Source organism: Mustela nivalis (genome assembly GCF_964662115.1).
Source record: "Mustela nivalis genome assembly, chromosome: X".
NCBI lineage: Eukaryota > Metazoa > Chordata > Mammalia > Carnivora > Mustelidae > Mustela > Mustela nivalis.
Genome location: NC_139040.1, coordinates 5,772,186 through 5,844,274, shown reverse-complemented (window position 1 = coordinate 5,844,274; position 72,089 = coordinate 5,772,186). Strand labels below are relative to the sequence as shown.

General features: G+C 37.8%; 1 protein-coding gene across 17 annotated transcripts; it reads left to right on the top strand.

Annotated features, from left to right (window-relative positions):
- Positions 1–31,211: 31,211 nt before the first annotated feature.
- FMR1 (fragile X messenger ribonucleoprotein 1) lies at positions 31,212–69,760 on the top strand. Of its 17 annotated transcripts, none has more exons than XM_082717296.1 (17): positions 31,380–31,550; positions 41,838–41,890; positions 45,173–45,266; positions 47,843–47,914; positions 48,195–48,343; positions 49,353–49,446; positions 49,533–49,649; positions 51,856–52,026; positions 52,121–52,199; positions 56,081–56,190; positions 57,084–57,218; positions 57,729–57,791; positions 60,054–60,140; positions 62,656–62,851; positions 64,470–64,577; positions 65,056–65,138; positions 67,288–69,760. In XM_082717296.1, exons 1-17 carry the CDS (start codon positions 31,500–31,502, stop codon positions 67,447–67,449), a joined length of 1,824 nt encoding a protein of 607 aa, XP_082573422.1. In that variant the 5' UTR covers positions 31,380–31,499; the 3' UTR covers positions 67,450–69,760. The 17 variants fall into 17 exon arrangements, with proteins under 17 accessions (XP_082573413.1, XP_082573422.1, XP_082573420.1 ...); XM_082717294.1 differs by having other exon boundaries at positions 64,395–64,577; positions 67,339–69,760; XM_082717284.1 differs by having other exon boundaries at positions 31,381–31,550; positions 67,339–69,760.
- The last annotated feature ends 2,329 nt before the right edge of the window (positions 69,761–72,089 follow it).

Sequence of the window (72,089 nt, the reverse complement as noted above, 5' to 3'; positions counted from 1 at the left end):
TATAAGAGGTCTGCTTGAGAATGAAGCCAACACTAAGGGAAGCACAGCCAAGAGATGGAAAGAGAAAAACAGAATTGACATGATATTGTTTGAAGGCCTAGAACTCGCTCTACTCTTGGCCATCCAAGGTTATGTAAGCCAACAAATCCCCTTTGTGGCTTAAGCTCATTTGAGATAAGTTTCTGTCACTTAAAACCAAGAGTCCTGACCAATTCAATAACTCATTGCATCGGTATTTCAGAGAATAACCATATGAGAGAGTAATCATCAGAATATGCTAAATTTGTCTCTTTCCCAGGGGTAGATTCTAATAGTAGCAAGCATTCCTAGCTCACTCAAGAAATTCAAGTAATGACTATAAAAGCTTTTGCCCCCAGGATTTACTCATATTTCAGTGAGAACTTTTAAGTGAATAGAGAGAGGTCCTATTAGTCTATCAAGTAAGTTTTTATTTATAAGTCAACATGACTAATATGTATACACAAGTTAATTTTTAAAAGGAAGTATTACTTTCAGAAATGGCATATATCCCAAGTGTGAACTCAAAGAAATATGGTAGAGATGAAGACACATTAAAAAGGAGGTTATAATTCTGATCTGCTAAGTATCACAAATTCTTTGGAATCTCTTAAATTTTATACAACATTACTGTATAACTGTTATAGTTTACTACTGTTCAGGAACACCTGGGTAGTTCAGCCAGTTAAGTGTCTACCTTCAGCTCAGGTCATGATCCCAGGGTCCTGGGATCAAGTCCTACATTGGGAGCCTGCTTCTCCCTCTGTCTCTGCAGTCCTCTCTGCTTGTGCACTCTCTCTCTCTGACAAATAAATAAGTAAAATCTTTAATTAAAAAAAACAATTTCCTACTTTTCATAGTCTGCATATATATGTGTATATATACACATATATATTCTCTTCGGGGTATATTTTTGAAATTAAAAGGGAAAAAATGGGGGTTTTTTTGAAAAAATGTTTTCAAACACTGTTGGCAAACAATGAGCTTATGTGGAACTCAGATTAGTGTGAGGTTCTACTTTGGTATAGAAAAGGGCAAAGAAGGAAGGATAGAGAGAAGAAGGAAGGAAGAGAAGGAGGGAAAGGAAAAGGAAAGAATAGAAGGAACTTGAATTGTTAATTATAAATATAATTTCAAATTTTGGGGTGTAAAACTATAAGGCAGAAGATTTTTACGTAATTATAATTCTCTCAAGTCAGGTTTCCAAATAGATGTGTTCTAAGCTTGGTATAAACAAATAGTAACTCAGGGTATACATTTCCCTACTATAGTAACTCAGAGGAAAGAAAGTTTTCCAAAGTCTGTTGGCGTTATCTTTGCAGTTAAAGGTAATACCATTTCCAGAATGAAGAATCAAATAAACCATGTATTACTAGACATATGTGAGGTCAGTTTAAGTGGAGTTAGAGTCATCCAAACACTTGATCCAGATTTTTGGTTTTGTCTACCTGCTATTCACCCTGGAGGATATAGAGTCAGCTAGGATTCTCAGGAAAGTTAAAAACCAAACAATATCTAATCACCAACTATAATTCTTTGGAATTGACTTTCAAATAGAGGGAAAATACATGAAATTATTGGTTCCGTCATCATTTCTTGGATAAAAAGGAAGATATTGGAAAGCAGATTTTCCCTATGACCTATAGAAACTAGACAGTTGTTTTGTCTCAGACACAGCTTAAGTATTCTACATATTTTATCACATTTAATTGTCACAAAATCCCACATGATGTGTACTATTACTATTCACATTTTTTTTAAAGATTTTTTATTTATTTATCAGAGAGAGAGAGGGAGAGAGAGCCAGCACAGGCAGACAGAATGGCAGGCAGAGGCAGAGGGAGAAGCAGGCTCCCTGCTGAGCAAGGAGCCCGATGCGGGACTTGATCCCAGGACGGGACTTGATCCCAGGACACTGGGATCATGACCTGAGCCAAAGGCAGCTGCCTAACCAACTGAGCCACCCAGGCGTCCCTACTATTCACATTTTTAAATGGAGGCAACAGAGGACTAGACTTATTAACTTGCCAGAGGCCTAACAACTAATAAACAGAATGACCAGGATCTGAAACCTCCCACACTATGGTCTCACAATCTTAACTACTTCTCTCTAATGCCTACAACTGAAAACTGGTTTGAAAATATACCCTGGAAATAGCCGATGAGTCAGAAAAAAAATCTAACTTCATCCTGTCTGACAGAAAGACACATTTAGTATAGAAGTTGAAATACCAGGCACCTAATAAAATAAAATCTCCTTCTATTCGGTAAACATCTACACAGACCTAACCATTTTTAAGAATGTAAAACATAAGGAAACTTCATTGTTATAAATATCCAATTCATGAGAATAAGAAAACATCTGGGTCTAATTAATCATTATAAACTTTGTACTTTCATATTCAAAGAGCAATCAAATATACTCTGTCCACAATCAGCTAAGAATGAATTATGGTAATTCATGCATATTCGCTTATCACAACACATAACAAAAAGCAGCATTCCTTGTCTTTGTTTTATTTTATCAAAGTAATGAATGTAAATAGTAACAAACCAAGGTACAGAAAATCCTAGGACAAAAGCCTGCAGATCCGCTCCTACCACACCCTTCCCCAATCCTAAACCCACTTTTCAAAAGCAATCCATTTTTCCTATTTCTGCTTTTAGCTCTCTGGAAGTATGGGTGATATGCTTCGATATCTATTTCTTGATTTGTATCTGTTGAATCCCTGATAGCCCTGAAATGAAAGAAGCTCTTAACCCGTAAGATCCCTCTGGCCCTTTCTCATCTTCCCGATTGTTGATCTTTGTTATTTTTAGTCTTTCTCTGGTTACCTTGGTAACTTTAAATACTGGAATTAAGGCTCTATTTCTAGTTCCATCAACGTTTGATTGTATCTCTTGGACAGAATGTAAATACAAGCAATATTGATGGTACAGAAGGTGGAATGTGGACAGGGCTGGCTTCCTAGGTATGCGACCTGTGCAACCACAGAGAGTCCAGAAGCTCTAAGTGCTTGGTTTAATGGTCTGCTGTCACGGTCTTGAAGTCCTTAAGTTGTTAATCAAATCTTAAAAACAGAAAAGGTATGTCCTGTTCATGGTCAAGTGATCTATAATTTGGTATTGCAACTAAAATCTCAACAGATTTTTTTTACAGTGCTCAATAGGTGCATTCTAAAATTTACATGCTTTAGAATATCCAAGGTTTGCCTTAGCTATATCATATGTCAACAATTATTATAAAGCAACATTAATGTGATATTGCTATAGGGATAAAAAACTGACAAATAAAACAGAATAGAGTGGAGAAAGAGATCCATGAATACATAGAAAAGATAAATGTCAGGAGTAGTATTACAGAGACAGGATAGATTATTCAACAAATGATGCTGAGACAACTGGATATGCTACCATATGCTGCACTCACAAATCAGTCGCTGATGGATTAAAACTCTAATATGAGAAAACAAAAGTCAAAATAATTTGAAACAGTTTAGGAGGTATCTTTATAAACTCAAAGAATGGAAGTATTTCTTTTTTTTCCACAAGCTCAAAGAACTTTATTCTTTTTTCTTTTCTTTTTTTTAATTTATTTTCAGCATAACAGTATAAGACACATAAAGCAATGACCAAGAAAATATTGATAAATTTGACTTCTTTAAAATTATTAACTTTTGTTCATCAACAAAGAAAGAAGGTAAGTGATAATCTAGGAGAAGATACTTGCCACAGATACACCTAACAAAATATCGACATCTAGAATACATAAAAACCTTTACAAATCAATAAGAAAAACAGCTAAGCAGAAAATTGGGCGGAAGACATGAACCAACACTTCACAGAAGAAAAATTAATAGCACATAACCATGTAAAAAGATACCTCAATTCATTAGTAATCAGAGAAATACAAATTATAATACAATTGGATATCATTTCATACCCACTTGTTTGTCCAAAATTAAGAAATCTAATAACATCAAATGTCAAGATAAAGATCACTAGGAACTGCTGGTAGAAGAACCTAGATGTCCATCAACAGATGAATGGATCAAGAAGATGTGGTATATATACACAATGGAATACTATGCAGCCATCAAAAGAAATGAAATCTTGCCATTTGCGACAACATGGATGGAACTAGAGCGTATCATGCTTAGCGAAATAAGTCAAGCAGAGAAAGACAACTATCATATGATCTCCCTGATATGAGGAAGTGGTGATGCAACATGGGGGCTTAAGTGGGTACGAGAAGAATAAATGAAAGAAGATGGGATTGGGAGGGAGACAAACCATAAGTGACTCTTAATCTCACAAAACAAACTGAGGGTTGCTGGGGGGAGGGGGTTTGGGAGAAGGGGGTGGGATTATGGACATTGGGGAGGGTATGTGTTTTGGTGAGTGCTGTGAAGTGTGTAAACCTGGTGATTCACAGACCTGTACCCCTGGGGATAAAAATATATGTTTACAAAAATAAAAAATTATATTAAAAAAAAAAAAAAGAAGTACAAACAGGTAAAAACTCTTCGGTAAAAAAAAAAAAAAAATACAAAATACAAAACACTTTGGAAAACAATTTGGCACTATGTTATGAAGTTGAAATTCAAAAACTGAAAACAACAATTCTACTCCTAGGAATGTGACCTAGATATTCTTGTATATGAGTGCCAACCTTGAACCTACACAGTTTACAATAGCAAACAAGGGGAGGGGCACCTGGGTGGCTCCTGTGGTTAAGTGGCTGACTTTAGCTCAGGTCCTGATCCCAGGATCCTGGAATGAAGTCCCTAACCAGGTTTCCCTGCTCAGCAGAGTACTTGCCTCTCCCTCTCTTTTAGCCTGCCGCTCTGCCTACTGGTGCTCTCTCTGTATCAAATACATAGATAAAATCTTTTAAAAAATAATAAAAAATAATTCCAAAAAATTAGAAGGGGAAAAATCAAACATCCAACAACAGGTGACTACAGACAAATGGTAGTAAGCTCAGTCAGTGAAATATTATATAGCAAGGAATGAATTCACTATAACTACATACAACAGCATAAATGAATTTTATGAAGACAATATTGATTAAAAAAAGCAAGTGACAATACTACTTCAATATTTCATTTTTATAAAGCTCAAAAATAAGCAGATGTTTATATAAACATAAACACAAAATTTAGGTTAATAGTTACCTCTAGGAGAAGGCACAAAGATAGAAGAGGGAAGGAGTAAGAGGGAAGGAGTATACAGGTGGATGTACCACCCAGAGCCCTGGCTGAGACAAGTTCTCTTGTTCTTCCCATTTCCTAGAAGATGAAATTTTCCTAATTCACTTTTCATTTAGACTGCCTCACTCAGCTTTATGTTGGGGTCTCAGTTCAGCTCTCCATGTTTATCCCATGGGCTTATCTCCTGCCCTGCCTCAGTCACTACATTCTAAACCCTTTTTTACTATTATAGGGGTAGATTCAGCCCCATGTCCAGTTACCTCTCTAGTTTTCAGCTCCATTTGATCTATTCCCCAGGAATTGCCCTTACTTTATTTTGAGTTCAGATGTGCTTTTCAAAGGATGTTTGGAATAGTTTGTCCAACTTTTTCTGATGGATTTTGACACAGTAGACCTTAAATCTCTCTTCCAATCTCTTCTACGAAATTAATCTTTCCTGGTTTTCTTCTGCTGCTTTGATCAATTTTGGTCATCACATAATACAAAGAAATCAGTAAAATCTCTCTATGTTCTCAAATCTCCTCTCAAAGACCTGTATGTAAAATTCTATTGTTATGTTACATATGAGTTTATGTCTTCTTTCTGCTTATAAGTTTTACTGGATTTTGGTTTTTTTCTGCTTTTTTCCCTTATTCAGTCTAGCAAAAGGGTTTATCTAATTTGCAGTATTTTCAAAGAACAAGCTTTTGTATTTTTATCCTATGTACTAACATTTTTGTTTCCTAATTTATTGACTCAGCCTTTTGTTTTTCTTACTCATTTTTCATAGCTTTTCCCAGTTTCTTTCATTGTTCTTTTTCCCAAAAAAATTTAGATGAGGGACGCCTGGGTGGCTCAGTGGGTTGAGCCCCTGTCTTCAGCTCAGGTCATGATCTCAGGGTCCTGGGATGGAGCCCTGCATTGGGCTCTCTGCTCAGCAAGGAGCCTGCTCCCCCTGCCCTGCCTGCCTCTCTGTCTGCTTGTGGTCCCTCTCTCTCCATCAAAAAATAAATAAATAAAATCTTTAAAAGAAATTTAGATGAGTACTTAGTTTCTTTATTTTTCACCATTCTTTTTTAAAATGAAAACATTTAAGGTCATGAATTTTCCCCTAAAAATATATATTAATTACTCTATTCCTAAGTACCTTTCAATTTTCTTTTTTTCTTTGATGCAGATATTATTTTAAAATGTGATTTTAAATACCCAAGTTGAGGGGCACCTGGGTGGGTCAGTTGTTTGCATCTGCTTTCAGCTCAGGTCATGATTCCAGGGTCCTGGGATTGAGCCCCAGGGCAGGCTTCCTGCTTACCATGGGGTCTCCTTCTCCCTTTCCTCCCTGCTCATTCTCTCTCATGCTATATATCTCTCTCTAATAAATAAATAAAATCTTTAAATATCTGTTGGTAAGTCTATATTATATACTTGAAATTTTATTCAACCTGGACCAGTGAATATAATCTATAAAGGAACTACTTTTAAATTTGTGTTTTGACTTTCTTTTTGGACCAACTCATGATTTATAGTGTAAATATTCCATCATTTCCTTATCCCCACAAAATAACATGCTTACCAAACCACACACAGCTATTAACTCAAGTCTTTTATGGTATTCAAGGACTGTATGTATCAGAAAGAAATTGTGTTCAGCTGCTAGAAACAGAACCAGTATGACAGTAGCTTATGTAAGACAGAGGTTTATTTCTCTCTCTCTCTCTCTCTCATACACACACACAGACGCTCAAAAGCAAATTTGGCAATAGATAGCCCAGAACTGACATGACAGCTCTCTGTCATTAACACTCTGGGTTCCTTTTATCTCCCTGCTTTGCAAATTTAAGTGCTACCTTCTTTCCTCAAAGTTGCTTCATGGCCAAACAATAGCTGTTGCTGTTTCAGCCATCACACCGAACATTCTAAGCAAGAAGAGGAAAGGGAAGGGTAAAAGAGAACTTAGAGTTGAGGCAGCTCTCTTTAAAGAGTTTTCCTAGAACCCCCATCCAACGATTTCTGTTTATAGATTAGTGACTGCTCCTACTTTATGTATTTGGCAGCTGTGTTATTTACTGCATATAAGTTTATGCTTATGTTTAATATAACCTTGACTTCTATAATTACATAATTTCCTTCTTTGTCCTCTTTAGTGCTTTTAACATTAAATTCCTCCTGCACTGCTTTTTTATTTGTATTTGCCTAATCATTTTTGCATATTCCCTATGTGAAACATTATCACTTTATTTAAATGTATTTATTTATTTATTTATTTTTATTTTAGAGTGAATTCACATGAGCTGGGGGAGGGGCAGAGGGAGAGGAAGAGAGGGACTCTTAAGCAGGCTCTATACCCAGCATGGAGCCTGACACAGTGTTGATCTCACAATCCTGAGATCATGACCCAAGCCAAAATCAAGAGTCAGATGCTTAATTGACAGAACCACCCAGGTGCTCCTAAATGTATTTTTAATCTACTTGAGAGTCCCTGTATTTTACTGGGAGAAATTAGTCTATTCAAATATAATGTAAAGTCTGATGTGTTTGGTTTTGTGTTTTGCATCTTGCTTTACATTTACTACTTATATTACCACTTGCTAATTTTTCCTTTCCTCTAATATACATACTTTGTTACTATTTATTTAAAATAAGATATCAAGGGTGCCTGGGTGTCTCAGTCAGTTAAGAGTCTAACTCTTGATTTTGGTTTCGGTTATGATCTCAGTGTTGTGAGACTTGCCCCATACTGGGCTCTGCACTAGGCATGGAGCTTGCTTAATATTCTCTCTCTCCCCCTCCCTCTGTTCCCCCTCCCTACACATGCTCTCTAAAAATATAAAACAAAATATCAAAATGCTTACTTTCCTCCCCCATTTTTCTCCATGCCAGTAAGATGAATCATTTAGAATACTTTCACTCTACCCTACCCACCTCTCCTTATCTTTTAAAAGGCCTTTATTTCCACTCACTTCCTATCTTCCACCCTAGGCCCTACCCACTGGTGTTAAAACAATTTTATATCCATTTGAAAAGAAAGTGAAACACAACCTAAACCTCCTACCTTATAGAAAAGTTAAACTGAAGTGGATGATAGACCTACCTAAAAGCTGAAACTTCTAGAAGATAACAAAGGAAAAAAGTTTTACCACACAGTCATAAGAAAATATTTTTTAGGTAGACCTCACAAAGCACAGTCTATAAAGAATAAATAAGTCGGACATCATCAAAATTAAAAAACTACTGCTCTTCAAGGACACCTGGGTGGCTCAGTGGGTTAAAGCCTCTGCCTTCAGCTCCAGTCATGGTCCCAGGGTCCTGGGATTGAGCCCTGCATCGGGCTCTCTGCTCAGCAGGGACCCTGCTTCCCCCCTCTCTCTCTGCCTGCCTCTCTGCCTACTTGTGATCTCTCTCTGCCAAATAAATAAATAAAATCTTTAAAAAAACCTACTGCTTTTCAAAAGACACACTAAAATAATGAAAGACAAGCTACAGACTAAGAAAATATTTGCAAAACACACATGTAGCAAAGGACATGGATCCAGAACAATAAAAGAAACACACATTTTTTAAACGGACAAAAGATTTTTAGGTAATTTACCAAGAAAGATATACAAATGGATAATAAGCATATGAACTCAACTTGACTACTCATCAGGGAAGTACAAATTAAAAACCAACTGTGATATCACTACACACCTATTAAAATGGCTCTTCTTAAAAATAACAATACCAAGTGCTGGCAAAAATTCTGAGCAAGAAGTATGCGCTGCTAGTCAAGATGCACTTTTGAAAAGAGGTTGGCAATTTCTTATAAAGTGAAGTACACAATTACCATATGACCCAGCAACTCCACTCCTAAGTGTTTGAGAGAAACAAAAACTTGTATTCACATAAATATCTCCACACAAATGTTTATCCCAGGTTTATTCATAATCTGCCAAAACAGGAAACAACACAAATGGCTTCCAACTAGCAAATGAATGAACAAACTATAGTACATGTACATATATACAAAATGTGATACTACTCAGCAATACAAAGTAATGAATCACTAATACATGCAATGCATGGATGAATTTTAATTGCACTTTGCTAAGTGCAAAATTCCAGACTCAAAAGTCTATATATGAATACATTAATATGACATTGTAGAAAGGATAAAACTGTAGGGAAAGAAAATAGATAAAAAAATTGAAAATAATAGAAATAATAATAATAATAATAATAATAGAAAATAGAGTGGTTGCCAGGAGCTCGGTGTGAGAGGGAAAGGTTGTAGTTATACAACTACAACTGTCAAAACTCAGAGAACCATACATTGAAAAGAGTACATTGTGATTTATGTAAATTACGCTCCAATCATAGAAACAACCCAAAGAAACAAAATAGCCTAGACTTGCACTCTGTGGTTACCTCATGATCAACATAGTGAAAAACTGCAAAGTCCATTCTTTCCAAGCAATCCAGTGAATACAACCCACAAGAGACTCAAGTATGGAATATGGTTTTGCCAGACCCATAACAGGCTAACAAGGGGGTGAAATTCCTACTCAAACTTGGGTGGGGCACCTGGGTGGCTCAGTGGGTTAAGCCGCTGCCTTCGGCTCAGGTCATGATCTCAGGGTCCTGGGATCGAGGCCCGCATCGGGCTCTCTGCTCAGCAGGGAGCCTGCTTCTCTCTCTCTCTCTGCCTGCCTCTCTGTCTACTTGTGATCTCTCTCTGTCAAATAAAATAAAAATAAAAAAAATCTAAAAAAAAAAAAAACTTGGGTGGGACCAAGGCCAGTAATATATTCTTTAGGATTTTAACTGCTTTAAATTAACCCTTTTCTAAAGGTAATACTAGCAGCTCTCATTTTGCATGTCCAGCCAGCACATGTGTTCACCAGTTATCTGGCTTAGCGTCAGGGCTCAGTCAAGCTTCTCTCCCCAGAGTTCAGTTTTCAGAACAGTTTTTCATTTTTCTAATTCTATATCTTCCCTGTGTCTGTGCTCAGACTCTTCTCTGAGCTCTGGAGGTGAGAACTGCAGCTTCTCTTCCACCAGGTCCCATCTAACTTCCTTTGCAAGTCTGACTCGGACATCTTTATTTTTAAGTTTTAATTTTAATTCCAGTTAGAAAGCTTACACTGTTATATTAGTTTGAGGCATACAATATAGTGATTCAACACTTCCACATGTCACCCTGTGCTCATCATAATAAGTGTACCCCATCACTTATTTTACCCACCTCCTCTCTGGTAACCATCAGTTTGTTCTTTTTAGAGTCTGTTTCATGATTTATCCCTATATATGTTTTCCTTTGCTTGTTTTGTTTCCTAAATTCCACATAGTAGTTAAATCATGTGGTATTTGTCTTTCTCTGACTGCCTTGTTTCACTTAGCATTATACTCTCCAGTTCCATCCATCTCATTGCAAATGGTTAAGATTTCATTTTTATGGCTGAATAATATTTCATCGTGTATATGTACCACTTCTTTTTTGTTTTAGAATTTATTTATTTATTTATTTATTTATTTATTTGACAGAGAGAGACAAAGCAAGAAAGGGAACACAAGCAGGGGGAGTGGGAAAGGGAAAAGCAGGCCTCTCACTGAGCAGGGAGCCCAATGTGGAGCTTGATCCCAGGACCCTGGGATTGTGACCTGAGCCAAAGGCAGATGCTTAACAACTGAGCCACCCAGACACCCCAATGAACCACTTCTTTATCCAGTACATCAATCAATGGACACTTGGACTGCTTCCATATCTTGGCTATTGTAAATAATGCTGTTACAAACATAGGGGTACATGCATCCCTTTGAATTAGTGTTCTTGTATTCTTTAAGTAAATACCTGGTAGTGTGATTGCTGGACTGTAAGGTAGCTCTATTTTTAACTTTTTGAGGAACTTCCATACTGTTTTCCACAGTGCCTGCTCCAGTTTGCATTTACACCAACAATGCACAAAGGGTTCCTGTTTTTCCACATCCTTATCAACATTTGTTGTTTCTTGTGTCTTTCTTGATTTTAGCCATTCTGATAGCTGTGAGGTGATATATCTCATTGTAGTTTTTATTTACATATACCTGATGATAACTGATGATGAGCATCTTTTCATGTGTCTCTTAGCCATCTATATGCCTTCTTTGGAGAAAAGTCTGTTCATGTCTTCTGCCCATTTTTGAATTGTAATATTTGTTTTTTGGTGCTGAGTTTTATAAGTTCTTTATATATTTTAGATACTAGTCCTTTACTAGATATGCCATGTGCAAGTATCTTCTCCCATTCCATAGGTTCTTTTAGTTTCTATTGTTTCCCTCACTGTACAGAAGATTTTTATTTTCATGTAGTTTCAATAGTTTATTTTTGCTTTTCCCCCCTTGCTTCAGGAGACACATCTAGAAAGAAGCTGTAATGGCCAATATCAAAGAAGTTACTGCATGTGTTCTCTTTTAAGGTTTTTATGGTTTTGGGTCTCACATTTAGGTCTTTAATCCATTTTGAACTTATTTTTGTGTATGATATAAGAAAGTGGCCCAGTTTCATTCTTTGGCATGTTGCTGTCCAGTTGTCCCAACACCATTTACTAAAAAAATGGTCTTTTTCCTACTGGATATTCTGTCCTTCTTTGTCAAAGATTAATTGACCACATAATCATGGATCCATTTCTGGATTTTCTATTCTGTTCATTTGATCTATGTGTCTGGTTTTATGCCAGTACCATGCTATCTTTATTACTACAGCTTTCCAATATAACTTGAAGTAGTACAGAACTGTGATGCCCTTAGCTTTCCTTTTCTTTTTAAAGATTGCTTTGGCTTTTTGGGATCTTTTGGATAACATACAAATTTTAGGTTTGTTTGCTCTAGTTGTGTTAAAAATTCTGTTCATATTTTGATAGGATTGCATTGAAAGTGTAGACTCCTTGGGGTAATATAGACATTTTAGCAATATTTGTTTTTCCAGTACATGAGCATGGGATGTCTTTCCATTTATTTGTGTCCTCTTCAATTTCTTTCATCAGTGTTTTATAGTTTTCAGAATACAGGTCTTTTGTCTCTTTGGTTAGATTTATTCCTAGGCATCTTATTATTTTTGATGTCATTATAAATGACATTGTTTTCTTAATTTCTCTTTCTGCTGCTTCATCTTTGGAGTATGGAGATGCAGCAGATTTCTAGGCACTGATTTTTTATCCTGTGATTTTACTGAATTTGTTTATGAATTCTAGCAGATTTTTTTTTTTTGTAGAGTCTTCCAGGTTTTCTTCATAGAGTATCATGTCTTCCGCATATAGTGAAAGTTTTATTTCTTCCTTACCTATTTGGATGCCTTTTACTTCTTTCTGTTGTCTGATTGCTATGGCTAGGACTCTCAGTATTATGTTGTTTAAGACTGGTGAGAGTGGAAATCTTTGTCTTCTTCCTGACCTTAGAGGAAAAGCTCTCAGTTTTTCCCCATTGAGGATGATGTGAGCTGTGGGTTTTTCATATTTGGCCTTTTGAGGTATGTTCCCTCTAAACCTACTGTGTTGAGGGTTCTTATCATGAATGGATGTTATACTTTGTCAAATGCTTTTTCTGCATCTACTGAAAGGAGCATATGGTTTTTATCCTTTCTCTTATTGATGTGATGTATCACATTGGTTGATTTGTGAATATTGAACCATCCTGGCAACCCAAGAATAAATCCCATTTGATCAAGGTGAATGATTTTTGTAATATATTATTGAATTCAGTTTGCTAGTGTTTTGTTCAGGAACTTTGCATCTATGTTCATCAGAGGTATTGGCCTGTAGTTCTCTTTTTTAGTGGTGTCTTTATCTGGTTTTGGTATCAGATAAGACTGGTACCAAAGGTACCAGGTAAGACTGGCCTCAGAGAATGAATTTGGAAGTTTCCCTTTGTTTTCTATTTTTTAGAATAGTTTTAGAAGAATAGGTATTAACTTTTCTTTACATATTTAGTGTATTTCCCCTGTGAAGCCATCTGGTCCTGCACTTTTGTTTTTTTGGGAGATTTTTTTATTCCCGATTCCATTTCTTTGCTGGTTATCAATCTGTTCAAATTTTCTATTTCTTCCTGTTTCAGTTTTGGTAGTTTACATGTCTCTAGGGATTTATCCATTCATTCTAGGTTGTCCAATTTGTTGGCATATACTTTTTCATAATATTCTCCTATAAGTGTTTTTTTCTGTGGTATTCATTGTTATTTCTCATCTCTCATTTGTGATTTACTTTATTTGAGTCATTTCCCTTTTTCTTGGTAAGTCTGGCTAGAAGTTTATCAATTTTTTTTATTTTTTTCAAAGAACTAGCTCCTGGTTTCATTGACCTATCTATCATTTTTTAAGTTTCTATGTCATTCATTTCTGCTCTAATCTTTATTATTTCTTTCCTTCTGCTAGCTTTGGGCTTCATTTGTTATTCTTTTTCCAGCTCCTTTAGGTAGAAGGTTATATTATTTGAGATTTTTCTTGCTTCTTGAGGTAGGACTGTATTGCTACAAACTTCCCTTTAGAACCACTTTGCTGCATCCCAAAGGTTTTGGACCATTGTGTTTTCACCTGTTTCCATATACTTTTTTATTTCTTCTTTCATTTCTTGGTTGACCCATGCATTGCTCAGCTGCATGTCCTTTAACCTCCATGCTTTTGTGGTCTTTCCAGATTTTTTCTCGTGATTAACTTCCAGTTTTATAGCCTTGTGGTCAGAAAAGATGCATGGTATGACTTTGATCTTCTTGAATTTGTTGAGGCTTGTTTTATGGACTAATACATGATCTATTCTGGAGAATGTTCTATGTGCAGTTGAAAAGAATGTGTATTTTGCTGTTTCAGGATGGAATGTTCTGAATATATCTGTAAAATCCATCTGTTCCAGTGTGTCATTCAAAGCCGTCATTACCTTGATTATTTTCTGTTTAGATTATTTGTCCATCAATATAAGTGGGGTATTAAACTTCTCTACTAGTGTATTACTATTGATTAGGTCTTTTATGTTTGTTATTAACTATTTTATGTATTTGGGTGCTCCTATGTTGGAGGCAGAAATATTTACAAGTGCTCTATCTTGTTCTTGGATTGTCTCCTTCATTATTATCCTGTGTCTCTCTTGTTATAGTCTTTGTTTTAAAGTTCAGTTTGTCTGATGTAAGTATTGCTACCCCAGCTTTTTTTTTAATTTTTAAATTTTTTTCTCACTTTTTAAAAAAATTTATTTTCAGCATAACAGTATTCATTGTTTTTGCACCACACCCAGTGCTCTATGCAATCCGTGCCCTCTCCAATACCCACCACCTGGTTCTCCCAACCTCCCACCCCCCGCCCCTTCAAAACCCTCAGATTGTTTTTAGAGTCCATAGTCTCTCATGGTTCACCTCCCCACCCCAGATTTGACATCCATTTGGATGATAGATGTTTCTCCATCCCCTTAGTTTCAATCTGCAGGTGTCTTTAGGTCTCAAATGAGACTCCGACATCTTTCATCTTGGCTAACTCTGGCTGTATCTGCAAGAGAAGCCCCTTATGACCTGGCAACGTGGAAAGATGGGAGTTCTCCCAGTGTCTTGTTGGATCTCCTCCTACTCTCTCAAGTGTTCAATGCCAGAAGTACTATTGCACTGTGATCACAACAGATTTCTACCCTGTCTGATGCTGTCCCTTTAATACCCCTGCCATCTTCTACAATCTACATTTCTCCACCTTTATTAAAGAGACTGTCCAAATTCTCTACTTGCCTGCTCCGACACCTCAGTCTCAAGCTGAGATTTTAAAACATTCTAAGAGTAAGAAAACAAAAGAAAAGCAAACTACTCTTTTCCCAAGTCTTATAGCCTTGGTGAAAAGCTATTCAATAACAAAAACCTGGGTTTATTGACAACTGATCCCTTGCCCCCAGTCTCAGCAGCATCCCACTCCAGCAAGATCATCTTCTTCCTTCAATAAAATCATGTCTGAAGTAAAATGAGATATCTAATTTGTTAAAATTATACTTATTTTAATCCTTTAGGTAAAGTACCTCAAGGCCATTTCAGTTCAGTACACTTGAAGAGCATAGATCATTATGGCAATGCCAAATTGTTCAGACCCATTAAATGTCCTAATACTGTCTGATCTACCTGCCCGAAATGCATACATACACTCAGTCATCTTCTAAAGAAAATGTCAGACAGAAATCATTTTTTGGATCATCAACCAGTGGAAGTTTTGTGTAATATTTACATATACATTTTGGGGGAAAGGGTCAAATTCCAGGTAGAAAATCATTTCTGAATCCTTGTCCTCTGACCATCACTTAAAAGTAAAAGAATTCACCTACATAAATCACAGAGCTCAAAGATTTCAGCTGCCTTTAAAAGAGAAAGATCTAGTACGTATTTTACAAGAGTTACTTTTAACAAAAACTTTTAACTTGAAGTGTTTTTCCTCCTTAACCAGTTTTTCAGGAAAGTTAATAAAAGCAAAGTTTTTTTTTTTTTTAAACTTCACTGGTATTAGTATTATCCATTCCTACATTTAAAATTTTAGGTATCTATTTAAGTCCCCTGATTTTTAGTCTCCATATTTCAGACATTTCTACAAGGAGAGTGAACTCTACGAAAGTTCAAAGTTTTTCATCACAGCTGTCACCACTTCCTGATTCTAAAAGCACTGGGTACAATGAAATTCCTGCCTGAAAAGTTAGCAACTGTTCATTTCTTGGGGTCGCAAGGTAGTTCTCAACACATCCCTAATTTCCTATGTTACCATCTGCAGTAACAGGACCTGGGGCATCCATTTGAGATCTTTATTCAGGCCCCGGCTTGAATGTCTGGTTTGCCCTTTATTCAGGGTTCCAACTACCTTTTGTTGTTAAAAAATACAAATGAGAAATTAAAAAGACCTAAGACAAAAAAGGGGGGATTGCATAAACATTAAGATAGTACCAATTTCCCAGAACAGGGGAAAACTATAAATATTTGATAAACAGCACTAATGGCAACCTTGGTAGGGAGTAGATGCAGCATAATTTTCCATGGCTCTTCCCTTGCTTCTAAGTTCCACTTGGGGGTGCAGCTGCCAGTTTCACTTTCCCAGGCAGGATCCCCCCACAACAGAGAAAGTAGCCAAGTTATAGCTACACCACTGCCCTTTTATTCTCAAACTCGAATCACATTCTGGACAATTTGAATAATCTGGATGCTTTCCTTTAAGGCAAAGTTCACAAACATTGAGCCATCCTGATTCTCCGGCAGGACTTGGCATCAGCCAAGGCAGGGAGCTGAGTCCATGCAATGGGAGCTGAGTCCATGCAATGGTGTCCCTGTGGAGTACATCCCACGGCTTTCCGGGGTCCTGGAAAGCCCATCTGCCTTCAGTGACTCTTCCCATCACCCCAGCTGGAAACCTGGTGACCTCCTTCATCCTGGAGACCCTCGTGTTCCTTCTCTCACATAGACTCTCCCCTATCTCCTCCTTTTTCCCTCTTAGGCCTGCTACTAATTTTCACATTAAATATGTGCCTGTCCTCCAAATGTCTTTTCTTTTCTCTCATGATTTCCATGTCTTTCTATTTTTTGTGTGTTTTGGGTTGATATTCCAGTCCGCAAAATTGGATCCCAACAGTGACTCTCCTTCAATTCATCTACTGTACTGTTTAGTTGGGAGAGCCAGTTGTAGAACTTTAGACTTCTTCTTTGTGCTCTTGAATATCCTCAAATGCTCTTGTTATTTTCTATTCAATTTGTCCTGTTTCCTTTAGCAGGCCACTTACCTGGAGGTGTCTTGAAGGATCGTTCTCTCTGGCCGCTGAGACCCTGAGCTGATGGTTATTTTGTTGTTACTCTTCCCTCTTAGGGACTCAGTTCTGGATTTTAGAGAGTCCTCAGTTGAGGCAGTCCTCCAACTGGAGGCTGGTAAAAAAAAAAGATTCAGCCCCGTAGGTTATGCATATGGAAACAAGTAGATTGTCAGTTCCTAGCAAGCAGGCACTGAAGATGACTCCATTTTGCTTTGACCACCAAGCTTTTCCTGCGGTGTAAAGCATTCTTTCCCTAATCCCAGGATTCCTGGATGCTGGTCACCAGGTGTTTCTGTAGCTCATGTAGGAGAAAGCCCCATAGCAACTGTCTCCACTGGAGCTCTCAAGCAGAGCCCAAAGCTTTACCTGCACTCAATATCTGAAAGTGTCAGCATCTGTCTCAAGAGAAGGAGAGAGATTGGAGTTGGGAACTATATGTTCAAGTCCTCCCTCTCCATTTCCAAGACTTTGTAACTCCACTAAAATTAGGGAATTTTTTATTTCAAGCTATATATTGAGTTTGGATTTTTAAACTCTGCCTGATTTTCCTCTAGATTTATTGCAAGCATTTTCAGAAATTCACTATGGTAAAGAAGTTTCTGATTTTAAAAATTACAATATTTGTAACATTTTTTGGTGTTCTTCATCTAGTCTTCTTATCATAAGACTTAACTGTCAGTGATCAGATTGACACCAGCCCTAAACCCTAGTGCTGAGGAATTAATTTCTCCTGAATAATTAAGTGGTTAGTTTCCATGAATAATAATAATAATGCTTAAACTGTAGCTCATTTTCTTTCTTACAAGACAAGATCACCATTTACTTGAAGAAAGTAGCATTTTCAAATACACATCTTCTAAGCCAAACTGATTTTCATTTCCTTTTTTATCATTCTGTATTTTGGTCAGCATCCATGAGTCAGATTTCATGTACTAAAAGAACCCAGCAAGTAGCAATCAGTTCTACAGTGAGGCCTTGCAAAATGCATTTTCATATAAACTGTGATTCTTGGGTCATACCAACCTCAATGTAAAAGGAAAGTTGCGATGGCAGTTGCATGTTAGTATTTCTCTGTCCATGCTCTTCTTCAGTTCTGAAGAAACATTGGCCTCTTCAGTATCTCAAACATACTTCTGGTGAGTCCCCTGGCTCTGCTTCATGTGTTCTCCTAGAACCAGCCTTCTTGGTTCCTGTGGCATTTTCTATGTCCCTCTTCTCCCATACTGACATGTCGTCTCACTAAAATTATGCTACCACTGCCCTCCAACTAGGCCACTGATGCTCAGGCCCATTGCTAACAGTCCTACAACAAGAAAATAAAGGATGCACACTCCCATCACCACTAAAACACCTCATGTCATGTCTACTGCTTGGAGAAATTCATGGACCCAATCCAACTGACCCCTTACATCCTCTGTCAGCAAGCTTTGTGAGCTCTTTATTGTTTTTCTTACTTCTAGAACTCTGACATGATGCCAGGGATTCTAGAACTGGGATATAATCTGAATGACTGATAATACACTATACTTAGAATTGGTCCTCTTGTCCCATGGTGCCTTCAGTCCTTGAACCACATTTGCTTGATCTCTCCACTTCAAAGATAAGTTCTGTCATATTAGGCTTTTTATCCCTCATGAAAAACAGACTCATGGTGGGACTTCCTCCCATCAGTTTCCCTGACATACCTAAATTCTCACTGTGAATATATCTTACACTCATACTATTACACTTGGATTCCATTCACTCTAATTACAGTTGCTGTTAATGCTGTTAATTAAATAGAAACACCTAGTTCATCATGTAATAATTTTTCCTCCAATATTTCCTTAATTCTTTCAAAAACATTTTATGTTGGAATAATTTTCAATTTACAGAAAATTACATAGGATAATCCAGAGCTTGCATAAGCCCTCACCCAGTTTCCCCTAGTATTAACAAACACATTACCTTGTTATATTTGTCACAACTAAGAAACCAACTTCTGTATACTACTGTTAACTAAACTACAGATTTTATTTGGATTTCACTAGTTTTTCTGCTACCTTCTTTCATCTCTTCCGAGACCCAAACTAGAACATCACATTGTATTTTGTCATCATCTCTTTTTAGTGACTTTTGGTTTATTACTATTCCTCAGTCTTTTATTGTCCCTTTAATTTTAAGTGGTTGAAATATTTTTATGTCAGTTCTATAGGAAGAGTCTGAGCCCTGCTCTGGCTAGATTTTAAAGGTTATGCAAAATATTTTCCCCATCAATTCTGAAAAGACATGTTTACCAATAAAGAGAGGAACAAGAAAGCTCTAGAATATAGTTTTATAATATAACAATTACATATTTCTGAGGTTGGACTTTCCTTTACTCCTTCAAAATAGGCAATGTTTCCATCAAGGCCAGGGGCAAACATCTCTATATTTCATGGACTCCCTCTGCTCTGTTGACTAGCTTGCAAGTGTTGGCTCCTCAGCTATTACTGTCCTACAGTTGACACTATGGATTCAGAATGTGGCACTCACAGCCAGCTGTATAACCAATATCATTCCCGTCTCGTTCTAAAAAAACAAACAAACAAACAACCAAAAACAACAAAAAACCAACACCCAGTTTTGTTTAGAGCTGCAATGTGTCTGGTTAAAAGATGGCAATCCTCAGGCTTCCTTGCAGCTATCTGTGGCCATGAAACATCATCTAGTGAGACATCATGCCAGTGAGATGTCAGCAGAAGCCTATTAGAAGGGGCTTTTGAAAAGCTAGGATTTTCTTGATTTTTTGAAGGAGTAGCTAGCCTGTACCTTGTGCATTCTTTTCTTCCCTCTTTTTCTGCATAAACTGTAAACTTAAGGCCTGGAGAAGGAGCAGTCAACTTGCAAGCATGGGGACATCAAGAGCAGTAAGTAGAAAGCAGAAGGATTCCCCCATATTAGCTCCACATTGCCTGTCTCCAGGCTTCTCATTATGTGAGAATAATAAATAATATTTTAGAAACCATTTAATTAAGTCAATATTTATCAGGTTTGAGTGATCTGTAATCAAGTGTAATCATACTGATAAATAGAGCCCCGCTTGCAACATGTACTGACCCAGTATTACAGCACACAGTAACAGTTGGTAACCTTTTTAATCTCTGAGAAATCAAGAGAATGACAAAAATGCCAGAAGACTGAAGACAGACATTATTTCACATTTCAAAGAGGATGGAGAGACCTCCAAGCTTAGTCAATTCTTAGAAGAACTCTAAAGGAGATTGTTACTCAACAAATTCATGCTTCCAAAGGACTTCACATACTTTCCCGCAGGTTAAAGTTCACTTGATTTTGGCAGCTCATTAAGCTCAAATAAATGATCAAATCAAGGTACACTGCAACTTGGAAACATTTCTCTACCCTGCTATTAAGAACCTTTCTTGGGTTCCTTGATGTGTGAAGAACAAGCCAGTCATGTGTTGCTCCCCAGAGGGAGGCAATGTCCCATGTGAGTTTGTGGCTGGTAATGATAATGCAGGGCAGAGGACTATGCCCACAATCCAGTTCTAATACTTTTGATACAACACTTCTGGTGTGCAGGCACTAGTTAAACTTTTCACATAGATTATCTCATTTTAATGCTCATGATCCCTCAGTTAGGTGCATATTATTACTCTCCTCATTTTATGGCTAGGGAAACTGAAGTACAGAGAGATCAAATAAGCCCAAGAAGACTGGTTAAGGAAGAACCTCTTATCCTGATTTCAGACAATTTGAGAAATCCATCTTTTGGTTAATTTCATCTGTGCAGCTCTGAGACACTCCTTAAAAATTGCCCTCTTCTCATGCTACTGGTCCCTGTGACTTTGAACTTTCACAGAATCAACATTCCCACCAATCTTATATAACATATGCAAAGAATAAATGGCAATCAGCAAAACTCTAGTCCCTGGTATTTCAACATTAAGATGAATCTTTGCTATAGTTCTTTGAATGGGCGGGTGTCAGCATTACTCTTTCATTGTAGTCAAACTTACTCTTGCTCTTTCTAGTGTTTATCTGTTAGATTCATTTTTCAGTTTTATAGCTCAGATTCCATATGGCTTAGGTGTTCCATGAGTTAGAAGTGCATATGTCCGTAGGTTAAAGAAAAACCAACTTAAGAAGGCTTAATCAAACAGAGGTTTATTTTTCTGACTCAAGAAATCTGGTGGTGGGTGGTTGCTGACAATGGTTCAGCAAGGCTACCTGGACATTCCCTAGCCTTATGTATCAAATCTATAATCAAGGCAGGCATTGCAGAGGAAGTAGCAACACCAGCCAAATTTGTCTGCTTTTCTCAAACAAGCACTTTCTCAGAAACTTGCCAATAAACGCATGTTTACATCTTATTTAAAAGGAAGGAAGGGTGGGAGGAAAGAAAGAAAGAAGGAGGGAAGGAGGAAGGGAAGAAGGAATCATGTAGCCATTTTCACCTCTGGGTAGCTGGAAAAATGCATATTTAAGTTTTCTGGCCTCTAGGGTAGAGGCAGCCAAGGAAGAATGAGGCTGGGAATAGAAGTGGAGTTAGCCAGTCCAGTGCCTGCCACAGACTGCATGCATATTTGTTCTTAAAAGATAAATAGAAAATAGTCCAATTATCTCAAAATGAAGTAGACACTTAACTGACCTTGAAAGTTAATAATTCCACTTGTGTAGGCTTATTGGTGATGTTTGGGTCATGAACTGGAGTCCTGATACACAATCCCAAGATACAAGAGAAATTCCAACTCAAATGTCTAATATAGAGTTCTGATATATAGAGAGCTTGGAAGTTGTCACTTCCAGACTCACAACAAGAAAGATGCTGGGCAAACAGAAATGACTTTTCTTAGACCCAGAGAACTGAGGTCACAGGACAAACTGCCAGCCCAAAATGTGGAGAGACAGGTGCATTCAGAGAATTGCAGCAGAGATCAGATTACTGAAGGCAGAAGTTGCTGGAGCCAATTATTGGTAGGAATGCTTAAAAGGTCCAATTATTGGTAGGAATGCTTAAAAGGTGGCTTTGATGAATTGGTTCAGGCTGGCTGTAGACTTAGTAGAGAGTTAAAAACTTCTGGGGAACCAATCTTGAGGGGAGGCCTATATTTTCATGGGTTTTGCCTCCAGGAACCCATGAGGCTCTCACAGTGAAGATCAGAGAAAAAGTCCCTCCTGTTTCCCGCAGAAAGTGGGGGAAAGCAACCATTCTAAAATATACCTCCTGCTCTCCACAATAAAAGCCTGCCCTCTAAGGGAAATTTACTTACCAGAGCCAGTCCTTACCTGAAAGAAGGGCTACTTGCTAATGGTAGTCCTCTCTAATCTTCCTGTAGCACCTAAAGGGAGGGAGGAAAAAGCTAAGAAGTGCTTCTGAAGAACACAGACCAGTAACTCAGGCTTCCTAAAACTCTGACAGTTAATCATAAGATGATAGAATGCTTCCCCTCCCTGCCACCTTGCCACCACATCAACAGGGCTCCAGGGTAATAGATTAGAACTAAGGGACCAGAGTGACAGACTATGTAAGAAGGAGTTCTCAGGGAAACCCAAAGATAACAAAAGAGACGGAAAAAAAAAAAAAAACAAGGATACTAAAAGAAACTGAAGTATCTGCCACCTACAGCTGCAACAAATAAACACAGCTCAGGTCCTACCCAAATTAACATAAAACTAAAAGCCTAATTAACTCAGTTCCTATTACGCAATGCACCATGCCTTAACTTCAACAAAAAATTACACCATGCCTTAACTTCAACAAAAAATTTCAAACTTTACTATAAAGCTGTGATCACCAGGACAGCATGGCACTGGCACAAAAACAGACACATAGATCAATGGGACAGAACAGAGAGCCCAGATATGGACCCACAACTCTATGGTCAAATAATATTTGACAAAGCAGGAAAAAAATATCCAGTGAAAAAAAGACAGTCTCTTCAATAAATGCTGTTGGGAAAATTGGACAGCTATGTATAGAAGAATGAAACTTGACCATTCTCTGACACCACACACAAAGATAAAGTTGAAATGGATAAAAGACCTCAATGTGAGCCAGGAATCTATCAAAATCCTAGAGGAGAACATAGGCAGTAACCTCTTCATCATCGGTCACAGCAACTTCTTTCAAGATATGTCTCCAAAGGCAAAGGAAACAAAAGTGAAAATGAACTTTTGGGACTTTTCAAGACAAAAAGCTTCTGCACAGCAAAGGAAACAGTCAAGAAAACAAAGAGACAACCCAAAGAATGGGAGAAGATATTCCCAAAAGATATTACAGATGAAGGGTTAATATCCAAGCTTTATAAAGAACTCCTCAAACTCAACACACAGAACAGATTATCACATCAAAAAATGGACAGAGGACATGAACAGAGATTTCTCCCAAGAAGACAAACAAATGGCTAACAGACACTTGAAAAAAGGTTCATCATTAGCCATCAGGGAAATTCAAATCAAAACCACATTGAGATACCACCTTACACCAGTTAGAATGGCCAAAATTAACAAGACAGTAAACAACAAGTGTTGGAGAGGATGTGGAGAAAGGGGAACCCTCTTACACTGTTGGTGGGAATGCAAGTTGGCGCAGCCACTTTGGAAAACAGTGTGGAGATTCCTTCAGAAATTAAAAATAGAGCTTCCCTATGACCCTGCAATTGCACTACTGGGTATTTACCCCAAAGATACAGATGTAGTGAAAAGAAGGACCATCTGTACCCCATTGTTCATAGCAGCAATGGCCAAAATAGCCAAACTGTGGAAAATACCTAAGATGCCCTTCAACAGGTGAATGGATAAAGAAGATATGGTCCATATGTACAATGGAATATTACACCTCCATCAGAAAGGATGAATAGCCAACTTTTGTATCAACATGGACAGGACTAGAGGAGATCATGCTTAGTGAAATAAGTCAAGCAGAGAAAGTCAATTATATGGTTTCATTTACTTGCATAGCATAAGGAATAACATGAAGGACATTAGGAGAATGAAAGGAAAAGTGAATTGGGGTAAATCAGAGGGGGATAAAAAGCATGAGACACTATGGACTCTGAGAAACAAACTGAGGGTTTTGGAAGGGAGAGGGCGTGGATGGTTGGGTGAGCCTGGTGGTGGGTATCAAGGAGGGCACAGATTGCATGGAGCACTGGGTGTAGTGCATAAACAATGAATCTTGGAACACTGAAAAAATTAAATTATATTTAAAAATCATGAAAAAAATATGGAGACTGTCAAAGAAGATGTGACTACCTATTGTCTACAAGATATCCACTTTAAATATAAATACAAATAGATTAAAAGTAAAGGGATGGAGAGAGATATACCATGCTAACACTAATCAAAAGAAAGGTGAAGTAGGCATATTAATTTCAGATAAAGCAGACTTCAGAGCAAGAAACATTATCAAGGATAAAGATGGGTATTATAGGGGCACTTGGGTGGCTCTGTGGATTAAGCCTCTGCCTTCAGCTCAGGTCATGATCTCAGGGTCCTGGGATCGAGCCCCACATTGGATTCTCTGCTCAGCAGGGAGCCTGCTCCCCACCCCTGCCTGCCTCTCTGCCTACTTGTGATTTCTCTCTCTGTCAAATAAATAAAATCTTTTTAAAAAACATGGGTGTTATACAATAATAAAGGGATCAATTCTCCAAGAAAACATGAAATTTCTAAAGGTCTATGAAGCCAATAACAGAGTATCAAAATATAGGAGGCAAAATCTGATAGAATTACAAGAATAAATAGACCAATCTTCGTTATATTTGAAGACTTCAATACCATTTCTCAGTAATTGATATACTGAGCAGCAGAAAATCTGTAAGGTTATATAGTTGAACTGAACAGCTCTATCAATTGACAACTTGATCTAATAGACATCGATAGACTATTTCAACCAACAGCAGCAGGGTAATTTTTTCTCAAGTTCACATGGGACATTCACCATGACAGTCCAACTTCTGGTCCACAAAACATAGCTTAACAAATTTGAAAGAACAGAAATCCTACAATGTCTGCTCTCAGACCACAAGAGAATTAGACTAGAAATCAATAACCAAAAGGTAACTGGAAAATCCCCAAATATTTGGAGATTAAACAACATACTTCTACATACCACATGGGTAAAAGGAGAAGTTTCAAGAGAAATTTAAAACTGTTTTGAACTAAATGAAAAGCATTACAACTTACCAAGATTTATGGGTTGCACAGGCAGCTGGGTGGGTCAGTTGATCGAACATCTGCCTTCAAACAAATAAATAAAAAATCTTAAAAAAATCCTTCACCAAGCTAGACCATGTACACTGCTATCAGTATCTGTCTCAGTGGTTCAATCTTGGACATGCATCAGAATTACTTGGATGGCTTATTTTAAACACAGACTACCAAGGATGCCTGGGTGGCTCAGTTAGTTAAGTATCCACCTTTCACTCAGAAAAGTCCTGCTTCAGGCTCCCTGCTCAGTGCTTCTCCCTCTGCCCCTGCCCCCTCCTACGACATGAGTGCACTCTCTCTCTCTCTCTCAAATAAATAAAAATCTTTAAAAAAAGATTTATGGGTTGTAGCAAAAGCAGTGGTTAGCAATGAACAATTAGAATTTGAAAACACAATACCATTTACATCAGCACCAAAAAAATAAAATACTTAGACATAAGTCTCACAAAATATGTCCCTATATGAGGAACACTACAAAATCTTGATGAAATAAATCAAATAATATCTAAATGGAGGGATGTTCCATGTTCATGGATAGGAAGCCTCAATATTGTTATCATTTCTTCCCAACCTGATCTATAGATTCATTGCAATTATAATCAAAATCCCAAAAAATTATTCTGTAGATATTGACAGACTGATTATAGAGTTTAAATGGAAAGGCAAGACTCAAAATAGGAAACACAATACCAAAGGAAGGGAACAAAGTCAGAAGACTGACACTGCCCAACTTTAAGATTTACTCAGAACTACAGGAATCAAGTGAATATGATATTAATGAAAGAATACAGAAATCAATGAAGAGAAGAAAGAGACCATAATTAGACCCATACAAATATAGCCAACTGATCTCTTCCAAAGGAGCAAAGGCAATTCAATGGAGAAACAGTAGTATTTATTTAAAAAAAAATGGTACTGGAATGATTGGATATGCATATGCAAAAAAAAATAAAGAATCTAGACACGGACTTTATACCTCTCACAGAAATTAACTCAAAATGTATCATAGACCTAAATGGAGACCACAAGACTATAAACTTCTAGAAGATAACAGGATAAAATCTAGGTGAACGTAGGTTCGCTGATGACTTTTTCGATACAGTGCCAAAAGCATGATCATGAAGAAAAAAACTGCTAATTTAGACTTTTTAAAATTAAAAACCTTTCTTCTGTGAAAGACACTGTTAAGTGAATGAAAAGAGAAGCCACAGACTGGGAGAAAATATTTGAAAAGCACAATTTGATGAAGGCTGGTATCCAAAATATACGAAGAACTATTAAAATTCACCAATAAGAAAATGACCCAATTAAAAAATGGGCAAAAGATCTGAACAAAGACCTTATCAATGAAGATATATGTACAGATGGCAAATAAACATAAAATGGTGTTCAACACCATAAGTCATTATTGCAAATTAAAACAATGAGACTACACTACACATTTATTAGAATGGTCAAAATTCAAAACACTGATAACCCCAATAGCTTGAGAATATGTGTAGCAATAGGAACTCTCATTCACTGTCAGTGGGAATGCAAAATAATACAGCTACTCTGGAAGACAGTTAGCAGTTTCTTACAAAGCCGGACATAGTCACCATACAATCCGGCTACTGCACTCTTAGGTATTTACCCAATGGGTTGAACACTTGTGTCCATACAAACCTGCACATGAATGTTTATAGCAGCTTTTTTCATAATCAACAAAAACTGAAAGCAAACAAATGTCCTTCAGTTGATGGATAAACCATGTGTATCAGATGATAGAGTATTATTCCTCACTAAAAAGAAACATGCTATAAAGTCATCCAAAGACACAGAGGAATCTTAAATGCTATTGCTAAGTGAAAGAAAACAATTTGAAAAGGCTCCCTACTACAGGATTCCAAACATATGACATTCTAGAAAAGGCAAATCTATGGAAACAGTAAAAAGATCTGTGGTTGCCAAAGGTTTGTGGGTTGAGCTGATGATATACAAGTGGAATACAATGGATTTTTAGGGTGATGGAATTATTTTATATGATACTGTAATGTTGGTTACATAGCAACATTACATATGCATTTGTCAAAAGCCATACATTGTACAACACAAAGAATGAAACTTAATGTAAATTAAGGGCTTCAGTTAAAAACTATGTGTCAATATTGGCTCATCGATGACAACAAATGTAAAACAATAATACAAGATGTTCATAACAGAGGACACTGGGAGGGCGTATCAGGGAACTAATACGGGAACTCTTTCCTATTGCCTCAATTTTTCTGTAAATCTAAAACTGTTCTAAAACATAAAGATTATTAATTTTAACAGGTTTTTTAACACCCAGTTCAAAGGACAGGTCAAAGTGAGTTGAAATTGTCAGAGAAAATGTCATGAAAGAAGTGAAGCTTTAGGTGGGTCCTAGAGGATACACAGGATTTCTAGAATTAGAAAGGAGTAAGGGCATTTCAGCTGGGATTGAGGCATGAAAAATACTCAGAGGGTTCAAATTGTGAAGGAGCAGGAAATAACACAAAATAAATCAATGCGAAGACAACAGGCAGCAATTTAATGGAATCTAGGGGCCAAGGCAAGGCTAGTAGTGCTGAAGCATCAATTCCACTATCAGATAAACATAGGCATGGGAGCAGACTTGATCTCAGCTGGGTCCTCAACCCATGTTCATTCATTCATTCACTCAGTAAATATTTAGTAAGCACCTGATATGTTCCAAACACTGTGCTAGGCACTGGGACAAGCAGTGAATAAAAGAAACAAAATCTCTGTTCTCCATGAGCTTATATTCTAGTGAGAGGCAACCTGCCTGGTGTTTTCAAGAAACTGTATGGCTGGAATGGAGTGAAGGGGGAAGTGGAAAATGCGAGAGATAACAGAGGCCAGAGTATGTAGGGCACTGAGGCCAGAATAAATAAGCACTTTGGCTTTGACCCTCAGACAATCAGGGAACAACTGAAGGGGTTCTGAGTAGCAGAGTCACTTGATTGACACCTGAATAGGGCACTGTCTCTTCCATGTTCAGAATAGACAAGAGGGTAAGAGTGGCTGCAGGGAGACCTGTGAAATTTTTGTGGTCATCCAGGTAAGAGAAAATGGGAGATAGGAATATGGTCTTAGCAGTGCAGGTGATAAGAAAAAGATTATAAACTCAGGAAAAGATTGCTGTTGGATTAGGAATGTGTTGGAAAGGGTCAAAATGACTCTATTTTAGGCCTAGGGAGCTAACTTGAAGAAAGGGTTGCCAGTGACTGAGAGAGAGAGAGAGAGAGAGAGAATATGGGAGAAGCAGGCTTACAAACAGGACTGAGCCCATGTCTACTTCAGCTAAGCTTGTCCAGAAAGGGGGCATTGCAAGAGTTAGAGATAAGAACAAGGCTAAGATGCAATTAAGTGGGAAAGGCTAAGTCAGAGCACATACAGAAAGTGAAGCTAGACAGGTATTTATTCATCAAATATTTCCTAAAATCAACCACTTTGTGCCAGGGACACAAAGAAAAACAAGACATCTTTCCTGCCTGGAAGGAACTCACAGTGTAATAAGGGAAATAGCAATATAAATAAGTGATTGTAGTACATCAAGCATCATAGGAGAGGTATCCAACATTTACTGAATCCCTGCCATATGCCAAGCAGTGTGGTGAGGAAGCAAGAAGTGTATACAAACTTCTACGAGAGCACAAACACAAAAATTCTTGCAAAGGTTCGTAAAGACGTTCACAAGGGCTTTCACCACAGTGTGACATCAGGAAGTTGGCAGTAACCTAGACACCCTTCACTAGGGAAACGTATCAGTAAAATCTATGGAATACTCAGCTGCAGTAAGAATCCAAAAACTAGGTGTACACACAGCAACGTGGCTATAGCTCAAGAACACAGTGTTGAGTGACAACAGTGAGAAACACATTTCTACCCCAATACCATCTCTGTAAATGTAAAGGCATACACAAAACACTGCATGTCTTAAATTACCAAGGATCTGTATCAGCACATTGTAGTTGGTATCTAGAAGAGGAATGGGAATGTGTATCGAGTAAGACAATGAAAACTAATAGCAACAATATAAAATAATAAAAGTAAGAGAGGGGCCTGGCAGTGACTGATGATGATAATATGCTGAGAACTGAAGAGCAAAGTTAACTCAACTCTCTGCACCTGAGGTAAAATAGCTAATAGGAATCCATCTGAGGGGCGTCTGAGTGGCTCAGTCAGTTAAGCATTTGACTCTTAATTTCAGATCAGGTCATCCTTTCAGGGTCTTGGAATCAAGCCCCACATCAGACTGTGTGCTCAGTGTGAAATCTGCTTGGGATTCTCTCTCTCCCTCTGTCCCTCCCCCTGCTCTCTCTCTCAAATAAATAATTTTTTTAAAAAAGGAATCCATCTGATAACTCTAAGGAGAAGGGTAGTTCTGGAGAACCAGAAGTGCATGTAGAGACAGGGAGGCATGAAAGTGAATCATAAGTTCAGGGAACAGCACCAGGTTTAGCGTGGCTTATAGAGGCTCTGCAGGGCTGATAATGTTTGAAGGCCTTGGGTGAACTGAACAACACCCTACCTGTGGGTGTTATAACCATCCTAATCAATCTGTTCTCTTTTAATACATTGGCATTAAAGAGCGGGCTCTGCTCCTATCCACCCTGTGGTGAGATTCTGTTTCAGCCATTCTGCAGTCTTCACATCTTGTGACTACCCTGGAAACCCTATTCCAACGGCTCATTTTGTGTACTGTGGCTTCAAGGAATGTGGCCCTTGATCCACTGCTTTAAAACTGGAGCTCCACGCCAGTAACACTGCTGCTCTGGACAGGAGTAGGGTGGGAAGGGTACTGGAGGCCCAAGCATGCTTCTAATTCTGGGGCACCTGCCTGGGGCAGTTCAACCCCACCTCACCAACTCTCCCTGGTCACAGTCCAGCTGGAGCCATTTCCCAGTTCTGACTGCCCCTCGCCCACCCCAGACTGGGTCCTGTCCCACTATCATAGGTTTACCTAAATCTTCATTGTCCTTATCACAGTTGCAACCCCACATTTATTTTTCTGATAATTTGATTTATGCCCATCTGTGCTTCTAGGTTCCAAATTAGATGCTGGCAATCTTTTTCTTTTTACTCTTCACCTTACTCAAGCTTTCCAAAAGAAACCTAGCTCAAAGTGGGTATAAGCACAGTGTTGAAAGAGGAATGAGAAAGAGCTGGGATTTGTTGTACTGTGGCAGGTAAAGGGGGAGAGCTGCAGGGAAAACTGGTGCACTGGCCCCTGTAGATAAGTCACCTGACTGCGGCACACATGCCCACCCCACCGTCCTGTACAGCGTGGGCACACAGTAGGGGCAAAATATTAGGAAAATAAAATGTAAAGAAATTAACAAGTGTTTAAGACATATTTTTTAAATGTCAGGTATGAGAGTGACTCGAGGGGAGGGAAGCACATGTGTCAGTCGTGGGTCTGAGGGATAACTGACGTTTCCAGAGGTCCTGACACAATCCACTGCCCCTCAGAGGGCGCAGTATGTATCCACAGGACAGCCCAAAATCTCTAGGGGAGGGGGTGGCATTACTCTCACCTTCTGCCTCTAAGGGTCACACAAGTCTGGGTCATCGTGGTTGCCACTGTTACTAGTTCAAAGTCGTCTTCAATCTAATTCTTCACCTTTAGTCTTGCCCCCTACTCCACTTCCAGCTCAGACTCTGCCTCTGTCTTAAAAAAACAAACCCTCCAACCCAAGACAGCTCAGATTCGGATAAGTGAATACACTTGATATATACACAGCAGGACCTTTCCCACGCCTGTTCCTAACCTTCTACAGGAATAGACGCTCTGGCCCTTGCCAAGAGACCCGAAGCGGCTCGACTTCGGCCAGCCGGGCGACCTGTCACCGCCCTTCCCGCCTTCCCGCCCTGCACCGAGCCCGCGCACGCCGAGTCCGCGCGCCTTACGTTGGGCCCGGCCCCCAGCCGCTTTCCCAGTAGCACGCATGCGCGCGCTCCTGGGCCCGCGGGGAGAAAGAGGGCGGGGCCGAAGGGCCAAGCCCGCGGGGGGGAGGGGCGGTGTCAGTCACGTGACGCGGTTTCACTGTTTACACGCGGAGCGGCCGGAGCGTTCGGCCTCAGTCAGGCGTTCGGCTCCGTTTCGGTTTCACTTCCGGTGAGGGGCCGCCTCCGAGCGGGCGGTGAGCCGACGGCGAGCGCGGGTGGCGGCGGTGACGGCGGCGCCGCTGCCGGGGGGCGTGCGGGAGCGCGGCGGCGGCGGCGGCGGCGGCGGCGGCGGCGGCGGCGGCTGGGCCTCTTGCGCCCGCAGCCCACCTCTCGGGGGCGGGCTCCCGGCGCGAGCTGGGCTTTCGAGAAGATGGAGGAGCTGGTGGTGGAAGTGCGGGGCTCCAATGGCGCTTTCTACAAGGTACTTGGCTTCAGGGCAGGCCCCATCTTCGCCCTTCTTTCCCTCCCTTTTCTTCTCGGCCTCGGCGGGAGGCAGGCCCGGGGCCCTCTTTCCGAGCGCCGCGCCCGGGGGCCAGGGTGCGCTCGTCGGGATGTTGTTAGGGAGAGAAGGACCGGACTTCGGGCCTGTAGGAAGCCCCTCGAGCCCCGCTGCTCTCCTTTGAGAGGCCCCGGCGCCTGTTGGCATGAAAGCGGGCAAGGAGAAGAAGGTGTCCTCTCGGGAGTCGAGGGAGAGCTGGGGATGGGCAAGGGCCGGCGGCAGGTACAAGATCCGGCGGGAATGGCCGGTATCCGCGCGAAGTGACGGCAACGGCTTCTTTCCCTTTCCTAAATAACCTCTCCCAGTGGGATCCAGGCCTGACGTGTGGGTAGTTGCTGAGTAGCGGGGGGCGCTTCCGTCGAGCCGCCTCCTGCCTTGCAGAGACGGTTTGAGATCTCCTTTGGCTTCTCTTTTCCGGTCCAGCATTGGGACTTCGGAGAGCTCCTCGGTTCTGGGCAAGGGGTGTGGAGAAAGAGTAGTAAGAAGCTGTAGTCAGTTCCGAATCACAATGGCAACTGATATTTAGTGGCCTCTCTCACTGAATTTCAGAAGAGATTTTAGATCCAAAAGTTTCAGGAAGACCTTGACATAACCGAGCAGTGCATTAGAGAAGTTCTTAACCTTAAATATTCGCGGTCCCCCTCCCTTGTTATAAATGCGGCCAAATTCAGGAATACGGATGCTTCAGCATCTGAAAACGTTATAGCAACTCTGGTACTTAAGGAAAACGTTTTTAACTCTCCAAAGGCCTGAATATATGCCGTGAAACTTAAGGAAATTAACGGAAAGTACATCATTACTAGAGAATTTTAAATCGTGAGTGGAAATAATTGTTTTGTGCTCCAAGTACTTGACTGTCTTCTCTGAATGTGTAATGTTGCGGTGGACGGTATTGAGGTTCTAAATAGACATGCATAGTGTTACGGTGGATTTTTCTTTTTTAAGTTACACCATTGCAGATCAACTAATATCTTAGATTTTCAAAAGGAGGTATAAAAATATTTTAATGTATCGGTCGTGCGTCTGTTGGTACGAACTTACTGTAGATTTACTGACCTATAAATTATCGCTTTCTCTTGAATGTTCCTCTGTAACTTCTGTAGGTAATATCCCATCTTAGTACATTTGGGCAATACAAGATACACGTGGAAATTAGCTATTTCCGTTGTCCAACACAATTCTTAAATTTATTATAGCATGACTTAAACGTTTCAAACGAGACTCATTTGACAAAGGAAAAATTTACAATTGACTTCATGTGTGTGTTTATCAATTCTATGGAGATATTTGGAGATCAGCATATTTCATAAGTGTAAAATATGTAAACTGTTTCATACTTTTAGCTAAAAGAAAAAAACCTGCAACTATAAAAGGAAAAAAACCCAGCATTTATGTTCTTAAGTCTCACCAATATAAAATTGTTTCAGTAGACTGCAGGTAAAATTTTGGTTGCATTTATTTCAGTCATCCATAATAATTCCTACTAGTTAGTGTAGAATAATTTGGTTCCTAGATTGGCAGTTTTGCTCGCTAGGTTTGTGGTGCTAACTGTAATAAATATAAGCAGAGGTTAAAGATTGAGCAATATTCTAATTTGTCTGTGATATGTGCTTACATTGACACCACTCTTAATGTCTTTCGGTGGAATTTGCCTGCTATAAGAGGGCAAGTAGCAAGCATATAGTGGTCTTGAAGGATTTATTGTTCTCTTCCAACAACCTATGATTTGCTCTGGTGATTTTGCTTGCAAACTGATTGGAATAGAATAAGAAATGCCCTCTGTTTTTGCTATTAATCCCCCATTTTAGTTGTTTGTTTTTTTTTTAAAGAATTTGCTTAATTCGAAGATGAATAAAAAGAATTCATTGTCCCTTAGTTCTTTGAGGAGAAAAGTGAAAATTGAATATTGATCAATATGTATTTTTAAGAAAACCTCAAATGGTCTGTGTTGGTAGAAAAATAGTTTCTATAATGAAAAGGTTTAAGTTTTTATAGGACTCATAGTATTGTTTTGAGTTATAAAGTAAAACAAAAAGTAAACTTGAGTTGCTTGTCCGGTAAAATGGGCAGAAAATATGGGAAATAGACCAATAAAAAATGAACTACTAGGAGTAATGTTCCATTCATGAAAGAGATAGGAACATGTTTCATTAGAGTGATAGAAAAGCCTTTAAAAAACTCTACTCAAATGACTTGAGTATTAGTGAATTTGACTTTGATTTGCCTAACAGAACCACCATATTGAAAGGGATGATTCTCCATCTTCTGAGCACATGGTTCAAGTTTACAATATAAACCGGATAGAGTATAGCTGGGCATGTTTGGATTCTTTCTCTGCAAAATATCTAAAGCTCAGGATTCAGAACTAACAGAACCATGAAACCTAAACCAAAGATCGGACGTCTCATTTCTGTTTTTCTCTCTGGTGTTTATTCTTTAAAATGTGGAAATTAGATTTAGTAGTTGTCAGAGCCACTACTTTTATGCTTAGCTATTTCTTTGACTTAGAAAAAGTTAGTTTTGTGTACAACTTAGAGTCTTATGTTATTTAAGACATGAAGACACTTGGGTAAACTTCACCAAATCTTTATAAAACATTTCCTAAACACATAATGTTGAGATAAGTTCTTTTTTCTAAGGGCATATGCCTGAAATAGTGTCATGTTTTGGGGTTTTATTTGGTTGGTTGGTTTTGTTTTGATGTTTGTGTGTCCGTGTGTTCTTTTGGGGGGAACTGAGTTTTGGCATATTGAGAATGGAAATGAATTTAATTTCAATTTTAAGTACAGAATATATGATTTTCTGATATGAATGTACTAGTATATCCTGATCTTAGGATTTGGGTAGCAGTATGAAAATTACTAAAGATGGATAAATCATGTGTTGGAAACATAAGATATAACACCTTTTTGTTTTCTGAAAATATAGTGACTGATAACCAATTCATTAATGCAATATGGTGTGAATATGCTAAATTGTATTCTTATTTTTAGATTTTCATTTGATATATCTTATGTTTTTAAGTTTGGTATCTGAGGACAGACTTTAACATGATGAGAAATATTATGGAACTAGCAGCTAACTATGACAAAATGTACAATCAGGAAGAATTTTTTTTTTATAGAACAAATCGTTTTTTATTTTTAAAGATTTTATTTATTTCTTTGACAGAGATCACAAGTAGGCAGAGAGGCAGGCAGAGAGAGAGAGAGGAGGAAGCAGGCTCCCGCTGAGCAGAGAGCCCGATGTGGGGCTTGATCCCAGGACCCTGGGATCATGACCAGAGCAGAAGGCAGAGGCCTTAACCCACTGAGCCCCCCAGGCTCCCCAGGAAGAAATATTTTTAAGGAAGACATTGGTGGCCTAGCATGTCATGTTAGTTACATAGCCTGCTAGAAATCCATGTTTTACCACAAATAAACTTGGATAAGGCGTTATTCATGTTTTCTCTGAAGTCTCTAGATCTAACTTTGCATACAGGTGTTGTTACAGGTGTGTATTTCAAGCAAGTGAATGATTCAGGTTAACCACTTTTTTTTTTTTTTTTTCTTCGCCGAGTCTGACTTTTAATGTTTGGTGTCTTTGTGGAAGTATCATTTTTCCCCTTTTGAACATGCATTTTCCAACTTCATGGTCACACATTCTGAAAACCTCCAAATTATTAATTAAATACAAAATTGAGTGATATAATAATTGGGTTTCTGTTTCCTGTCCACTGTGGGAATTTGCTTCATGAGATGACTACAGTCAAGAACACGGTAACTGTTAAGAGGTACTGAGAGCTTTTTAGGTGCCAGGCACTATTCCAGACACTTGTACATCTGTGAATAATTTAATTCTCTACCACAATCCTGAGGTACTGTTATTCCCGTTTTATAGATGAGGATGAAGATTACAAAGAGATTGGGTAAGTGGCTTACTACTAAGTGTCAGAGCTAGTAAGGGACCTCAGATCTGGGATTGAGTTCAGATAGTCTGACTTCCTGAAATGATGAAAGTTAGCTTGAAGAAACGAGCTGGATTTGATTTCCTGCCCATTTTAAAAATTTCATTGTAACCTTTAATTTTGTTTTGTTTTTGTAACGCCTCCTTAGCATTCTTTAAGTACAGTTGCAAAGTGATGTTACCACTTTTTACTTTTGGAAACAAAGATGTCAGGACATACTCAGCTTATGTATCAACTTCCTTTCTATTAACTGTTGTAACTTGTTATTATTACTTGGTAATTCTTCATATGAATGCCCACTAAAGAAAGAGAAAGCTGGAAATCTCCGACCTTGCTATGAAATTTGCTTTTGTTACATTGGAAGCACATAAGGACTGAAGTATTAAAAAGTTAGATTACAGGCACACAGGAAAGTTCTTACTATTCTCTCTCTACCTGTGTGTTGTCTTTGTGTCAGGATGAATCAAAAAGCATGCACTTTTCTCAGAATTTGTGGTAAGTGCCCAAGTCAACTCAAGTATTCCTGGACCTTTGCTGTGGTTGAAAGGGTTGTTGATGAGGTTAATTGAAGTTAATTGGTGTTTTCCCTTTCCATTTTCACTCCTTTATATTGTTAGTGCCCACATACAAAGGTAACAAAGTGGTAACTCACTTTATATGTAAAGCCTTGGGTTTGAATTCTATACCCCTGTCCTCCAGAACTATGTGTTTTCTTTAGGAGGAAGTTTTTTGCAGTGTTCTACATTTTCTCTAAGGAGAATTATTGCCCTACATATATGTTGTCTTCAGTGATAATGTAGTAGTTGTTCTCAGTGGTGGTCAGGGCCTTACTTTGAAATTTTGTCTATACAATAAGCACTCATGTGACCAGTGACTCATTTGTGAATTTAAGCTAAGGAGTGTGAGATTGGGGGTAAGGGTGAGTAAGAGTTCACCCAAATAAGGATGGACTTCTTAGTTTCATCAATCCTTATAATGTGATGTTTGAATTGGATAACTCTAGTCATCACACATTTGGATAAGTACAGTTTTGTAACTGCTTCTTTGATCTATTTGCCAGTAAGTTTGGGATCCCATAATGACTTTTTGATTTCTTGCCTATTCCCCCAATGAGGAGCGTGTATCTGTCTTTAGCACTGCACTTTAGCACCTTTTTCAAACCCCAGGGATTTTCATCACATTTTTTTTCTTCTCAGAGTCTAAATAACCTTTCAGTATTTAGTATCTTTGAGGATACAGCCTTTTCTTTTTGTATCCCAATTTTTAAATCTTTTTTTAGTGTGCTTTTGTTAAGATGTAACTTTCTCAACTGCAAGACTATTTATGGTTCTGCCTCTTTTATAAAATACGCCCCTCTCTGCTTTACCTCTCATTTTATTTAGTGCCATCTATGTCTCAGGCGGGCATTGTAGCAGGTAATAGACCCTTAGAAGGCAGGTCCAGTTCCCCCATATCCATTTGTTACTTGTATTTGAGGAATCTGAGGCACAGAGACCACTTGGGGAATTGAGTCTCCCAGCTTATCTGGTAGAACCAAAATTTTGAGCCTATATCTCATTTACAGTAAAACTCTTAACTACGAGGTTTATGGACTCCTGTAAGATCCCTAGCTCTCATTCAATGAGGTGCAGCTCCCTTTGCGCATTCTATTACTCAGTCTGCCTTCTTTGGTAATCTCTCAGGAGTCCCCTGAATCTGTCTTCTCCCCAGAGGATCACCACAAAATGTAGTTTTCCAGGTTGGTGGCTGGTGGGGTGGTAGTGCTCTAGGGTTGTCCAGGGCACAGAGGAGTGTGGGGCTAAGGGAAGGGTGGCCAAAGAATGGTTATTGGGGAAAATAGGAGCAGCAGAAAAATGGGACCCTTGTTGGAAGTGAATGACAGTTTAGTAAAAAGGCCTTCAAAGTCAAAAGAGGCATCCTTGGTATGAGCGCAGGGCAGAATCAACCAGTAGTTTCTTTTATTTAGTGTGTTATAGCAGCAAGAAGGTATTACTTGCCTTCTGTATTTACTTAATATGCAAACAATGACTAAAAATGACTGATTTTGGAATAGTCATGTGAACATCCACATACAGATAAGCCTCATTAACCTGAAGGCCATGGGCTAGTAGGCTGTGATGATTATTCAAACCATTTTTGACACTCTACATCCGGACTGCCTTGGAAGCCTTTGAAAGCTTTTGTTGTTAATAGTCACAACAGTTGCAGACTTTCCTCCTTTGAGGGAATATTTGATTTTAGGAACTAGGCAGATGTGGTGAATGAGTATGATTAAACTGTGCAATAACTTTGTGTCAAAGAGAGAAAAATAAAAATACAGCAATAAAGTAATGAGACTGACTTTTAGAATACTTTTAAGGTGGGTTTGAAAACAGTCCCCAACATTTGTAAAAGCTTTATTAATTAATTAACTAATTACTAATTAGTTGATTAATTATAGAGGGAGAGAGAGAAAAAGAGAACCCTAAGCAGGCTCTTTGCCCAGTGCAGAGCCCAAGGTGGGGCTGGATCTCACAACCCCGAGATCATGATCTGAGCCAAAACCAAAAGTCAGACGCTTAACCAGCTGAGCCACCCAGGTGCCCCTGTAAATGTTTTAAATTCCTTCCATCCAATGGAATTTTCTGCAGTGTTGGAAATGGTCTCTACCGGTGTTGTTCACTAAGTAGACACTAAGCTATGTGTGGCAGTTGAGCATCTGAAATGTGGTGAGTGTAACTGGAAGACTGATTTTTTATTTAATTGTAATTACTTTAAATATGGTCACATACGACCAGTGTCTGCTATGGTAGACAGAATAGTTTTAGACAAGGGCAATAGTACTGTAAAGATACCTGATTAAGCGAGAACAGTTCCTCACTCAGCTATAACAAAGTTCCCTTAACTGACTAAAGGACTTAACGTTTTCAGTGTAATATACAGTATGGAGCTAATGTTAATTATAGCCAAGTAATACAAACATAAAACTTCAGACAAGAATGAAAACAGAAGCAGTGGGCCTTCTTGGTAAGGAATGGATCACCTCCTAATAGGAGTCTTGATTTTCATCCTTGATGGACTGACTCCCTTCCCTCACAAGCAGATGTTAATTTGGTATTAGCTACCAAGTAAAAGAGGAGGCTTTTAATTTGCGGGCTTTATAAAATTAAGAGTAACCAATTCCTGTATCTTTAACTCAAAATCAAGCCTTTCTGTTGGTGAAGTAATAGGAAAACGACCCCTTAAATTCTTGGGCCATGCACCGTTATGAAATTTAGTATATTCTAAAACATCATGGTTGGTATTAAGCTAGAGTTTTCAAAAGCTGCTGAAGAAAGTAGTCATGATTTAGATACAGCTGAGGAAAAATAAGGGAAAGTGATGGGAAGAAAATATTAATTCCCCCTAAGCCAACATCTAGAGAAATATATACACATATTTAACTTAGAAATAATAATTTAGCCATGCTGGGCACAGCAGAACACTTGGATTCCATTATAGTCCACCTTGATCTTATAAGGAAACTTCTTTTTTTTTTTAAGCATAGCTTTTCTTTTGTTCTTTTAAGCATAATTGCAGAAGATTGATGTGTCTGTTTTTGTAGTTTCTATATAAATGTTTTCTAAGGCCCTGCCTCACCTGATTATTTTTCTTAGGAGCAGCTAATTAATATTTGACTGATAAGTTTTAATTTTATAGTTGAAGAAGTTTAAGGGTTTTTTTTTAAGATTTTTATTTATTTATCAGAGAGAGAGGAGGAGAGAGTGAGCACAGCAGACAGAATGGCAGGCAGAGGCAGAGGGAGAAGCAGGCTCCCTGCTGAGCAGAGAGCCCGATGTGGGACTCGATTCCAGGACGCTGGGATCATGACCTGAGCCGAAGGCAGCTGCTTAACCAACTGAGCCACCCAGGCGTCCCAGTGTAAGGGTTTTTTTTAAAAAATCCTTTCACTTCAAGTCTTTCAGGATGTTTACCAAGACATTTGCATTGGATCGATTGTTTATAGTTCTAGCTCTTACTTTTTGGTCTCATGCATTTTCAGTTGATTTTTGTATATGGTCTGAGATAAGGATCAAACATGTATTTTTTTTGCATATGGATATGCAGTTGTCCCCGGGCACCATTTGATAAAAACACTGTTCTTTTTCACATTGAATTGTGTTGGCTTCTTTGTTCACAAAGGATTTATTTCTACCAGACCCTAAGTTGTTTCTCCAGGTCAGAGCCTTTGTTCCTGACCTCCCCACCCCTTAGACCTGGTAGGCCTCCTGTATCCTCCACTCCCCTTTTTTTTTTTTTTAAGATTTTATTTATGTATTTGACAGACAGAGATCACAAGTAGGCAGAGAGACAGCAGAGAGAGAAAGAGAGAGAGAGGAGAAAGCAGGCTCCCCGCTGAGCAGAGAGCCCGATGTGGGGCTCGATCCCAGGACCCTGAGATCATGACCTGAGCCGAAGACAGAGGCTCAACCCACTTAGCCATGCAGGTGCCCCCTCCACTCCCTTTTGTGTGGCTAATTCTTCCCCAGCCTTCAAAGTTTGGTAAGGAAACTCACCTTCTTCACTTTGTCTTCCTTGATAAATGGAACATACATACCCCTCACACACATGCAGTCTTTCCTCTAAGGATAGAATAGGAGTCCCTTAGGCAATGGTTCATTTAATAACTACTCATTGAGTTCTTAGTAGTCACTCTGAAGTCTAAAAGTAAATAAAATAAGACCTTAGGGAACTTTACTCTTAGTGGGGAAAATGGTAATAATAATACAGTGGGGTAAGTTTATTGTAGGGATAAGCACAGGATGTGCTATAAGAATGCAGAGGACGGAATTTAACCTAGTCTGGGTTTTCCTATAGGTGGTGACATCTGAATTGAAACCTAAAGACTAGAGGTAGCTAGATGAAAAGAGGGGAAGCACAATGGGAAAGAAGGAACAGCATTTAGGGAGAGAGGCCCAAGTAGTTTAGCATGGGGGATCCCTGCCTCCAGGGATGTGAAAGATGAAGCTTGGAGAGGTGAGGGGTGGGGCTAGGTCATGAAGGGCCTTTTACAGCCAGAAAAGGAGTTGGCCATAATCCCACAGCCAGGGAGAAACCAAGGAAGGAGAGAAACATGTACAGAACAAATTTGAGTAAGAAGCTTAAATCTCTCAAGCCATTTTAAAATGAATTAAGATATAAAGCCTCTTGGGTTTCCTTATGTTTTATCCTACTCCTCTAATTGTCAAAACAAAAACAAAACCTCCTTTCCTGCACCTATTAAAAACTTAATTTTATAGAATTACGGACAGCATGCTGCCTAAAGAATTCTTGATAATTAGTTAGCTATTACTTTAGTTATGTCATTTTATAGAATTACGGACGGCATGCTGCTTAAAGAATTCTTGATAATTAGTTAGCTATTACTTTTGTTATGTCTTTCTGCAGATTACTAGCAATTGCGTCATCAGATTTAGAAGATTTAAACCTCTACTTTGTATTACTGTTTTTTCCTCCAAGTGCCTATGAGATTGAGAATTTAATTAAACTCTGGTAATTGGACATTTTAGTGGTATTAGCAGCATATTGTCGTTAAGGAAAATTTAGTGTGCTTGTATATTCCTAAACTTGAGATTATATTTAGTCATTTACTGTGGTATTCTCCTAAAATTTTATCAAGGAGAGGAAGATAAGTTTTAACAGATCCATACTGATTGGCATGTGGCACATGGAACAGATTTCTTTGTTTTCAATAATTCTAGCCTAAAGTGCACCTCCAGGTTTGTACTCAACACCTGCATTGTAATTTTCAATTATTTAGCCCTCTCACTCTTTCATTAGATGCTGAACTCTGGAGCATTTTCTTTCACATTTTGTTTTAACTAGTCCATATTCCCAGGGCCTTACACATAGTAGGTGGCCAGATACAGATGTGATCCGTGAATGAGTCATCCTCATAAACTAACGAACTTTCATTTGAAGCTCCATTTTTTTCCTTTTCTTTTTTTAAAGATTTTATTTATCAGAGGGAGAGAGGGGGAGAGAGCGAGCACAGGCAGACAGAATGGCAGGCAGAGTCAGAGGGAGAAGCAGGCTCCCTGTTGAGCAAGGAGCCCGATGTGGGACTGGATCCCAGGACGCTGGGATCATGACCTGAGCCAAAGGCAGCCGCTTAACCAACTGAGCCACCCAGGCGTCCCATGAAGCTCCATTTTTTTCTTAAACAGGAATGTTTGGTATCTCTATAAAATTTAAATAAAAATGTGATCTTTAAGCTTAGAAGTTAACCGGTGTTTTTCTTACAGGCATTTGTAAAGGATGTTCATGAAGATTCAATAACAGTTGCATTTGAAAACAAGTAAGTGTCTTGATATAATTGTAATGTTCAGGTTCTGTACTATTTTATACTAATTGTTCTTTTTACTAGTTGAAAAAAATTCAAGTCTAGTTTGAGTGTTTTTTAGGAGTGGATCTTCATGTTACTGACAAGGAAGTTCCTGAAAAACTAAGTATTAAAACCAATGGAATGACTCTTCCCGCTAATGGCCTTAGAGATCCCTTTCATTTAACCTTGAATGTGAAGAAAAAAACAGATTCTTCTGTATTAATAACTGAGAGTTTGGATAGAAATATTTGTAATTGTTACAAGGTGAAAATGAATGGATTCATGGGTATTGGTAGAATTAATGTGGGTTTTATAATGTTAAATCTAAAATTGATGGTTTTAGTTGTCTAGTACATTTTATCAGGAATAATCATATTTACTTAGCTTATTTTATATCTGCTTTGTGTATTTATAATCAGTAATAGCAGTAACCAACTTTCGTGCTAGAAGAGTAAATAGAAATACTTGTAAGCCTAGGAACATTAGCTACATGAAGACATAAGTGGTATAGATGTTAGTATTTTATCAGGAGAGACAAATCTGTTGACTAAATTTTTTGAGTACTAATAAAGGCTATTTTCAGAGTAGCCATTCAAGATGCTAAAGTACATATGAACTCCTTAGCCAAAGTGTCGATGTCATGATGTTAATATTATATGGAACTCTGAAGAATGGTCAACAATTATGTTTTGGATTTTGTGTACCAAGAGAATTTGATGGTATCCCAAAAGCAGGTGGCAAGTCCTATAGAGAAAAGAAATAGCTTCGTAGTTGCTTAGGGCTGGAGGGGGGGGTAGGGAGTCATAACAAGGACACGGGATTGCCTTTTGAGGTGATGAAAATGTTCTGAAATTGACTGGTAATGGTTGCACCTATCTGTTAATATACTTAATACCATTGAATTATACATAGACAAGTGGTTGGATTATATGGTACATGAATTGTATCAGTAAATTTGTTGAAATATAGTATCTGGCCCAGGCATACTATAATTTGACTGTTAGCAGATTCTTTTAGCTACCAAGAGGACACAGTAGTAGTACTCTTGGATGCCTGCAACACATTTAGGGAACAGAGATAAAAGGATTTAGAATACCCAATCCTGTTCTCAGCTCTAGACTAATCTCAGTCCAGAATACAAGCATGAATAATAGAATAACTTTTTATGAATGCATAGAGCCAAAGTTTCCAGAATTGGCCTCTGCTGGTTCAGCTATTCATGGATTTGCATGGTTATATACTAGATAGCAATATCACACTTTTAACAGAAGAACCTTTGATAACTTGAGAGTAGTTTTTTTCCTTAGTAATTTACTCTTAACCTGCTTGCTCCCATCACTAGATAAACACTGTTTCCCACATAGGAAGAGTTATCTTTATTTGCCACTCTTTTAATTTCTCCTGTAGTCTTTAATCTAAAGTGTTAAGCAAACACTCATTTCCTCCATGCATTTAAGAATGTGTCTGCTTAATACACTGACTTATAAGATTAGTTCTCTTGGTTTTCAGTCAGATTTCTACTATAAACCTAAAGTTATTCTACATTTGGACCTCCTAATTCTCTTCTGTTCTGTAGCTACATAAAACTTTTTCTTCAAAATGTCATCCTGGGAATTTGAAACAAATGAACTGTTTTCCCTGTGTTCATGGAGTATATTTGAGATTCAACACTGGATTTGAGCACATCACTAGTGTATGATAGGTCTCTACCAAAGTGGTCTCTGCCCTTCCTTGGGTGTTTCCTTTTTGTTTTTCTGTTAAAAAAAATTTTATAGAACTTCAGACTATATTTACCCTTTCTTTCCTTTCAGTCATAAAGCAATTCCTATTACTGTAACACCAGCTTATTTTAGATGCGATGTTTTTACCTCCCATATTTCACATTTTTGAGGAAAGAATTTGTATTTTCATCTCTGTACACTTAAAATTCTTCCTTTGGAACTCAGAAAATTATATTATGTATTATTACGTTTTCCAGTCACCTTTAGCAATGAATTTGTGACTTGTTAAAAGTTATTAATTTTCAGTAAATATAAAAAGGCTTTTCTGAAGTAAAGACCGTGTTTTCTAAAGCTTCATAGTTTTCAAATTGTGTAATTCAGAGAAAGGGTTCAGTCTAATACAAACCTAATTAGATTTCCACAGATTCTGACTTAATTACCTACCCTCCTACCTTATATATGGCTCTTCTTAAAAAAAAAAAAATTAGGGGCTTCTGGATGGCTCAGTTGGTTAAGCATCTGACTCTTGCTTTCACCTCAAGTCATGATCTTGGGGTCCTGAGATTGAGCACCGAGTAAGGCTCTGTATCAGTGGGAAATCTGCTTGAGATTCTTTCCCTCTTCTTCCCTCTCTGTCATCCCTTCTCCACGTACCCCCTCATGCTTGCTCTCAAATAAATAAATAAAATATTTCTTTAAAAAAATTAGCACTTAGTAGGATTTTACTAAAGAAAGCTCTTTGGGAAAAAAACCCAGAAGTGACTGCTTCAGCAGTTGAATCTTCCAGTGTTTTTGCAAAGTTTGTCTTTTAATATTTTATATCATTTTGCACATAAAAGAATAATTTGGTGTTTTTCAAAATTGTTCCATATCGTTTTAAATTTAAAAACATAGGCAACTTACCAAACTCCTGTAGGCTGTCTCCATCGGGTTTCTGTGGTTTAGCAGACCCCACCAGGTCATGCTGATCAGCAGCCAACTACCCGTGGCAAGAATTGACCACCTCGTGGGATCTTAAATTTAAAGGGGGAAAAGTGAGTTGTGAATTCCCGATGTGCTGGCTGCCCCATTTTGCTTGGGAATTAAGAGGGCATTTAGGACCAGTTTTTGTGGTCCTTAGAATGTGGTTCAAATTTCTTTGCAAGTAGAAGTATGGTGATGATGTTACTAACACTTACTGATACTAACATTTAATTTAAGCATCAGAGGAAATTGCTGTTGGTACCTTGCATTTAGCACTCTTAGAGGTTGAAATTACTGAAAGACTTGTTTGGAAAATTGTAATGTTGATCTATTGTGTTGAGAGGAATATTCCAAATAGAACTACAAGGCTGCTATGCTGCATGCAGACTTTGTTGAAATGTTTCTGCATTGCTATTATGCCCCACTCAGCAAAACACTGACCGTTTTAAAAGCATTTGCTTCTTTAAACTGGAAAAACAGAAGGTCACACTTAACCAAGAGTTGATGGCAGTGTGGTCACTGTTTCCATCAAACCAGAAAGCATGTTAATTATGTATTTGCTTATTTGCAGCTGGCAGCCAGAGAGGCAGATTCCCTTTCATGATGTGAGATTCCCACCACCTGTAGGTTATAATAAAGATATAAATGAAAGTGATGAAGTTGAGGTAAGTTTCCCCTGCCCTCAAGTTACTAAGCACTGAAGGAGGGAGCATTTAATTTGTGCCTTTTGTACCTGTTGTCTTTAACACTGCTTAAACTACCTTGAAAATTATAGCCATGATGGACGTGTGCTTTTGATTGAGCCATCTTAATAATGATCTGATATACTACATAATGCTTAAATGGGGCTGCCTGAGAAGCACTGAGGGTGCATCTTTGAAAGTCACTGCTAATTTCCTTTGTCTGCTGGGAAATTCCTTTTGCCCTTTCCTTCAATCTTTCAATCTTTATTTGAATAATGTTAGCTTACAAGTTTGTCTTCATTTTAAGCAAAATGGATTAGGAGAATTAGTCTTACAAAGAAGAAGAAATCATGCCTTGTGATAGAGCAGCATTCTAGAATTTCTTTAGCAACAAATCCTTCTGGTGTATTATTAAAAACCCATCTATGTGTTTTAACACAAGCACATATAGGGAAAACCTCTTTTTACTGGGCATGCTGTGAACCACCTGCCCCATGTGCCATTGATGTCTTTGACCAAAATGTGTTGTAGAGATAAAGCACAGTAACAAAAACGTTGTGTTCATAATTTCTCTAGCTACTGAAAATTGTTTTGGGACTTAAAGCACTTGGAGTCTGCTTTATGTTGTAGTTGGTCTGTGTAGTATCCTCTCCTGCCTCTCCTTTCAAACCATTTTAAGTTGCTTCTCTTCTTTATCCACAATGTCTTGTTAATAGTTGCAATGTCATGAATATTTGCGGTATGAAGGAAGCAGCTAAGCAGACATTTATATACAGATAGGGTAAAGCTCACTAGGTCCTTGAATTCTTACTTCCTGTGGTTGCTAGAGTACAGATGGTACAGTGAACCAGAAGAGTCCTCTGCCTTTGGTGAGGTCACATTCTTGTCAGGGTATCTAACATTATGGTAGATGGAATAAAAAAGTGAGAGGATGTAAGGTGATTAGGGGCTGGAGTACTATTCTAGAGAAATACTCAGGGAAGGTCTCTGAATGTCCAGGCCTGTGTTCGTCTGTCTTCTAAAGTGGAGTAGAAAAAGTACTATGTAATTACCAGAAATGTACTCAGTACCTACTAGGTATAAGGGACTGGGCTTGGTGTTGTGAGGGATCCTATTAGGAAACAAAAACATTGTCTACATTTAAGGACCATTAGTTGTCCACTACCCCAGGAGACTCCAAGCTTCCTGAAGGCAAGGACATTTGGTCTGTATGTTAGAAACGCTCTAATAATGTTGGGGTGGGCAATGCAGATGTTTTTTTCCAACTGAGTCACATGACAGGTGGTAGCCAATGAGATGCTGTTGCTAGAGTGGTCTTACTATATTGCTTCACAGTGATACATAACGGAGGTTATTGCTCTAGGTAGAGAGTTGAAAGGCCTGGGTGGTGGCAAGAGGGAAAGGTAGGTTAAATTAAGTTGTATTAGTCACTGTATTGTATAACCATTAACTTAGGTTGTAAAAAGGGACACAAGACACTGGGTCTTCTGGTGTGTCTGTATCAGGAATGCTCATAATAGTGATGGATTAAGGGAACTTTTCCCCCAACTTAATCACATGACATGTGGGGGACCAGTGAGGTCCTGTTGCTAGGACGACCTCACTGTATTACATAACAATTAACTGAGGTTATTTCCCTGGCTAGAGCAGAATTGAGAATAAGTGATAGGACAAGAGAGAAAGGTAGGTTAAGCTATGTTAAGTCACTATGTAACTTCAGTTGTAAAAGGGAGACAAGAATTGGAGCCTTGAGTTACTCATCAGCCTTGGGCTCTGAGCTCTATCTCCTCTCCTCCCTGCTTTCTGTTTCTGAGTATTTCTGTCTGTCTCTCCATATATACTATGCCATCTCTTTTCCCATTGTCCTTGATTTGCTGGTGTCTTCACAAAAGGTTCCGTGCTGCACGTTGTAAGTGGACTTTAACGTGGTCACCAGAGAGATCAGTTAGAAGAAATGATCCAGTGTGCGAGAGCAGGAAGGTTCTATCCAGAGGATTGCCAGCCTATAGTTGTCCATTTTAGTGGAGTGAGAAAGGGGACAGGAGACCAGGGAGTGACCAAGGATTTGTTTATTTAGGCACCAGGAGACATGAATGCCAGAGTGGTATCCTTAGTGGGTTCAAGTGGTCCGCGGCCCTTACCCCTTTAGTGACCAGGCAGTAGGCCAGGTCAATAACTTCCAGTCAGTTATTTACCTACCAGAGTAAAACAAAAATAAGCTTACACAGTCTTAGATACATTTTCATAGTTGACAGAGTATCCAAGGCAAGTATGCCCAGGTTTATGAGCAATCTGCTTTTCTTGAGCATTCATATGCAGGGGACTGATTATTATTGATCTGAAACAGAAAATAGGAAGGTGCTTTGTTCAGGGCTCTCCCAGGTAATCAAGTAGTTTCTGATTATGTATCTGTAGTGTTGCAGTCTGCTTTAAGTCATACAGCGTACGGGTTTGCAAGACACCTGGCTCATTTTAAGAATTTTCTTCAATGTCTGATAATCTATAGATTTCTGAATGATGCTAATTATGAAATAATCTATGTTGTAATTTTTGTGTAGGTTTATTCCAGAGCAAATGAAAAAGAGCCTTGCTGTTGGTGGTTAGCTAAAGTGAGGATGATAAAGGGTGAGGTAGGAAACTGCATATTTAAAAATTTTTGTACTGTTTGCCTTTTCTAAACCCAGGTATTAACATTTCAGTGTGGATTTCTATTTTAAATTAATATCTGACTTGAGCCATTTTATTAAAATGTTTTCTCTACGTGTTCAGTATGTTTTGTGTATTTTAGTTAATTGATCAAATAGAGTTTTTTCTTCCTTCTAGAGAACTTAAAAATAACTGTATAGGTAGAGCTTATTGTTCTTAATTTAAAAACTATGACCAGGAATGACTTTTATCTGTTTCTATCAGTTTTATGTGATAGAATATGCAGCATGTGATGCTACATACAATGAAATTGTCACAATTGAACGTCTGAGATCAGTTAATCCCAACAAACCTGCCACGAAAGATACTTTCCATAAAATCAAACTGGACGTGCCAGAAGACTTAAGACAAATGTAAGTTAATATGCAAGAAATGCTGAGAACTTACAGGTGATAGGCAGTTAATTTAAAAGAATATAAATTTTAAAATAATATCGATTTTCAAATTCAACGAACTTTGGCAAAAATGGTTTGCAAAAGTAGTGCAGAAATAAACTTTGTTCATAGAATTTTGAAATTTTGAAAAATGACTAGTGTAGATCTTAATATCCCCAGATAAATATGTAATGAGTAGAGTAAAGAAGCTTCCAAAGGTTGTCTCAGTCTTATAATCCCTGGGCTGGAGTTATGCTTAAAGACTCTTTTAGGTGAGAAATTCCTTTTTAAAGGTTTCCTAAGGGGGCGTGTAATGAGTTTGCTTTGGATGTGTCACACTTTAGATAAACATTAACTTGAAATTCAAAGTGCATAGAAATCCTGCTTTTTCAAGTGATTACATATATGTGTAAATTTTTGTGCCTTCTGATTCATATACATTTCCTTCTTTCCCTTAAATTGGTCCGCAGTTTTTCTGTGAAAAGGAGCAGCAGAATAAAACTAGGTAACATGTAGCTATCCCCAAAAGTTTTCAACAGTTAAGAAAATTACTAATCATATGTACCTGAAATAAGGAAGATTCAGAGGAGAGTGACTGTCCTAAATAATGCCACCTTTGGTAGTCTTTGACCACTAGCGATCCCTTAAAAGCATAACTAGTTTTTTCGTTTCTCTGTAATCTCAGATGTTTGATTTGGCTGAGTATGACAGAGGTGGACAGCAAAGGAACCTTTCTCTGTAATCAAATACTTGAGAGGGCTTAAAGTATTTCAGGGATGTCCAGCAAAGGAACTAAACTTTTAAACAGAAACAGCCTTTTTTGTGTATCATGTTTAATATGAATCCATACTTCTACTAAGTATAAGTCTCTGCATAGACTTATTTTTTTTTTTTATATTTGAGTTTATTCTTCATCTGCATAGACTTAATGCCAGTAGTTCGCAATCATTCATCTTAATTTCACAGTGGATATTCTTTTTATTTCTAGGTGTGCCAAAGAATCGGCACATAAGGACTTTAAAAAGGCAGTTGGTGCCTTTTCTGTAACTTACGATCCAGAGAATTATCAGCTTGTCATTTTGGTGAGTGATTTTGACTTGTCTCTTTTGATGTACTTCATTTGGAGTATTTAGTTTGATAATAATAGTGTTAATTTAAATATCCTCAGTCTATCAATGAAGTCACCTCGAAACGAGCACACATGTTAATTGACATGCACTTTCGGAGTCTGCGCACTAAGCTGTCTCTGATACTGAGAAATGAAGAAGCCAGTAAGCAGCTAGAGGTATGTGGCTTTCCCTAGTGCTGCTTGTAAGGCTGTCTAGAAATGGTAACTGTGGAGTTTCAAAACTTGAATATGGGCAGGTTGTCCTTTATTTACTGTGTCTTAGCAATTCCCTATATTTTATATTTTGAAAAATTAAATTATATAGCGCCTAATCATATTAAAGTTTTTCATGGCTAAGGTTTCAGAATTAACCAGCAGTTGATTATATTAAGGAACTTCTGGTCAACTCACTTTTTCTGGAAGTTCATCAAAGCTGTTAATAAAATGAGGCAATGCTTCTTCCATATAACATGTTGTCATTTAAGTACTAGAGAGTATTTAAGTATCTAATCATATTCCTTTCATTATGTATGTTTATCTCTGTTTAAAAGGGTATAGAACTTCTTCATTCTAATTGGTTGTCACTCTTTAAAACTCCTGTCTTCAGATTCCTGCCAGAGGCTATTTCCCTAACTTACTATTTCGTCTCTTCAGGTGCATTTTATCTACTTTTATTAATCTTCCAGTAATTTCCATCACCATACATTTATTTTCATTGTTAACTGTCTAGTACTTCCATCCATAACCATAGAAACTGAATGGATTTTAATGTCCCAACTCAAAGGTATTACTGTCAGATTCCAGAGTTCTTCATCATTATTCATTTCATAGAGGGAAAACACCATGCAGTTGAAATAATAAAGGAAAAAAAAAGTTCCAAATTGCATATTAAGAGAGAAGGTAGTCAAGGCTTTAGTCTCATAAAACCCTATGAAACTTGCCACCTTCCCACTTGATGTGTGATTGCTGAACTCTCAGCAAGAGAGAAGACACTCACATCTTGTTTTGTTACTGTTTTCCTTATGGCCATGGAGGTCTGTTTAAATGGTTTTTACTCTCATTCTTTCTTGATGTCCCTATGTTCACACATTTGTGGTTTCTTTAGCAATTCTTTCATAACTTTCAGGCCTGAACAGCCTCCTTACTGTCATTGTGAGTATTATGGAAAATATACTCATGCCTCTTCTTAAACATCTAATTCTTCTTAAATGATCTGTTATGGTACCTTTGGTTTACCATTTATCAGTGAATTATCAGTGAAAAGAATAAACCAGGTGAATGAACCAGGATTCAAAAAACAAGACTTCAAGAATTCTTGAAAAATCCTAGGAATATTTCATACATTTTGTTACTCTTATCTACAAAATGGTTATTAGACTTTTTAAAATTGTTTACAGTAGTTAACACTCATACATTCCAGTTAGTCGGTATGTTGAAGACTGAGAAACTAGTGTGCATGCCTATCTTTCCTCACTACTAATATTAAAGAGATCCACATATTCAGATAAGAAATTTCCATTTTCAACATGAGCCACTAATATGTTTGGTTTTCATTTATGGCATGCTAGAACAAAACATTAAATTTTGATAATGCTGTTTAAAGAGAGAGCAATTATCCACAAGTTTGGGGTGTTGACTGTAACATATTTCAGTCATTACTGAATATTTGAAAGAATTCATCATACTTGTGGATCCAGATCACAAGGTCTTACAGACTCTCATATTAGGTTCCAGGTGCATATGCAAGATAAGTTGTAAATCTTTGGCATTCTATAATCATTTGATTTCATGACTGCACCAACAATTTTTATGATTCCATTCCTCAGGTTGGGGAGGTGGGGGAAGGAAAGTATTTTAATATCTCCACTTCATGAGAGGGATGGATATCTAGACCACAATATCTAATGATAAGTTAAATAAATGGAGCAGTTTCCAGAAGAAAACTGAAAAAAATGTATATGTACTGATATCCTTTAATAAAAATGAAGTGAATTCAATTTTCTATAAAGATGGTATTTAAATTTTTTTTTTTTTTTACTTAAATAACATTGAGTCTGTCAGATCCGGTGGGCTGGTTTTTATTTGAGAACCTTTTATCTGCTTAATACTACGTTATTGATGTTATTGGTTACCTACGGCAGCCTTGAAAATAGGTTGACAAGAAGCCCTTTCCTATTAACAAATATATCAGATGGTATAGACCTTCAGTAACCTAAAAAGTGCTTATGCTGTGGGAGGTGTTTTCTAAAATCTTTTAGTTTACAATTGAAACTAATTTATAGGCCCCTGATACATAGGGTCAAGATTATTTATATGGCTGACCTAAATATAGTTGCCTTGATAGTTGATAAAGCATATTAATCAGACGTGCATTTTTCTTCAGAGTTCAAGGCAGCTTGCCTCAAGGTTTCATGAACAATTTATCGTACGAGAAGATCTGATGGGTCTAGCTATTGGTACTCATGGTGCTAATATTCAGCAAGCTAGAAAAGTACCTGGGGTCACTGCTATCGATCTAGATGAAGACACCTGCACATTTCATATTTATGGAGAGGTAAATATTTTACTATGTAGTTTTTTTCTAAAATAACAAAGAGTATTTCATAAGGCTCATCTTTTATCTTAAATCTTTTCCCCTTTGTTGTTAGGATCAGGATGCAGTGAAAAAGGCTAGAAGCTTTCTTGAATTTGCTGAAGATGTCATACAAGTTCCAAGGAACTTGGTCGGTGAGTCAGAAATTACTGTTGACATACACTACAAACACACCAATTAGGGAAATAGTTCAGTTATTCTGCTAGAATTCCATGTTCACTCACTTGGAGAGTCATTTAATTGAAGCTTAATCTTTGAAATATGGTCTGTTGTTACAGTATACAGAAAATATTTGATAAATATGATACTCAAAAATTAGAAGGTATACAGAAGACACTGCTTTCCTAGTTCAAACCTGTTAGAGCCTAGAAGAATAAATTTTGTACAGCCTCTTCAGTGTGTAGTTTCTGTGTCTTAAAATTAAACATTTTTTCAAGGGACACCTGAATGGCTTAGTGAGTTAGGCATCCAACTCTTGATTTCGACTCAGGTCATGAACTAAGCGTCGTGAGATCGAGGTCCCATTTCAGGCTCTGTGCTCAGCGGGGAGTCTGCTTGTCTCCTCCTCTTTCTGTCTCCCCTGCTCACGCTCCTGTGTACTCTCTCTCTGTCGAATAAATAAATCTTCAGGGACGTCTGAGTGGTTCACTCGGTTAAGCATCCAAACTCTTGGTCTCAGCTCATTTATTTGGTGACCTTGGAGTTGTGGGATTGAGCCCTACATTGGGCTCTGTGCGCTGTACAGAATCTGCTTGGGAATCTCTCCCTCTGCCCTTACCCCCTGTGTATTCTCTCTCTCTCAAATAAATAAATCTTAAAAAAAAAAGATCTTAAACCATTTTTTTTCAAGATGAATGACATTTGAGGGCTTTATAATATGGAGGATATTTGTATTTATTTGATCTCTCTGATGGGACTATAAAATGATAGCATTCTGAATTATCTCTGAATTGAGAATCTGAATGTAGGTTACTTAAATCTAATGAGTTGCAAAGCTAAAAGTAACTCTGAATGTCTCTGGGGATTTTTGCAACACCAGTGGTAGTTCTTCATTTTGACTTAGAATACTTCTGTTTCATTACTATCATCATCACAGGTACCAGCAAATACCAGAAACTCTCTACCATTATTCTCAAATGCTGAAGATCTCTTTAGCAGAACATACCAAGCCAGTTGCAGGTTTTTGGTTGTGTTTTTTTTTTTAATCAAGAATACTACCTATGTCTTTATACATAAAATTGGGACATAGTGCCTATACATTTTTAATTTACTGAACTTGAAACCACAACTGATTATAAAAAGTAATGCATGCCCTTTGGAAAGTTTAAAGAACAAGAAAATAAGAACTTCTATGCATTTTGTTCCCATAGTTTCAGTCCTGCTTAGCCTGCTTTAATTTTTTGTCAGCATAGAATTAATAAACATCTTCCTGTGCCATTAAAAACACTTGGAATAATATTTTTCTCTTGAATAAAAATAGTTCAAGGGTAAATACCAGTGAAGTTAATGCAGAATTATTCATTCAGCTGTGTTGTACAGACAGCTAAAGAATGTGATGTTATTGAGGTAACTTGGACACAGTTTTGTGTGTGTGTAGCACTGTCCTTTTTACCTCAGGATAAGTGGAGTTTTGAATGATGCTTATTTTCCTTTTAGTTACAGTTTGCCAAGCAATTGTATACATTTTATAGTTAGAAACGTTGTTTTAAATTTAAAAATTCTTATATAGCCAGTAGACAGTTTTTTCAGTAATTATCAAACAGAAACTTTGTGTTCGAGTCATTCACTACAGTTCATTTGGGAGGTGGCATGATGCCTCTAGGGGAAAGATCTTAGGTGTTGGAGTTGAATGTAGATTTCGGTCCCTACCTCACTTTTTGGTAATTTGACCTTGTAACTGACTCCACCCCCTTGAATTTTATTTTTCTTACCTCCAAAAAATGTGAATAATCGTGTCCACCTCATAGAGTTGCCATGATAACTAAACAGGAAGATGTTGATAGAAAGGTTTAGAGAAGCTTTGAACATAGTATGGGACTCTGTAAATGTTACTTCTCTTATCTCCTCCTCATTTAGATCAATTCCATCCAGTTCAGTAGAGCAAAATTGTAGTAAGCTGTCAGTTGGGATTGAGAAATAACCATGTGGTATATAGAATTGCATTATCTGTTATTAAAAATAGATTCTACCTCTGGTCATACCTGAAGAGAAGAGGGTTCCAACAGTAACCTTTCACCAGAAGGCCTGCTGAAGTACAATCAGCCTCGGTTTTCTTTTGTTTCTGGTGAATAAAATAAAGCAAGTCTCTTTTAGAGATTGGAATGTTGAGAGTTTTCAGAAAGCATTTTTGTGTAAGAGAGTTGGCAGGGCACATCTTTAGGGAGATGTCTAATTAGTATTGCATAAGTTTTCTTTGAGTCCCACAGTATGATTTATGATCTCTTTATTTTTCACAAACTCTGTCTAGCACGTACATGGATTTGTCATTCTTTTCTAAAAATTTGCTTGTTTTTCATCCACTTTGACAGTGAATTGGTTTAATTATTCCGTTAATTATAGTTAACACAATACTTAGGATGGTTAAGCTATTAACAGCAACTTGTGCCAAGCTCAATTTTCTTTTTCCTGACTAATTGAGACCTTTTTAAAAATCATATTAATTCTTGAGAATATAATAAGTTTTACAGATTAAAAACAAACTGGGTGGGACAACACCGTGTAAAAACCTCTCTTCATTTGAAGACAGGAGTAGCAGAAATAATTGACAAAAGGACCTGCCTATATCAGGAGTCCTGATTTAATGTCAGTTCTGTTCCCTGACCAATGAGCAGTTAGAAGAGGTTATAAGGGCGAATGAGGCTTTCTTATGTGGCTGGAGTGCCGGGGTAATGCTGATGAGAAGAACCACAAGTTCCTGTTGTGACGCTTTCCCTGGTTTCTTCTGTAGCGTTGACTCAAAGAAAATTTTGGCTTCCAGGTTTTTCCCCGTCCCTGCCTTAGAGGAGATACTGGGACAAGCACATGATGGTCTTGGCCAGTATAAGGGTGCTTTTTAGGTACCTTAGGAAAGCACTCAGAAGCTGATGTAATTCACATGTAGACTTCTGGAACCAGTAGTTCTTTTATTTGCAGGGTCTTGCTTTACACTAATGGATTATGATGGCTGTGAAAGCAGTCATTTCCCAGTTAAAGGGTATGACTGAGTTTTCTAAAATGAGGGAAAGAATGCCTATTTATTACCAGTATTCAAAGTCTTTGTAGTTTTAACAGATGGTATTGAATAATAATTAATCTTGAACTGGTTTTTAAGTTTTTTCATTATAGTTTTGAGTTATCTTAATAAAGTGTGATTTCTTAATCTTCTATTCTGTGGCTAATAAAAGATTAAGAAGTCACACTTCACCTTTTAATATACTGATACAATCTATGAGTGATACATAGGAGTAATATTATGTTAACATATTGGCCTGGAAAATGTGTACTTCTTTTAGATGTATGTACAGCTGCCTAAGTCCCTTTTAAACTTGGAGTATCTTTTATAAATGTGACATATAAAATTCTAAAAATATTTATCATGGGTAAAGAAGCAGATTTAAATCAGGTACAGACAGAGCTAAAATTGCCAAATGAATAAGCAAATGTATTTTCTATTATCTGTCCTTTCCCTTATTTCTTTTCATAGAACTTTGCAGAAAGAGTGATATACACCAGTGTACCAGCAAGTTTCAAGTAGACCCTTTTAGGCAAAATAAGAGCCTATCTTCGAACTTCCTTAAAAATTCAAAATTATCCCATCAATTCATGAGATTTAAATACCTCTGATACTTGACCAAAGTAGTTTAAACAGTGACAGACAACCTAATAAACAGAAAGCCTGTTTAACTCTTGTCTTTTTGAAAAGAGTTTCTGTTTTGGTTTTGAAATCTTACGTTTTATGTGATAGTTTGCAGTGGGGTACGCTTACTGGTTTGAGATAAATGTTTTTAAAACCAAACATGAATTACTCATTTCTTAGGCAAAGTAATAGGAAAAAATGGAAAACTGATTCAGGAAATTGTGGACAAGTCAGGAGTTGTGAGGGTGAGAATTGAAGCCGAAAATGAGAAAAGTGTTCCACAAGAAGAGGTATGTGATAGTGCATGTGTTTCTGGTTTGTCTGATAAAAGTTTCTTACTGTTTTTTTTCAACATGTTAATTTAGAGGCCTCTGTAGTATGGTATGCACATGCTAGGAATATAAAAATTCTGATAGTCATGCTAGTCATTGTTGTAGCCGGGTAGTGACTTGGGACTAGTCACTTGAATGCCTTCAAATCTTTCTCAGGCTTTAAAATGGATGGCCATAAATTCTAAAAAGAGTATAAGGCACTTTTCAAATATAACTTTGATGTTGCTGACAGAGACCAAGTTGGGACACTAATCAGGTCTTCTGGCTTTTATCCTTTGTCTTTTTTAGTTTGTGTGTATGTGTGTTTATTTTCTGTTCTTTACGTTTTTATCTGGGCATAGTAATCTCTTCCCAGTCATTAAATTTTATAACCCTCACTTTCATCTTCATGAATATATGGTTTTTGGTAGCAACCTTTAAAGAATTTATGTGGGTTGGGGGAGGTAAGGGTGTGCTCTTCTGTACAATGATATTGTTTAAAATAAAATCCCCCCAAATTCATATTATTCAGTGCAAAAAAATCCATATGAAGCCCGTGGGTTTTCAGTGGCACCTGACTCTTCAGCTGGTCATTGCTACTGGGAAGCGGTACCTTGCCTACCAGATAAAGGTCAAATTTTGCCATATTTTCACATATTATCTAGTCTTTCCTTTTGTGAAAGGTTCTTTTAGCTGATGTTTGATGTTTTGGGGAGTTTACTGCATAATATTTGCATTCTCTAATTATTTATTTCTGCCAAAAATGTTTACAATAATTTGTATTCTTATGTGATCATTGATATAAAAATGGGGCTAAATACAGTCTTGTAAATTGGTTCTCTTTTCCCTTTTGTGTTTTGTTTTTTACCAAGGAAATCATGCCACCAAATTCCCTACCTTCCAGTAACTCAAGGGTTGGACCTACTCCCCCAGAAGAAAAAAAACATATAGATATAAAGGAAAACAGTACTCATTTTTCTCAACCTAACAGTACAAAAGTCCAGAGGGTAAGAAATATTTATCACTTTGAATTATATTAAAAGGAATTTCTTTGACCCAGATGTCACAGTTGGTGTTTTGGGTGTTTTCTCTGGTTAGGCTTATAGACTACTCATGTGTTTTGTTTTGTTTTTAAATCTGATTGCCATCTTATGAGAGGTTACAAACCAAAGTGATACCTACTTCTCAGTTTATTCACAGTGACAAATATGATGGTATAAACATAAAATATGGGGTTACAATTAATGATCACATTTTTTTCTTTTGAGGGTGGTCTTTCATTTTTTCATGCTGTTTCTTGAAATTTTGCAGGTTGTGGTAGCTCAAAATGTACCTTCTGTTAGATACATTTAGTTACTACTTAGAATCATATTTTAGAAACTGGTTTTCAATATTTGAACTAACCTAACTATTTAGAAATGGGTTTAGAAGTCCTACAGTGAAAGTCCTGCGTTCAGGCTTCTGTGTATCATTTGTTATAGTTAATGACATCACTTGCATTCCTTATACTGCTTTAGGTGTTAGTGGTTTCATCAATTGTAGCAGGGGAATCCCAGAAACCTGAACTCAAGGCTTGGCAGGTAGGAAAACATTCCTTGAAAAATACATTTTAATTTTATATTTTAATGTTTATTCCCCTTGTTAAGAAAGACTACAAATGATCAGCAGGGTTGGGGGATGGTGGAGGAGTGTTTTGGGGTATGTTTATCCATTGCCCTGGGGAGAAAGCTCAAGTTCCTTCCTGTTGCTTATCAGGCCTTTCTTTGATGCTCACCTGTCCAGTGTCACCTCTTCTCATTCCCTTCCTTTGCCTTCCAGAGTGGCTTGAGCCATACTGAAGTACTTAGGGTTCTCTGAACACTATTGCCTCTGTATGCATATGTATCCTTCACCAGAGTGCTCTTTACCCTCCAACTTCCCAATTTGCTTTGACCTTACTCCTTGTGCAGCTTTCCTTGTGTACTTGCCACAGGTCTCCTCCCCCTGAGTGGCCCAAGGGCCTTTCCCCCTTCTGTGTTCCAGTGTGCTCATCCCTCTCAGTAGCACTTCCTATGTAGACATTCACTTGTTAATCTGTTCGGCCACAACATGAGTTCCTTGAGGGTGCAGGGCCCCCTACCTGGCCCATGAGAACTATTTATGGGAAAAATGTCATGGCTCACCAGAGACTAAAAGCAAGAACTGCCATTTTATAAAGAGAAATAGAACCACAAGTGGCTGGGATATTCCTCTCTGCCTTTCTCCTTGCCTCCATATTGAAGGCCGCTGTTGTGCTCTTGGCCCTTCTTCATTGGACTATTCTAGTCCCCTAGTGATGTGCTCAAATTAGAGTGGCACTTGGTACGACCACAGTTTGGACGTGGGGAAGAAGAAAATGTTTTAAAACTATTTGCTCCAAAGTGATCAGACTAAACCTGTGACACAGGATTTTAAAGTTTATTTTGGACATACGTGATCTAGAGGGAAGAGTGTAACATTTCATCATATGACATTTTGGGAAATGATAAGGTTTAACTGCTTTGTAACAACATCAGTTGGGGAGAAAACAGTCAGAAATGTTTTTGAGAAAAGGAGATCGGATGCATAGGCCTGATCATAGTTCATATGATCCATAGTTCATATATTATTCAGTGCAAAAAAATCCATACGAGGCCCGTGGCTTTTCAGTGGCACCTGACTCTTCAGCTGGTCATTGCTACTGGGAAGCGGTGCCTTGCCTACCAGATAAAGGTCATTTTACAAGCATTAATTCCTAATCGTTCAGGTTTGTTTTTTTTTTCTCCCACATCAACAGCCATGTTAATGTGGAAGGGAAAAGAAAGAAAAAACTATTCCAGCCCCACATACATTTAAGCAGCCCAGCAGTAACCACACCTATCAGATGAATGCTCTTTTTATATAAAAGAGGTGATGCTTGCTCAAGAGACAGCTTCTTGATTTTTCACATCTAGAAACTTCGGCTAGAAAATTACGTCCTCATCAAAGCCACCATATGGTCATCTGTGGTCACGTGTGTGAATATCAATAACCATGTGTATTTCTCCAGTAGTAAAATATTAAAGTATTCTCGATTTTGAATGTCCTAATTGCCAGCTATAAATTTGCACAACACCTTCGCTTCTTTAGAACTTTGTTTTTCCTCATTTGTACTGATGGACTAGAAGTACAAATTTTTTTTGTATACTCCTTTTTGAAAATCTGTCTCTATATTAAAGTAGTACCATAGAGAAAAGATCAAACTTTCCTTATGATTCAGCCTTTTACAATTTTTAGAGTACATTATTGAAATGTTCAGTTTTGTGCTCATGGATCTGCCTCTTACCCTCAATACCCTGCACAGAATAATTAGTGCAGGGGATTTACCCTAATTCTTCTTGTTTGTGTTTTGTTTGTACTCTCTTGACTTGGTTAGCAAAATGGATTTAGTTTTACTTTTGTGCCCTGGTATTTGACTTTGAATTTCTCTGTAAAGAATTTGATCCAGATAAAACCTGTAGTGTATGAATTAGAGTACCTTAAAGTATTCGTTTTGTTTATGCATCTCATGTCAGAGCTTGTATAATTTTGAATTACATAATTTGTGATTTTTGCCAACATTTAAGTGTAGCATTTAAAACATAATAATCTGGTACACTCAAGGGGTTGCTGTATTGATGTGTCGTTATTCACAATAGATGTGTATAATATGCCAACTTTTGTTTCCATGTATTGATTTATATTTTCAACAAACATTTGTGTACCTACTGTTTGTCAGGCCCTGTGCTAGGGATTTAGTTATTATTTGCATTTTTGTCAGATTAATCCATTATTTTATAGGATTATTGTTGCCATTTATTTTTCAGGGTATGGTACCATTTGTTTTTGTGGGAACAAAGGACAGCATTGCTAATGCCACTGTTCTTCTGGATTATCACCTGAACTATTTAAAGGTGAGAGCAAGAAGAACTTTAACTTCTAATCCTTTTGTACTAAAATATAAAAACTCCACAGTCAGTCTTTTCAGCAGTGAAGTTTCATTCTAGCCTGTATATTATAATGAATGACCTCTAAAAGGTAATAGAGCAAATATTCACTTTGTTTTGCTTATTATATTCCTTTTGAAAACTCAAGTCCATTTTCTATCATTATAAATTTAAGGAGCAATATCCCAGTTCTCAATAAATCCCCCTATTTCCCATTATTTTTCTGTCAAACCCTTAACTCTCAATGTAGGTACTCTTGTACATAGCCTTTTCATCCAGTTGATACTTTCTAGCCTCTCAGTTTTTTCCAGGCCAGATTTTGTCTGTTAACACTTGCCTTTGTTTGTCCCTTTGATGTTATTTATTAAGGAAATCCCAGTGTTTCATGAAGTCTTCTGTTTAAATGTTTATCCTTTGTATTTTTCTCTATACTCTGTTATACAAAATATAAATAACTCGTGTCTTGTAGATGCTCTTTTTAGTTAGTATTTGTACAGTTATACTTTCTCTAGATTGCAAACTGGAAATCAGGAACTGGGAAGCTACGAGGTATAGTGGAAAGAGCACTGGATTGGCTTCTAGTCTCTCTCCTACCATGAACTAGCTTATGTGACTTTAGGCAAGTCACTTCTCCCTATACTGGATGCTTTTAAAAATTTCTTTTAGCCAAGATATTGTATAAGCCAATGAAATAAAATCTTACCCATGTCACTTTTATAATTTCTTTTTTATATCCATATGCATCAAAATTACAAGTGACTAGTACTAAATAGGATTTTAAAAATAATCTAGCTTTCTGTTTTATTTATGATCCTGTCTTAAGAATGTTTTTGCTGATTTCTTGAAAGAAAGAAACAAATTGGATGCAATTAAGGGGGAAAATGTACAGTAGTTAGGCATTTCATTCATCTTATGGTGGTCAGTTAATAATTGAAAATGGGAAGGTTTCATCCAGCAAGGTTTGCATGGGTAGGATACCCCGTTAGTTTGCTTATTTATTTTTGTTTTAAACTGTGTATTTTATTTGTAATCTGTTCTGTGTGTGTGTGTATGTGTTGGTTTTTTTTTTTTTTCATATTCTTAGCTTAAATAATTACGATGACCTGGAGAGTTAGGGTTGCATTGTAATCAATCCCTTGTTCTTTTGACTAATGTTCTTTTTAAGATCTTTTTATTTATTCTTCACAATTGAATATCTTTTTTGGTTATCAGCAGCTGTCCCATTGCCATTCTTTTCATCACCAGATCCTCCCTTGATTGGGCCTGGCATTTCTCACCAAAAGGTGACTGCTTTGCCCCAGTGGGATAACCTGGACTACTATTCTGTTTCGCAAGATAACACCCATTCCATGAGTTATAACTATACTCGTGGAGTAAACTACTCACTCTCTCGTTGCTCAAGTCCTTTGTAAAACAGAAATTCTGGTTCAGAGCACAGATTAAATGTATCTGCCCTTTATTTTCCAGAAGCTTCCACAACCAAGATTTTAAGAACTTGGCTTAACAGGGGCTTATCCAGTGACTGTCCATGTCAGCAGTCCCTATGATGGCCACTGCTTTACTCAGACACCCAGTACTATTAGAGTTATGGATACAGTTCCCTATTAGCCAGAAAAGGAGATCTTTAATGGGTAGATTGGAAGGACAGGGGTTAGAATTGAGGCTTCATCTTGATTTGACAGAACCCAACATATCAAACGTATCAGAAGCACTATGTGTAAGGGTCTCTCAGTTGACCCAGGTGTATATTTTGATCAACATTAATACTGTTCATTGTATTTGTTCTAGCATAGTTGTAGTCTTTAAGAGGTTTCAAGGCATGATGTTAAGATCTAGCTTTTTTGGTTAGCTCTTAAATAGTTGTATCCCCCCTTCCCTGAGATATAAGGAATAGGAGCATTTTCAGTTCCCTGAAAATAATTTTTCCTTAATGGTGTAATCATATCCAAAGACCTACCATAATATATGTTCTTTGAAAGCAGAAGATGGCCCACACTCAGTGCTTCATAAATTAAGATACTAGCTGGCAAATATATTTTGATTAAGATTATTTACAGTGTGTGATTTTTTTCAGTTTAGCTCGATAAACCTTAAATGTCATTTACCTACATTTTGGAGTTGCTTTATTCAATATCCTATCATCAAGAAGTCCCCCAACTAGCATATCTGTGCCTTAGCAGATTCTATTGAATAATAGTGCCAAATCAAACAACTTTAAATTCTATTCAGTAGAATTTTAATGCTGAGTATTTTTGTTATATCTCTAATTATGGACATCAATAATCTGTTATCTATCTATAGTAATTTTTCTTTTTAAGGACACCATTCAATTTCCTGATAATTTTGTGTAATAGTGTTTACTATAAATTTAGAACTGAAATTGAAATATTTCCAGTATATTTTTTATCTGATGAAAAGGAGAAAGGTATTATTAAGTAAAATGTCAAATTATTTTTACTGTTATCTTGTATATTTTAAATAGGAAGTAGACCAGTTGCGTTTGGAGAGATTACAAATTGATGAGCAGTTGCGACAGATTGGAGCTAGTTCTAGACCACCACCAAATCGTACAGATAAGGAAAAAGGCTATGTGACTGATGATGGTCAAGGAATGGGTCGAGGTAGTAGACCTTACAGAAATAGGGGGCACGGCAGACGCGGTCCTGGATATACTTCAGGTACAAACTAAGCATTTTACTCAGTAACTTTATCTGTTCCTAGACTTAATAGCTGCTAATCTCTAATATTCATTAGAACCCCATTATAACGGTTTCTCACTACATGGTTTCCGAGTCACAGTGGGTCAAATTGTGCTGTAAGAGACATACAGAGTTAAAACCTGATGATAACACTTAGAGTTTACAGGGCAGGTGTGAGTTCTGTCCACGTTCTGACTTGGGGATAAATCTGCTTAAGCCCTTGTGTGTTGATGACTTTCTTAAGGCCTTTCCTGATTTTATTACTGTATAGCCAAAATTATTTTCATTTGTGTACTGTGGCTCATTTTTTGTCAGGCATGTGCTGGTCATACTTGCTGGATGGACTGTGTAAATCAGGGCTCTGCATCCTATGGCTCATAAGGTGATTTTGAGTGTCATGGCCAAAGTCAGCCCTAGGCACAGTCAAGAAGTAGGCAAAGTTTCTCTTTGCCTTCCCAGCTCTTCTGTCAGTGCTTCTTTCTTCTCTCCCAGTACCTTCCACTGAACACTGTCCCCACCTGCCAGTGCCTACTGTCTTTCTTGCTCAACTGTGTATCTACTATGTAACTTGCTAATGGTGGTATAAGGTATAATCCATCTCACAAATATTTGCATTTCAAAAAGGAACTCTTTAAGATGGAAAAGCCTTCAAGATCCACAGGAAAGAAGCTATAATGGTGAAGCTATAATTGGTCATTAGCTCCAACAGAGGAAGAGAGAGAGGTAGTAGAGTTGATATTCTGGAGTGGGGGAGACAGACACCTACTCCTAAGGCAAACCTTAAACCTAACCCCTAACCCCTCTCCCAACAGTCTGTCCTTTTTGCTGTTGAAGTCCCACCTCACCATGGAGCTCTTTTCTCCCACTTCCATCTCCCCTACATCATTAATCTACCCCCTCATGCATAATGAGCTTATTTTAATAACTCCCTTATTAATGATAAATTATTTCAGTGGGAGAGGGAGGGAAGGTTGTGGACCAAGCATCAGGCAAGCATATCCCCTTTCAGCTAAGTTCAATCCCGGATCCCACAGAAGACCCTTCCCTGAGAGAGTTACCATGTTGGCCTTCGCCACCCTCTCAGAGGTGACCAAAATGTATGCATTCCCCGCTGTCCCTGGGCCAAACCTTGTTAAAAGGAACTCTCTTTATAGAGGTTTATTTATCAAGGTATTGCATTTAACTGTTGTAGACAACTCTTCCTCCAGAGAGCGCAGATGTTTAAAGGAGCACAGCTGTTTAATGATGTGGCATACTCAGGTTTGAACTTAGATGGCTAATAAAATACCTTTTTTTTTATGAGAACCAAAAACATTTAAAACCAAAATTACCTCAAATATTGTGAAACCCTTCATTTTGAATTTAAGATAATTTGTTTTACAAAATGGAAGGTGATGATACTCTTTGGGTTTATAAATTGGGAAGAGTATTGGATTACCCCTGAAACGTCTCTGGAAGCTTCTGTTAACCTAACTTTTTTTTTTAAGTCGGACAACGGTATATAACTTTTAACTCTCGATAGGAACTAATTCTGAAGCATCAAATGCTTCTGAAACAGAATCTGACCACAGAGACGAACTCAGTGATTGGTCATTAGCTCCAACAGAGGAAGAGAGGGAGAACTTTCTACGCAGAGGAGACGGACGACGACGTGGCGGTGGAGGAAGAGGACAAGGAGGAAGAGGACGTGGAGGTGGCTTCAAAGGTACAGAGGTGTTCATTTCTTAATAATTAAAGGTGAATTTTAACAACCAAAGTTCCGTGAAAAATCTTGGTGATTCAAGGATATATTACTTAAAACCCCATTTTTCCTGTTTTCTATTGGTCAGCAGAGGAAGGGCTCAGCAGTAGTCAACGGAACGTCAGCTTTCCCATGGTTTGTGTAGAACGTAAAAATAAACACCGATAACTAGTTCGGCTTCTTTGGGGATTCTGCACATAACGTGAGCATTAGCTCAGGTTGACCTGTGACATAGTTGATGCAGAATTGTAACGCCTTTGAAATATTTTGTGCTTCTTGGTTACATGCTAGATTTCTAAGCATTATGTAACTGGAATCACTAGATTGTTGATTATGTTTTAGATTCTGTGGTCTAAATAAATTGAGAGTGTAGGAATAAAGAATTTCTAATAAGCACATCAGAATCAGTTAACTGTTGAACCTTTTAAAATTGACCCTGTAGGAAACGACGATCACTCCCGAACAGATAATCGCCCACGTAATCCAAGAGAGGCTAAAGGAAGAACAGCAGATGGATCCCTCCAGGTAAACTGGTGCCTATTTACATCTAAATTATTTGAATTACTGTAGTTTGAGACTTACAAGTTTATTTTACTTGATTTTTAAACATGTTGAAAAGTTGCAGAATTGATACATATGACATGTTTTCCTTTCAGCATTATAATTGTGGGCAGTCTTAGTTCTTCATGACAAATATACCAAGAGAATTTCTCTAGAGACTATGCAGTCTTAAGCATTTGTGAAGACTTTGACAGTCTATTAGGACTTGAATACCACATTGGGGGTTCCCTGCAGTTTCCGCAAGGAAAGGGACATCCTGGAATGTACTGGGACACCTGAGTAACCCTGTGGATTCCTCTTCCCCTGAGTTGCAGGGATAGGGTGGAAAGGAAGGAAAAGGAGGGCTCTGTCTCATAGGTAGTAATTATGGTAGACAGGGCTGCTGGTGCTCTCAGCTAGTACGCGCGAATCAGCCAGCTGTTGGTTTATAACCAGCCTCTATTCTGAGATCCCTTTTCAGTTGGTCATCACCTATGCTGAATCCATTGTTAACTTTAAAATTACTCCTGAGCATGTCAGACACCATTGCTAAGTGCTTTCTGTGTGTGTGTGTTACCTTATTTACTCTTTCAGCAGCCCCCTGAGGTAAGTAGTTTTATTTTTTATTCTTTAGGTGAGTAAACTGAAGCTTTTAGAAAGATTCAGTCCTTTGTCCACAGTCACATAATGATCATATGGTGGAATGATATTTGAACTCTGGTATATGATCCCCAGAACCCGTATTCTCCTCTGCTTCTTAAATTCTTAATCCTTAATCCAAGTAGTTAGGGTTCCTTATTGACTGTGGATTGGTTTAAGACCAACATTCAAGATTAGTGAGATGCTTTTCAAGAGCACAAATTTCCTGACAGAATATTCCATGGGATTCCTAGCAGTTGTAAGTAGGTGTTAACTGTTGGCAGGTTCTTAAGGAATAGAAAAGACCTTAGATCTAGGTAAAGAGATGAGGAAATGATGTACGTACATGTGTTTTGCAGAGATAGAAGGCCTTTATCTGCTGGCCTTTTACGTCTCTGCTTAAAGTGACATGTTCCAGGAATTTGGCAGTCAGATCATATTGGTTAAAAGGGTGCATATTCATAATTGTATTTATAATTAAAATGGGACAGCGAATAAAAAGGTTTGTGTTTTCCATGTAGGAGAATAGATCCAAGTCAAAGCACTAAGCCTTTGATGGCCAAACATCTAGAATGCACACTGAGACCCAGCACTTGAACACACTTTTAAATTAGAGCAATCCATTTTGATATCTGTGTAGCATTTGTATTTCAAGCAGATCAATAGTTGTAGTTGTTTTAAGCCCATTGGTCAATATTATCTTCTTTTATACAGCATCTGGGATTGTTAGCATTGTTTTAAGTGTTCTGTGTTGGCACTTAAACTATTTCGTAAATCTTAGGATACTATTTTCTGAACTGCATTCATCTTTACACATGTCTTGGCATTCCAGTCCTTTCACACATTAGTGTTGTCGAATTTCCCTGTACCATTATTATTCTTCAGAGTTCAAGTCTTATGATTATCTGACTTGCCTTACTGAAAATACAAGCTATAAGAAAGCAAGGCTCAAATTTTTCTACTGTAAGACAGTGAGAGCCTCAGTATAGAGAGGTTAATCTTACCTATGATAGATAAGTAAACTAAAGGCTAGTTACTTAATAAGCAAGTTGAGTTCTTATCCTGGTAAAGGGGAATAGGAAGGCATCAATCTGGGTCCCTTGTGTGTTTCACAGTCTTTAATAACCCATTCTTTTGAACTCCTAGTATTATAGTTACATATTATCTCGTAATTAGCAGTAGTAATTAATTTTAACTATTTTGTTTCTCACTATTGTATTCTGCTTAGAAGAAGACACGGTAGGATTGTGAGTTTTTATCTAAGTTTGGACGCAGTGAGATGACCAGTGTGTTCCAGTTAAAGAAGAGTGTTTTTAAAATCATAAAATAAATAAAAAATCCTTCCTAACTTTAATTTCTTGCACTTCCTCTATTCTCACTCCCGTTTCCCCTTTTACCATGTGGAACTTACACTTAGGCTTAAATTTCTTGTCAGGCCAGTTACAGATTACAATAGGATATGGTCTGTGTATATAACAACTATAACTTGTTTTAGATCAGAGTTGACTGCAATAATGAAAGGAGTGTCCACACTAAAACATTACAGAATACCTCCAGTGAAGGTAATCGGCTGCGCACGGGTAAAGATCGTAACCAGAAGAAGGAAAAGCCAGACAACGTGGATGGTCAGCAACCACTTGTGAACGGAGTACCCTAAACTGCATAATTCTGAAGTTATATTTCCTAAACCATTTCCATAACTCTTATTCCATATTAGAAAACTTTGTTAGGCCAAAGACAAATAGTAGGCAAGATGGCACAGGGCATGAAATGAATACAAATTCTGTTATGAATTTTATTTTTTTGGTATTGGCCATAAGCAACAATTTTCAAATTTGCACAAAAAGATACGTTGAAATTTTGAAACATTGCTTTTAAGTATACATTAGCACTTCAGGGCAGGATTTTAGTTTGGTTTATTTTTTAAAGTACTGAGCAGTGATATTTTTTGTTAATTTGGACCTTTTTCCTGCATCGGGTGATAACTTGCCGGTATATTTCAGTTTTTCTCAATAAATAGCATTTTTAGTAATCATATTACAGTTCTGTTTTCAGTCTCCTATAGAAGTCCATGAAATACTATGTCATTTCATGTCCTGTGTCAGTTTATGTTTGGTCCACTTTTCCAGTATTTTAGTGGACCCTGAGATGTGTGTGATGTGACGTTTGTCATTTTCATTAGCAAAAAAAAAAAAAAAAAAAAGTTGTATGATCTGTGCCTTTTTTATATCTTGGCAGGTAGGAATATTATATTTGGATGCAGAGTTCAGGGAAGATAAGTTGGAAACACTAAATGTTAAAGATGTAGCAAACCCTGTCAAACATTAGTACTTTATAGAAGAATGCATGCTTTCCATATTTTTTTCCTTACAGAAACATCAGGTTAGGCAGTATAAAGAATAGAACTTGTTTTTGTTTTTGTTTTGTTGCACTGAAGTTTGACAAATAGTGTTATTGAGAGGGATGTGTAATTTTTCTGTATAGACAGGAGAAGAAATAACTATCTTTTCATTTGAGAGAGGCTAAAATAAAATGTTTTCAGCTAGGAATAAATCTTCCTGGTCGAAAGTTAGTAGGATATGCCTGCTCTTTGGCCTGATGACCAATTTTAACTTAGAGCCTTTTTTTTTTTAATTTTGTCCTCCCCAAGTTTTGTGAAGTTTTTCATATTTTAATTTCAAGGTTATTTGGGGGAGATAGAAAGGTCATTTTCATGTGTGCATAATAATCCTGTGAAGTACAGGTACTTTGTCTAAAATAAACATTGGAAGCAGGTTAAATGTAAGCCTTGAAATATGAGCTCTAATGTATAAGTGGAATTGGAAAGCAGACTAGAATTGGTTAACAAATACTTCTTTTCTTTAGTTTTTTTTTCTTTTGTTTTTTGATGTGTTGGGTTTTGGTTCTGTTTTTGAGTCTTTTTTATGAATGAAATTTACTGAGGAAAAATATGTGAAGGACCTTCACTCTTCAGATATTATATTTTTCTTAAAAAATAACTCCAAGTAGGGGTACCACTGAGTCTGTACAGAGCCGTGTGAACCGAAGTTCTGCCTCTGATGTATTTTGTGAGTTTGTTTCTTTGAATTTTCATTTTACAGTTACTTTTCCTTGCATACAAATAAGCATATAAAAATGGCAACAAACTGCACATGATTTCAAGAATATTAAAAAGTCTTTTAAAAGTATTGCCAAACATTAATGTTGATTTTTAGTTATTTATTCTGGGAATGTATAGTATTTGAAAACAGAAATTGGTACCTTGCACACATCATCTGTAAGCTGTTTGGTTTAAAATACTGTAGATAATTAACCAAGGTAGAATGACCTTGTAATGTAACTGCTCTTGGGCAATATTCTCTGTACATATTAGCGACAACAGATTGGATTTTATGTTGACATTTGTTTGGTTATAGTGCAATATATTTTGTATGCAAGCAGTTTCAATAAAGTTTGATCTTCCTCTGCTAAATTGATGTTGATGCAATCCTTACAAATGATTGCTTTTAAAATTTTAAGATAGGAAAAGAAATCTATAGAAAGTGTTCTGTTACAAAATGTAACTGTTATCACTGGAAGTTTCACATGTCTTAGGAAGTTAGCTGTTATCTACCAACTTTCAAGAACTTGATCTTGTTTAATAAGGTGGAAAAAAAATCAACAAAATGGTACAAAAGCACATTGTGCCATTACAATATGCACTAAGTCTCTTTTTTTACAAAGGCTGAATTCAGCAAGGCGCTAACTTGCTTAAATGTGAATTACTAACTTCTAAAACTGTAATTTGATTCACATGTTTTCAAATGGAGTTGGAGTTGATTCGTATTACAATATTTGTGTGCTAAACGTGTATGTTTTTCAGTTCTAAGTCATGTTTTTAAAATCTTATTAAAGTTTCAAAAATCTGAAGATTGTTTATCTAGATGTAAATTTTTATTAAAAAGTTGCACTTATGAAAAAGCAAAAAATTAGTCTGACAGATGTTTGCTCCTGGTCTTAAATTTCTAAATATAACAAATATTAGCAGTATTGGGGGGGGTTATTTATCATTCAAAGCATATATGCCTTGCAAATAATGTTTTACGTGCCCTTAAAAGGCAAAAACATAACCACTAGAAAATGCTTCTCCGTATTCCCAGTCATAATATTTCAACACGTTAATTACATAAGGTGCCACCAAACCATATTGAACACACACTCCTGTCTGTGCACACATAAATAAACCCTGCTATTTGAAAATACTAAATGTGTCTGTGTAGTTTACAAAAGAAAACCATAGGACGCCTGGGTGGCTCAGTGGGTTAAGCCTCTGCCTTCAGCTCAGGTCATGATCCCAGGGTCTTGGCATCGAGCCCCGTGCCGGGTTCTCTGTTCAGCAGGGAGCCTGCTTCCTCCTCTCTCTTCCTGCCTGCCTCTCTGCCTACTTGTGATCTGTCTGTCAAATAAATAAATAAAATCTTAAAAAAAAAAGAAAACCATAATAAAACAAATGATGGGTTTGTAGGTAGAAGGTGCCTGAAATGGCTGTTGTCACTTCAAGGAACTCGGGCACAGCTGAGATAAAAGGTTAAAAGTGGAGAGGAGAGCGAGTCAAAGTTCTCTGTGTTAGCATCCAAAATAATTTAAGGATGCAGGACAGTCTCTTCTATATTGATGGCCTGCCTCTCCCCTCCCCCGTTCCCCCTCTGAAAACTCCATCTTCGTTTTCTGACTTTCTGCTACCTTGTTCTGCCTTCTGCCTCATTCTGGACTCTTCCAGGGCCAGAAGAGCTGAGCACAGTCCATTAGATGTGATAGGTTAAAACCAATTTACGAGTAATTTGGTTGGGTTTTCCTGGTTTCACAGTGGTCTTCAGTGCTACATATGAAAAGCCTGTTGGCAACATCCACCTTGACACTCCATTTGGCTTACTCAGATGCCTTTCTCCCATCTGATCATGATCTTAGAGCTCCTAGTGCTTAGGACTAGTGTCTTTTAGAGTCAATATACGGATTTGATCCCTGTTGAGTCCATTTGTTTCGTGGCCATAAATAGCATCTTTCCTTCATGACCTTCTGATGCCTCAGATAACCAGTTATTCTGAAATAGCCATTAGCAGATGCTAAATCTTTATCGCTCAAAGCTTAACAGGTACCAGTACTTATTTATTCTGAGATTTTATTTATTTGAAAGAGATAGTATGAGCATGGGGAGGAGGGGGAGATACAGTCTCCCCATTGAGCAGGGAGCCTGATGCCGGGCTCGATCCCCCTGGGATCATGACCTGAGTTGAAGGCAGCCGCTTAACCGACTGAGACACTCAGGTACCCCACAGGTATCATTATTTAAATCTTGAGCATCTTTTCCACTGTATGTTTATTTCAGGCTGTTTAAAATTTTTATTTGGGGCTATTTAGTTTTCTTATGCAGCGCCTGGGTGGCAACGTCACCTAGAAGCATTTGACTCTTGGTTTTGGCTCAGATGGTGGTCTCAGGGTTGTGAGATTGAGCCCCGAGTCAGGCTCAGCACTCAGAGTCTGCTTCAGATTCTCTCTTCCTCTGCCCCTCTTGCTCGTTCTCTCTCTCTCAAGCTATTTCTTTTTAATTTTTTTATTTGTTTTAAGATTTTATTTCTTTGTCAGAGAGAGCACACACAAGCAGGCAGAGGTGGGAGAGAGAAGCAGGCTCCCTGCCAAGCAAGGAGCCCGATGTGGGACTTGGTCCCAGGACCCTGAGATCATGTCCTGAGCCGAAGGCAGCTACTTAACCGACTGAGCCACCCAGGCGTCCCAATAAATCTATTTTTTTTTTTTTTATAAATTGTTCTTTATAAGCTTTTCTTTTTTTTTTTAAAGATTTTATTTATTTATTTGACAGAGAGAGATTACAAGTAGGCAGAGAGAGAGGAGGAAGCAGGCTCCCTGCTGAGCAGAGAGCCCGATGCGGGACTCGATCCCAGGACCCTGAGATCATGACCTGAGCCGAAGGCAGCGGCTTAACCCACTGAGCCACCCAGGCGCCCCCCAATAAATCTATTTTTAAAAAGAAATTTTCTTACCATTTCTGAGAACTTGCCATGAAGAAATGGGGAAATCCTTTTTTTTTTTTTTTTTTTAAGTGTGAAGGAGTCTTATGTTAGTGGGAAAGGCATTAAAACTCTGCAAGTTGCACTTGCTAAATGATTAAAGAGTAAATTTAAAAAATTTAGTGCTTAAAGGTTTTCCCACCAATTTGTGTATACCATAGATTTGATTACATGGGTAGGTTGAAAATTGGAGGACTGAGTGTCAACAAGAGACAGTTAAACAGAATCCTGG

What these genes read in the sequence shown, in the direction of transcription:
- FMR1 (XM_082717287.1), top strand. Translation starts at nt 31,500, where the DNA reads ATGGAGGAGCTGGTGGTGGAAGTGCGGGGCTCCAATGGCGCTTTCTAC. An exon ending in ATGAAAGTGATGAAGTTGAG is followed by an intron (nt 45,267 to 47,842) that starts GTAAGTTTCCCC and finishes ATTTTTGTGTAG; the next exon opens with GTTTATTCCAGAGCAAATGA. An exon ending in ATTATCAGCTTGTCATTTTG is followed by an intron (nt 49,447 to 49,532) that starts GTGAGTGATTTT and finishes AAATATCCTCAG; the next exon opens with TCTATCAATGAAGTCACCTC.